General features: G+C 40.4%; 1 protein-coding gene across 3 annotated transcripts; it reads right to left on the bottom strand.

Annotated features, from left to right (window-relative positions):
- Nucleotides 1–10991: 10991 nt before the first annotated feature.
- Nucleotides 10992–23645, bottom strand: LOC118379489 (succinate receptor 1-like). Of its 3 annotated transcripts, none has more exons than XM_052468604.1 (2): nt 23498–23645; nt 10992–12213 (listed from the first exon to the last, which is right to left on the bottom strand). In XM_052468604.1, exon 2 carries the CDS (start codon nt 12196–12198, stop codon nt 11260–11262), a length of 939 nt encoding a protein of 312 aa, XP_052324564.1. In that variant the 5' UTR covers nt 12199–12213; nt 23498–23645; the 3' UTR covers nt 10992–11259. The 3 variants fall into 3 exon arrangements, with proteins under 3 accessions (XP_052324564.1, XP_035622395.1, XP_035622396.1); XM_035766502.2 differs by lacking the exon at nt 23498–23645 and adding an exon at nt 21752–21839; XM_035766503.2 differs by lacking the exon at nt 23498–23645 and adding an exon at nt 14186–14845.
- Between the last annotated feature and the right edge of the window lie 44981 nt (nt 23646–68626).

Genomic DNA, 68626 nt, shown 5'->3' with positions numbered 1-68626 from the left:
TGTGTTTCAATACCTTTCAAAACAGAAAACAGTGGAAAACAGAGCGATGAAGGACGCAATAAGTGTGTGTGTGTTGGAGTGTATGAGTGTGCGTGTGTTTGTGTCGATGTGTTTGTGTGGGTTTGTGTGAGTTTGTGTGTGTGAGTGTGTATGTTTGTGTGAGTGAGTGTCTGTGTGTTTATGTGCGTGTGTGTTTGTGTGTGAGTGTGTTTGTGTGAGAAAATAACATGAGGGTTGCAATCTGAGCCCTCAACTCTGCAATATTTACATCAACAAGTTGGTCACTATTATAGAAAATTCCTCAACCCTCTGTTCATCATATATGCATAGTCACTCCACAATTCAGAGGTTAAATGCCTGCTCTTCGCAAATGCCCTATGTGTAACGCTCCGGGTGTCATGGGTGTGGAGTCAGGAAACATAGAGCGTGATGAGGTGCTCTTTAATGCACAAAACGCAACACAGGGTGCTCACAACCAGAATACACGACCAGGAACAAACACGTTCCTCTACTACAAAACAGAAGGTCACAATAATTAATCCAAAGAACCAGGTGGGCCGACTGAGTAATAAAGCCTCACTAATTATACCCAACTCAAAACAGGGTGTACTCAATAAACACATAAGGAGCTAGTAGGCCGGCGACGACGACCGCCGAGCACCACCCGAACGGGAAGGGCAGCCACCTTCGGTCGGAGTCGTGCCACTATGCCTGCTGTCACCCACAGCACATTGCCTACAGCAGAGGATTTCGCCAAATGGGACAAACACCCTGTTATGTTTGTTCCTTATATAATGACAAACCGGGGCGCAAGTTTAACTACTTTAACCTGTTATGGCTGCATCCCTTGTCCTCAATTTCCACCTGAAGACATACCCAAATCTAACTGCCTGTAGCTCAGCCCCAGAGGCAAGGATATGCATATTCTTGGTATCATTTGAATGGAAACATTCTGAAGTTTGTGGAAATGTTAATTGAATGTAGGATAATATAACACAGTAGATCTGGTGGAAGAAAAGAGAAAGAAAGAGCACACGTTTTCTGTTTATTTATTGTTGTAGCATCATCTTTCACATGTACTAGAATAGCCACACAGTCAGATAGGATGCTGGAGATAATTTTGATGGATAACACAAGAGGGCAACTGTAGGTGTGCAAAGTTTCAGACTGATAACTTCAGGAATTGGTGAGCTACATGACATTTAGCATGAAGTCACCCAGGTGTCCCACATAAGTTGCCAAAATGTACCCAAGTGTCTGAATTGGTGAAATGACCTTTAACTATATACAACAGTGCAAATAACTATATACAACATATCAAAAAGCAATTCTAACACACACACACAAAAAATGTTTAAAAAATATTAGAAAATAAATATTTTAAAAAACAAGTCCTCTACACAATATTTTGCTGCCTGTGCCATGTCCCATAGCAGTCTTTTTCTGATGTAAGGGTATTACCCCCCTGTATTGGACAAAAATGAATGGCATGTCATTGGCATCGGACAAACCATATACACATTGTCCAATACCACCCAATTCGGCGTTGATTCATGCAAAGTGTATTGCAAATGCCATATGGCAATTGCCAGTTGTAACACTTTAAAATTAAAAATTCAACAGGTGGCGAATCCGCTCCACCTTGGTTTTTCATATTGGAAATGTAACCCAAGTCAACATCCAAAAGCAAAATTTTGAAAAAATGAATTTTTTGTCAAAAACGTATCACCCCTTAAAAAAGTGCTTTCTGGACCGTTTTTCAAAATTCTTTCGATTTTCTTTGTCAATTACACATGTGTAAGAACTGTATGAATATACTTTTGTCCAATTTTATTATCATATATATATATTTTTTTTTACATGCGCATAAGGAATATGTTTTGTCCATTTTCAATATGGTTTCATAGGAAGTCAAAAGTCAAAGTCAAAAGTCACTTTTTTGGGGGGCCAAATGCCATAAGAAATTTGACATGCTCAAAAATCCTGCAGAAATGCAAAATTGACTGGCCTGATGAACACAGGATGGCCTGGAAGTGATAGTCTCTCCTTTCCATCGCTCGTTGTGTTGACTTCATCATGTCCATTTGGTGATGTTTTTTCACTGTTGAATCATATTGCAAGTGCACATGCATTTGCAATATGGTTCAATGGGCATTTCCCAAATTAAATTTGACATGCTCAAAAATCCTGCAGAAATGCTAAATTGACTGGCCTGATGAACACAGGATGGCCTGGCAGTGATAGTTGCTTCTTTCCATCGCTCGTTGTGTTGACTTCATCATGTCTATTTGGTGATATTTTTTCACTGTTGAATCATATTGCAAATGCACATGCATTGTTGTGCAACTGGTAACCCCAAAATAAAAATATGGTGATTTCATTATGTCCATTTGTTTATGTTTCCTTACTTTTGCAAAGTCACTGTGCATTTGCAATATGGTTCAATGGGCAGGTACCATCACGAATTTGTCATTCTATAAAAATCCTGCAGGAATGTGAAATTGACTGGCCCGATGAACTCGGGATGGCTGGGCAGTGATTCTGGTTCATCTCAATGGCTCGTTAGGGTTGATTTCAGAATGTCACTTTGGTGATGGTACCTCACTGTTTAAACATATTGCAAATGGACAAGAGTCACCAGCAAGTCATTGTCCATCAGTCAATTAGATATCATTCTGACACCAAACTGATACAAACTGACACTAAACCCACTTTTTCCAACTCGTTTAGTAGCCAACTATCACATACGTCAGAGCTGGCCCAAAATTCACAACGCCTTCGGTTCAAACCATAAAAAAAAACATAAAACACGTAATTACGTTCTAGCTGTGGGTCCATTTCTTATGTTATGTGTAGGCCTAGCTGAGGCGACCCCGAATCCCAAGTTTCGGCTCGATCGGTCATTTGGTGTCCGAGCAAAACCCTAATTGGTGCTGAAAATCACTTTTTTCCATGACTTGCTACGAGGTCCTTGAATGAGCTATCGGACAGAAACGTTGGGGTCTGTTTATATGGGCCGAGACGGTCGCAATGCACCTAGTCTTGCGACTCTGGGACATTTCTAAATGTCGTCATTTTCGTGATGCAAAAATTAATTGAAGTCATTGCAAATGTACGAGGCTGTTTCTCGGTCCTAGAACCTTCTAGAGCCAAGTAACTCACCACACACTATCGACCTGAGGTCTAGAACAGGATTATAAAGTTTCAGAACTCTAGGTCTGACGGTTCTTTAAAAGTTCCAACAAGGTTAACTAATGCACGCAGTGTATGTCTCTACGCACCCGAATGGGTCCCTACTTCCAAGCTGTGTGTGTGTGTGATTAAGTTTTCCTTTGAAATTCTATGGGAAAAATGACTGATTTACAGTTCATGGGGGTTGCCTAATCACATATATGAAGTTTTGGAAAGATCTGACTTTTTTAACCCTTCGAAACAGCCCAAGAGACACAAATTATGGCACTTTCGGTTGGCACAGGAAGCTATAAGTAAACACATATCCTCACTGGGGTATGCTTTTACAGAATCCTGAGTTTTAAGTCCTTACGTTAAGAATTGACTGATTTACACAGGGTTGAACGCACTATGTCTATCAAACTGCAGGCAGGGTATGGATAAACACTTTTAGGGTGATTTTAACCACTTCCGGTTGGTCCAGGAAGCTTAGAATCAACACAGGTAGACCTCGTAGTGGCCTGATGGACTGTCATCGAAGACAGGTTCATACGACATTCATAACCCACATAGGCTTCAGGTTGAATTTAGGGGTGCAGGCAATGTATTCCTATGGGGAGAGAAGTCAATGCAAACTCTTTGAAGTAAACACCTTCTTTTAACTATTAAGGGTTAATGCCACACGGTCAACGTTAGGCTTGCACGGATCGGGAGGACCTTAGGAATGTACCTGATGTCGAATTGTGCTTCTCACCCTAACGGTTCTCTCTCTGTCACCCAAAAGCAAATGACGTTGTGGGGCAGGCTTCATTTTGGGCCTACTTTTCTAATGGTCGCTGCGCTTAGACCGAGTGAGCTACGGTCAAGCGGGGCATCTCGTTGAACTCGGCACGGCCTAGAGAATATGGAAATGCCATTGTAGGCTTTGTGTGTCTTTAAGCACCGCACTTTGTCACTCCATCCTTGATGTGTGTGTGTTTCTGTGTGTGTGTGTGAGAGAGAGCTTTTCTTTGACATCTGTTGGGAGAAATGACTGACTTACAGTTTATGGGGGTTGCCTAATCACACATATGAAGTTTTGAAAAGATCTGACCTTTTTAACCCTTGGAAACTGCCACTGTGACACCATTTAAGGCACTTCCGGTTGGCACAGGAAGCTATAAATAAACTCATATCCTGATTGGGGTATGCCTTTACAGAATCCTGAGTTTTAAGTCTTGACGTTAAGAACTGAGTTATTTACGGAGGGTTTAGTGAGTGTGTGTTATTTCAGAAAATCATAGAAAATCACAGAAATCTCGCAGAGCTCCGCAGCACACTTTAAAAAGATTCGTAAGAACACCCTGCAACTGGATCTGTTTCCGTTGAAAAAAAAAACACCTATCCGTGAACATCACCAATCTGTCATTGTACGATTTCTCTTAAATGACGATAGATAAATGGCTGGTTCTTTTTTTTATTGACACCGGATGGCTCCTTGACTTTGACGTGAAGTGGAAAAAGAATTTCTCTATTTTAATTTTGGACCTTTAATCCCAGATAAATGGCCATAACTCAAAAACCGGTGAGGCCTAGACGCCATCTTGTTCGGGGCCAACTGCCCATTATGTCAAACCTACGCTCACAGAGTTTCGGCTTAGAAATATTTTCCGTGTTCTAGATAAGGCCCCGTCGTGAATCGTGATGTTTTGTCCAATAGCAATATGATTGCTTATGCCCTCTTGTGGGAATTTCCGTGACAGCGGAAAAATGACCAAAACTTGATTATTTTTGTAAAACGGAAACCGAATGTCCGACAAAGTTCATTTGATGACTTCCCGGTAGGTCCCTGCCGCTCGGCCCGACGCCGTCCGCAAATTTTACAAACGATTTCGGACGTCTAGTAAGGGACCGTACATTTGCAATATGGACTTTCTCACTAACCATACAGCAACTGCCAAATTGTTCCCTTAAGGTATGTAAAGCAGAGGCAAACTGAACAAGTGGTGCAGTTCATGGGACACAGAACACAACGACGCCTCCATGCTGTGCCCTTTTGGCCCTGAGGCACAGTCATGCCTGCAGTAATGAACTGTGCCATATGAACACCACTGGGGGCAGAGGTAGAGTGGGCAGCTTGGCACTGTCCAATGATGGTTTGCAGTTACACAAACCACTCCTTGGCCCCTACAATACAGAGAGGCTCATTTATTTTCTGGAGCAACTGCATGATTGACTTGTGCCAGCGGACGGAAGGGGGAAAAGTTACTCCCCTAACTTCATTGTTGTGTGAGATAACGTGGCATTCCACCACTCTGCTGCAGTCACAGACTGGTTTGCTGCACATCCCAGGATGTCAGTACTATTCCTGCCTACATACATCCCCTTCCTAAACCCCAAAGAGGAGTTTTTCTCTGCATGGAGGTGGAAGGTTAATGACCACCATCCACATGACCAGATGTCCTTACTGGATGCCATGAATGTGGGGTGTGGAGACACTTCTCCTGAAGTCTTACAGGGTTATTAGAACCACTTCCGGGTTGGAGCGAGCGGTTGCACTCGCACTTCGCTCTGCAGGTTGTATAACTTTTTCATTACATTTCATTATAGTACAACGGTTTGATTTGTCTAATCTTAGCAATTCTTCTTAGCTAGCTACATAGCCGTCCTTGTATCAGAGATAATTGCATAATTATCGTATTTCGTCGCCCTAACGTAGCCTTCACTGCTATTCGCCCAGGAGCTAGCAAACGCTAGCTAACGCCCACAGATTAGCATCACTGTAGTGCTATTCACTCAACTGAACGACTTGATTAGTTTAGTGTTAGCTAGCTACACAGCTGTCTTTGTTTCAAGATAATTGTGTAGTTTAGAGTGTGTAGTCTTGGAGTGATTATCTTAATTCACTGAGGTTCGCTAGCCAGCTATTTGTCGTCCTTAACGTAGGAGACTCTGCTAGCTAGCCAACAGCTAACAGCTAGCCAACGTCACCACACACACGTTACTGAATCGAATTCAACAACCCGGTCAGGTAGTATCACATTTTCATTTCATTACAGTACAACGGTTTGATTTGTTTGATCGTAGCTAGCTACATAGCTAGTTACATAGCCGTCTTTGTTTCAAAGATAATTGTGTAGTCTAGAGCGATTTCCTAGGTTAGCTAGCCAGCTATTGTCGTTCTTTAACGCAACGTAACGTAAACAACACTGCTAGCTAGCCAGCTAGCCCCGAATAGTAGCACTGTAGAAACTATTACACTCAACGGAACGACTTGATTAGTGTAGTGTCAACAACGCAGCTACTGCCAGCTAGCCTACTTCAGCAGTACTGTATCATTTTAATCATTTTAGTCAATAAGATTCTTGCTACGTAAGCTTAACTTTCTGAACATTCGAGACGTGTAGTCCACTTGTCATTCCAATCTCCTTGCATTAGCGTAGCCTTTTCTGTAGCCTGTCAACTATGTGTCTGTCTATCCCTGTTCTCTCCTCTCTGCACAGATCATACAAACGCTCCACACCGCATGGCCGCGGCCACCCTAATCTGGTGGTCCCAGCGCGTACGACCCACGTGGAGTTCCAGGTCTCCGGTAGCCTCTGGAACTGCCGATCTGCGGCCAACAAGGCAGAGTTCATCTCAGCCTATGCCTCCTCCAGTCCCTCGACTTCTGGCACTGACGGAAACATGGATCACCACAGATAACACTGCTACTCCTACTGCTCTCTCCTCGTCCGCCCACGTGTTCTCGCACACCCCGAGAGCTTCTGGTCAGCGGGGTGGTGGCACCGGGATCCTCATCTCTCCCAAGTGGTCTTTCTCTCTTTCTCCCCTTACCCATCTGTCTATCGCCTCCTTTGAATTCCATGCTGTCACAGTTACCAGCCCTTTCAAGCTTAACATCCTTATCATTTATCGCCCTCCAGGTTCCCTTGGAGAGTTCATCAATGAGCTTGATGCCTTGATAAGCTCCTTTCCTGAGGACGGCTCACCTCTCACAGTTCTGGGCGACTTTAACCTCCCCACGTCTACCTTTGACTCATTCCTCTCTGCCTCCTTCTTTCCACTCCTCTCCTCTTTGACCTCACCCTCTCACCTTCCCCCCTACTCACAAGGCAGGCAATACGCTTGACCTCATCTTTACTAGATGCTGCTCTTCTACTAACCTCATTGCAACTCCTCCAAGTCTCCGACCACTACCTTGTATCCTTTTCCCTCTCGCTCTCATCCAACACTTCCCACACTGTCCCTACTGGATGGTATCGCGCGTCCCAACCTTCGCTCTCTCTCCCCGCTACTCTCTCCTCTTCCATCCTATCATCTCTTCCCTCTGCTCAAACTTTCTCCAACCTATCTCCTGATTCTGCCTCCTCAACCCTCCTCTCCTCCCTTTCTGCATCCTTTGACTCTCTATGTCCCCTATCCTCCAGGCCGGCTCGGTCCTCCCCTCCCGCCTCCGTGGCTCGACGACTCATTGAGAGCTCACAGAACAGGGCCCGGGCAGCCGAGCGGAAATGGAGGAAAACTCGCCTCCTGCGGACCTGGCATCCTTTCACTCCCTCCTCTCTACATTTTCCTCCTCTGTCTCTGCTGCTAAAGCCACTTTCTACCATTCTAAATTCCAAGCATCTGCCTCTAACCCTAGGAAGCTCTTTGCCACCTTCTCCTCCCTCCTGAATCCTCCCTCCCCTCCTCCTCTCTGCAGATGACTTCGTCAACCATTTTGAAAAGAAGGTCGACGACATCCGATCCTCGTTTGCTAAGTCAAACGACACCGCTGGTTCTGCTCACACTGCCCTACCCTATGCTCTGACCTCTTTCTCCCCTCTCTCTCCAGATGAAATCTCGCGTCTTGTGACGGCCGGCCGCCCAACAACCTGCCCGCTTGACCCTATCCCCTCCTCTCTTCTCCAGACCATTTCCGGAGACCTTCTCCCTTACCTCACCTCGCTCATCAACTCATCCCTGACCGCTGGCTACGTCCCCTCCCGTCTTCAAGAGAGCGAGAGTTGCACCCCTTCTGAAAAACCTACACTCGATCCCTCCGATGTCAACAACTACAGACCAGTATCCCTTCTCTCTTTCTCTCCAAAACTCTTGAGCGTGCCGTCCTTGGCCAGCTCTACCGCTATCTCTCTCAGAATGACCTTCTTGATCCAAATCAGTCAGGTTTCAAGACTAGTCATTCAACTGAGACTGCTCTTCTCTGTATCACGGAGGCGCTCCGCACTGCTAAAGCTAACTCTCTCTCCTCTGCTCTCATCCTTCTAGACCTATCGTCTGCCTTCGATACTGTGAACCATCAGATCCTCCTCTCCACCCTCTCCGAGTTGGGCATCTCTCGCGGCCCACGCTTGGATTGCGTCCTACCTGACAGGTCGCTCCTACCAGGTGGCGTGGCGAGAATCTGTCTCCTCACCACGCGCTCTCACCACTGGTGTCCCCAGGGCTCTGTTCTAGGCCCTCTCTTATTCTCGCTATACACCAAGTCACTTGGCTCTGTCATAACCTCACATGGTCTCTCCTATCATTGCTATGCAGACGACACACAATTAATCTTCCTTTCCCCTTCTGATGACCAGGTGGCGAATCGCATCTCTGCATGTCTGGCAGACATATCAGTGTGGATGACGGATCACCACCTCAAGCTGAACCTCAGCAAGACGGAGCTCCTCTTCCTCCCGGGAAGGATTGCCCGCTCCATGATCTCGCCATCACGGTTGACAACTCCATTGTGTCCTCCTCCCAGAGCGCTAAGAACCTTGGCGTGATCCTGACAACACCCTGTCGTTCTCAACTAACATCAAGGCGGTGTCCCGTTCCTGTAGGTTCATGCTCTACAACATCCGTAGAGTACGACCCTGCCTCACACAGGAAGCGGCGCAGGTCCTAATCCAGGCACTTGTCATCTCCCCGTCTTGATTACTGCAACTCGCTGTTGGCTGGGCTCCCTGCGTGTGCCATTAAACCCCTACAACTCATCCAGAACGCCGCAGTCCGTCTGGTGTTCAACCTTCCCAAGTTCTCTCACGTCACCCCGCTCCTCCGCTCTCTCCACTGGCTTCCAGTTGAAGCTCGCATCCGCTACAAGACCATGGTGCTTGCCTACGGAGCTGTGAGGGGAACGGCACCTCAGTACCTCCAGGCTCTGATCAGGCCCTACACCCAAACAAGGGCACTGCGTTCATCCACCTCTGGCCTGCTCGCCTCCCTACCACTGAGGAAGTACAGTTCCCGCTCAGCCCAGTCAAAACTGTTCGCTGCTCTGGCCCCCCAATGGTGGAACAAACTCCTCACGACGCCAGGACAGCGGAGTCAATCACCACCTTCCGGAGACACCTGAAACCCCACCTCTTCAAGGAATACCTAGGATAGGGTAAGTAATCCTTCTCACCCCCTAAAAGATTTAGATGCACTATTGTAAGTGGCTGTTCCACTGGATGTCATAAGGTGTATGCACCAATTTGTAAGTCGCTCTGGATAAGAGCGTCTGCTAAATGACTTAAATGTAAATGTAGACATTCCAGAAGATACTTTGCAAGATGCATCGCCAGAGAACACATAGATGTAATTTGAAGAGAACTTGTGGCCAAATGCAGAGGAGAGGGAGAACTAGAACCCTCGCAGCACAGTATGAGTGATTATACATGTGGTTTATGGTTTTTTGGTAATTATTTTTGCAGCCCTGGAATGTCAGGAATTAGTTTTTGTTTCAACTGTAAATTACTATATGCAAAAATAGAGAAAATATAAAGGCTATTGTAGCAAATTGCTGCATTTCTGATTCATTCTTGTTACATATACTTCAGTACAGTCAAAGTGAAAAGATGTTATTCTAATTCTATAATGAAATACTGATTTATGTGAAATCATTCAATCTTCAAAGAGGAAAGTTCATCATTTATATAATGCTCCCTGTTGGTGTTTTTTAGGTCAGTGTGTTATGAGTGACAATGTATTCTTTCTGAGTGAGAATTGTTGCCAGTGTTCTGTTCAAACAAGCTTATTTTGAGACATGCATGAAGTGTTTTGGTGGTTTGAGTGAGTTTGCGGTGAGATTAACTGTTTGGCCAAAATGCATGTTGGTAATGCAGACTGTGTGAAGAGTTTTGAAAAAGTGGCTTCAGTATTGACCGATGCTTGTTAGCAATTGAAAAAAATACGAACAACTGCTCACACAGACACCAGTCTGATATTCTAAACAGAATATCAACCATTCACACAGGTGGGGTTGAACTGCTCACACAGATTCTGACCCTGGCAACTCACACAGATATTGCCCTGTGTTAACACCTCTTTTCCTTTCAGACCTTTCATATGCTTGTTATAAGAAATTCCAGCCTCACCCTTTTTTTTCCTCTATGTTCGGGATTCCTTTCTCTATGTTCGGGATTCCTTTCTCTATGTTCGGGATTCCTTTCTCTATGTTCGGGATTCCTTTCTCTATGTTCGGGATTCCCTTCTCTATGTTCGGGATTCCCTTCTCTATGTTCGGGATTCCTTTCTCTATGTTCGGGATTCCCTTCTCTATGTTCGGGATTCCTTTCTCTATGTTCGGGATTCCTTTCTCTATGTTCGGGATTCCTTTCTCTATGTTCGGGATTCCTTTCTCTATGTTCGGGATTCCTTTCTCTATGTTCGGGATTCCTTTCTCTATGTTCGGGATTCCTTTCTCTATGTTCGGGATTCCTTTCTCTATGTTCGGGATTCCTTTCTCTATGTTCGGGATTCCTTGTCCACCCGCTGGATCCCATCCTCGTCAGCAGATTGTCATAAAAAAAAACATATTAAGTGAGAGAAACTTTGTGATTATTAAGTGAGAGAGACTGTTATTTTTTCAAACAATCAATATTTATTATCAAGAATTGCAATAATGGAGCTGGTCAAGGACCAATCGTAGTTGACTTGTAGTGAACCCAATAATACAAGAAATGCTCAGGTCTTATATAGTAGACATAAAAATGCTTAGCGTGGCTGGTTCCACCCCTCCCCTGCAGATCGGGACATCACAACATTGGTTACATATGCCTACTTGAATAATATTTCAAACATACCATGATATTTTCCCGTGTGTTGGTTTGTATGTGTGAGTGAGTGTTCAACAGGATCTCACATTGAGGTCTCTGTCCTCTGTTCTAGCTGTCTCACTAGGACTCTGATCTTGGCCAATAGGAGCTCTCTGAACTTGTCTCCCATGAAGAAGTAGAACACAGGGTTAATAACACTATGGACGAATGCCACCGGCCTGGTCAGGATGTATGCACTCTGTATATATATCTTGTGGCAGTCAGACAGCCCTGCCCAGGGATGCCGCGATGCTATCCTCACATTCCTCATCAAATGATAGGGCAGATACAGTACCAGAAACATGGTCGCTACAGCAGAGACCACCCGTACGGGCTTGCGGAACGATGTCCCCGTGCCCTGAATCACTTCTGCCTGGACACGGAGAAGCCGGTTGATGTGGTAGCTGAAGAAGCCAAGCCCCAGCAGAGGCAGCAGGTAGCCAGTCACCGTCAGGCCCAGGCTGTATCCCAGCAAGTTCTCCATAACCCCCAGGCTCCCAAAGTCCTTACATAAACTCCAGTTCCCTTTCTGCATGTCCTGGACCATGTAGAATATTAGGGGGGCCACCTGCATGTTAACTGCCACCCAGGTCATGAGAGACAAGCAGAGGGCCGACTTCTTGGTCAACAGGAAGTGAAGTCGTGATGGGTGTCGTACGAGCAGGAAGCGGTCCATGCTGACCCACACCATGAAAAGGATGGAGGAGTAGAGGTTGGTATGGAGGATATAGCGGTTGATGATGCAGCCGAAGCCGCTGTATTCTGATTTGGCGTTGGCGTACAGGTAGGAGAGGTATGGCAGCGTGCATAGAAAGAGGAGATCAGAGACAGCGAGGTTGAACAGGTAAACATTAGTGCTCTTCCACTCTGGCAGGCAGAACACGTAACCCAGAACCACCAGAAGGTTGCTGGGGAAACCCAGGGCAAACTCCAGGGCATAGGCGGGAGTCAGGTAGTTCTTCAACAGGAAGTCATCTAGCATTGTACAGTTATACACCTGGAGAGGGGAGGAGAGGAGAGGGGGGAGATGAGAGAAGAGGAGTGCTGGCACTAAAATCACACTCAATGAGCTGTATAACACTATAAGCGAACAGGAAAATGCTCATCCAGAGGCGGCACTCCTAGTGGCAGGGGACTTTAATGCAAGGAAACTTAAATCGGTTTAAGCTATCAGCATGTTAAATGTGCAACCAGAGGGTAAAAAATTCAATAACAACTTTACTCCACATAAAAAACTCTCCCTTTCCCACCATTTGGGAATCTGACTATAATTCTATCCTCCTGATTACTGCTTACAAGCAAATATTTAAGCAGGAAGCACCAGTGACTCGGTCTATAAAAAAGTGGTCAGATGAAGCAGATGCTAAACTACAGGACTGTTAAGCTAGCACAGACTGGAATATGTTCCAGGATTCATCTAATGGCATTGAGGAGTATACCACCTCAGTCATCGGCTATATCAATAATTTAATTGACGATGTCGTCCCCACAGTGACCGCACATACACTACAGTTCAAAAGTTTGGGGTCACATAGAAATGTAAAAAAGAAAAGCACCTTTTTCATCCATTAAAATAACATGAAATTGATCGGAAATACAGTGTAGACATTGCTAATATTGTAAATGACTATTGTAGCTGGAAACGGCAGATGTTTTTATGGAATATCTACATAGGCAACCAGAGGGCCATTATCAGCAACAATCACTTCTGTGTTCCAATGGCATGTTATGTTAGCTAATCTCAGTGTAACGGCGTTCGTCTGTTGGAAGAGTAGCGGACCAAAATGCGGCGTGGTGGTTACTCATGTTCTTTAATGAAAAATGAACGATACATGAAATAACTAAATATACAAAAAACAACAAACGGAACGTGAAAACATATACAGCCTATCTTGTGACAACAAACACAGAGACAGGAACAATCACCCACAAAACACACAGTGAAACCAAGGCTACCTAAATATGGTTCCCAATCAGAGACAACGAGAATCACCTGACTCTGATTGAGAACCGCCTCAGGCAACAAGCCTATGCTAGACACCCCTACTCAGCCGCAATCCCAATGCCTACTAAAACCCCAATACGAAACACAACAAAATAAACCCATGTCACACCCTGGCCTGACCAAATAAATAACGAAAACACAAAATACTAAGACCAAGGCGTGGCACTCAGTTTATCATTTTAAAAGCTAATTGATCATTAGAAAACCATTTTGCAATTATGCTAGCACAGCTGAAAACTGTTGTTCTGATTTAAAGAAGCAGTAAAACTGGCTTTCTTTAGACTAGTTGAGTATCTGGAACATCAGCATTTGTGGGTTTGATTACAGGTTAAAAATGGACAGAAACAAAGACCTTTCTTCTGAAACTCGTCAGTCTATTGTTGTTCTGAGAAATGGAGGCTATTCAATGTGAGAAAATGCCAAGAAACTGAAGATCTTGTACAACACTGTGTACTACTCCCTTCACAGAACAGCGCAAACTGGCTCTAACCAAAATAGAAAGAGGAGTGGTAGGTCCCGGTGCACAACTGAGCAAGAGGACAAGTACATTAGAGTATCTGGTTTGAGAAACAGACTTCTCTCAAGTCCTCAACTGGCAGGTTCATTAAATAGTAAACGCAAAACACTAGTCTCAACGTCAACAGTGAAGAGGCGCCTCCGGGATGCTGGCATTCTAGGCAGTGTTCCTCTGTCCAGTGGCTGTGTTATTTTGCCGTCTAAATCTTTTCTTTTTATTTGCAGGTCTGAGATATGGCTTTTTCTTTGCAACTTTGCCTAGATGGCCAGCATCTCGGAGTCACCTCTTCACTGTTGACTTTGAGACTGGTGTTTTGCTGAAGAAGGTTTTTTCTACACAGTATACGTAAACAAGGCTGACGGATCGTAGCACAGTGTTGCAATGTTGTTTTTCGTCACAAAAAAGGGTCTGTTTCTTGTAATACGCATTCTACGCATTTTTTCTTACCTGGAAATTGAGACCCGACTGGCAGCGTCAGTGGTGTATAGGTGAGGACGGAGTCAAGCGCAGGAAACAGAAATGAGTAAAATAACGTACGTTACTCAGTAGAATAAATCCACGTAGTGATAACAAATCCTAACACGCAAGACTAAACATAACAGGAACAATCACGCACCACACATACTGAGAACCAGAGGGTTAAATAGGGAAATAAGAATAACTTAATGAGAACCAGGTGTGTTCACTCAAGACATAACAAATGGAAAACAGAAACATGGATCGGTGGAAGCTATAAAGCCGGTGACAACGAGCGCCAAACGCCACCCGAACAAGGAGAGGCACCAACTTCGGCGGAAGTCGTGACAATATCCCCCCACTGACGCATGCCTCCAGCAGCGCGTCGACACTGGCCTCGGGGACGACCCGGAGGACGATGCGCAGGGCGATCTGGGTGGTATTTCTGTAGTAGGGAAGGGTCCAGTATGTCCTCCACCGGCACCCAGCATCTCTCCTCCGGACAGTCCCACTCCACGAGGTACTGAAGGCCCCTCGCCCGACGCCTAGAGTGCATGATGGCCTGCAACGTATATGCGGGAACCCCCTCGATGTCCAGAAGTGGCAGAGGAACCTCCCGCACCTTAGACTGCTGGAGCGGGCCAGCCACCACCGGCCTGAGGAGAGACACATGGAACGAGGGGTTAATACAATAATCATAACATACCTCGTTCAGTCTCCTCAGGAATTTAAATGGCCCCACAAACCGCGGACCAAGCTTCCGGCAGGGCAGGCAAAGGGGCAGGTTTTGGGTCGAGAGCCAGACCTGGTCTCCCGGTGTATACACCGGGGCCTTACTGCGGTGGAAATCGGCGCTCGCCTTCTGTCGCCTGATGGCCCGTTGCAGGCGTACATGAGCTGCGTCCCAGGTTTCCTCCGAACGCCGAAACCAATCATCCACCGCAGGTGCCTCGATCTGACTCTGATGCCAGAACCAGCTGATAACCTAGTACACACTGAAATGGAGACAGGTTAGTGGAGGAGTGGCGGAGATAGTTTTGGGCCATCTCTGCCCAGGGGATGACAACCGACCACTCCCCCGGCCGGTCCTGGCAATAAGACCGCAGAAACCTAACCACATCCTGGTTAACTCTCTCCACCTGCCCATTACTTTCGGGGTGAAACCCTGAGGTAAGACTGACCCAGATGTTCCATGAACGCCCTCCAGACCCTTGATGTGAACTGGGAACCCCGATCAGACGCTATATCCTCAGGCACCCCGTAGTGCCGGAAGACGTGTGTAAACAGGGCCTCCTCAGTCTGTAGGGCCATAGGGAGACTGGGCAAAGGAACTTCAGAATCGTGGTGTTTCTGTGTGGCGGAGGAAGATCCGTCACAAAATCCACCCATAGGTGCGACCACGGCCGTTGTGGAACGGGTAGGGGTTGTATTTTCCCTCAGGGTAGCTGTCTAGGTGCCTTGCACTGAGCTCACACTGAGCAGGACACCCTCAATTCCTTAGCTAATGTGGGCCACCAGTACTTCCCACTAAGACAGCGCAGTGTCCGATCGATGCCAGGATGACCAGAGGAAGGTGACATATGAGCCCAACAAATCAATCGATCACGAACATCAGATGGAAAGTACTTACATCCAACTGGACACTGGGTATGTGTGGGCTCCGCACGTAACACCCGTTCAATGTCCGCGTCAACCTCCCATACCACCGGTGCCACTAGGCAAGAAGCCGGAAGTATAGGAGTGGAATCCGTGGACCGCTCTTCTGTGTCATACATCCGAGACAGTGCGTCTGCCTTAGCGTTCTGCGAACCTGGTCTGTGTGATAGAGTGAACACAAAACGGGTGAAAAACATGGCCCACCTTGCCTGGCAAGGATTCAATCTCCTCGCCGCCCGGATGTACTCCAGATTGCTGTGGTCAGTCAAAATGAGAAAAGGGTGTTCAGCCCCCTCAAGCCAATGCCTCCACGCTTTCAGAGCCCTGACAATAGCCAACAGCTCCCGATCCTCCACATCATAGTTTCGCTCCGGGCTGAGCTTCTTCGAAAATAATGCACAGGGGCAGAGTTTAAGTGGTGTACCCGAGCGCTGAGACAGCACAGCCCCTATCCCAGCCTTGGACGCGTCCGCCTCAACTATGAACGCTAAGGAATGATCAAGATGAGCCAACACAGGAGCCGAGGTAAACAGAGCCTTCAGTTGACAAAAAGCTCTGTTCGCCCATAACACCGATGATCCGTGACACCGGATAATTCCTTGCGAAGACTGAGGAGCAGCAGTTAGTGAGTTTTGTAACGGAAGTCCCGCCCCTTTTTCTAAATCACATTTTTTTCCAGTATCTCTTCTGGTATAAACACGGAAGAGATGGATGTTCTGCAACTTCGCTTCTACTACTTGCAAGCAAATTTCAGGTCTGCTGAGCACAAACTTGAAAATTGTGAATATTCTGTGCAACTTCACACACACATTTGCTGTGAAAACTGAGGATGTACCTGCTTTAGTTACAGTTTTAACACTGACCATATAGGCTAATGTGGCTATTGGATCATAATATAGGCCTACTGTATCAGAGTGGCCTACCACCAAAAATAATGGAGAAAATGCATCCCATAACATTTTAACATAGAAATAGCTGTTCTATCATTCAGCTTACAGTAGCAGAAAATGTGTGGTGTTCAATGTAAGCCTACATTCCATGAGACTTTTGAAAAAAAAACAAAGGCTTGACATTACCCTGTTTATCGACATCAGGCAAGGAGGTGACTGAACATGTAGTTGTGTTGTTTGATGGAAGACACCACTTAACAGAATAAAATGCATTATTAATCCCATTCCATCATTACAGAGAATCAGACAAATGAAGCCACCCTCTGCCTATTGGCTACTTAATTTATTAAAGCCTGTGTCACGTCCTGACCTTAGTTCCTTTTTTTATGTCTCTTTTTTAGTTTTGTCAGGGCGTGAGTTGGGGTGTTGTCTATTCTAGGTTTTGTATTTCTGTGTTTGGCCTGGTATGGTTCCCAATCAGAGGCAGCTGTCGATCGTTGTCTCTGATTGATAACCATACTTAGGCAGCCTGTTTTCACACTATGGGTGGTGGGTAGTTATTTTCTGTTTAGTGTTTTTGTTGCACCTTACAGAACTGTTTTGTTTTTGTCGTGTTTTCCCCTTTGTTATTTTTGTGTAAAGGTTTAATAAATATAACATGAACACTTACCACGATGAGCATCCTATTCCTCATCAGAAAAGGAAGACAACCGTTACAGAACTACCCACCACAAATGGACCAAGCAGTGTGGTAACCAGGAGCAGAGGGTTCTGGACTCCTGGACATGGGAGGAGTTACTGGAAGGCAAGGGACCCTGGGCACAGGCAGGGAAATATCGCCACCCCAAGGATTAGCTGCAGGCAGTGAAAGCTGAGCGGCGGCGATATGAGGTAAGGCAGCGCAACAGGCAAGACAGGCAGCCCCCAAAAAATGTTTTGGGGTGGCACACGGGGATATTGGCGGAGTCAGGCGATAGACCCGAGCCAATTCCCCATGCCTACCGGAAGAAGTGCAGTACTGGTCAGGCACTGTGTTATGTGGTCAAGCGCATGGTGTCGCCAGTACGTGCTCATAGCCCGGCCAGCCCCTCGCAAGTACCATGCGAGAGTCGGCATCCAGCCAGGGCGTATTGTGCCGGCCCAGCGTGTTTGGTCTCCGGTACGCCATTTGAGTCCAGTGTATCCTGCGCCGGCTCTGTGTGCTGTGTCTCCGGGGTGCTGGGAGGGTGCAGTGCGTCCTATGCCTGCGCTCCGCCCGTGCCGGGAAAATGTGGGTATTGAGCCTAAAGGAGAGGTGCGAGTGATATGCACCAGAGCTCCAGTGCTCCTCCACAGCCCGGTCCATCTGGTGCCTCCTCCACGCACTGCCAGAGCCGCCCGTCAGTCAGGAGCTGCCAGAGGTCTGTTTAATGCTGGTCCAACCAATCGGATTCCACGCTTCAAGATTGCTTTGATCAAGTGGACTGGGATATGTTCCGCGTGGCATCGGACACTAACATTGATGAATACACTGATTCGGTGAGCAAGTTTACTAGCAAGTGCATTGGTGATGTTGTACCCACAGCGACTATTAAAACCTTCCCCAACCAGAAATCGTGGATTGATGGCAGCATTCGCACAAAACTGAAAGTGCGAACCACTGCTTTTAATTAGGGCAAGGAGACAGGAAACATGACCGAATACAAACAGTGTAGTTATTCCCTCAGCAAGGCAATCAAACAAGCTAAGCGTCAGTATAGGGACAAAGTCTAGTCACACTTCAACGGCTCAGACACAAGAGGTATGTGGCAGGGTCTACAGTCAATCACAAACTACAAAAAGAAAACCAGCCCTGTCGCGGACCACGATGTCTTGCTCCCAGACAAACTAAACAACTTCTTTGCTTGCTTTGAAACATTGACATGCAACACCATGGGCTAGAAAAGGTTGTATACATTGGCCATGCTGTCAAGCCAGCATGACTTCTGCCGCATTCAAAACAACTGGAAACTCGGATCTCATAAATCTCAGACTTCAGTGAGTTCAAGACAACTCGGGACTCTGACAAAAAACATTTCAGACTGGGAAAATACCTTTTGAACAGTCATCCACCTCAGAATTCCAAGTTGGGACCTCAGGCCCCTGTCACGCCTGCTCCCGCTCGCCTTCTCTGGCGCTTACACACTCCTGCCACCATCAGTACGCAAACCTGCCTTTCCCCATCACACGCATCAGCGTATTATTGGACTGACCTGGACTGAATCACATGTTTATTACCTCCACTATATTTGTTAGTTCCCCATCTCTGTTCCCCGCTACTGCAATGATTGTCGAATCTTGTTGTTTTGCCCCATGTGCTGACGCTGTGCCGGTCTTGTTTCATGTTTGTTCCTTATTAAATGTTGACTTCTCGTACCTGCTTCTCATCTCCGGCGTCGGTTCTTACAGCCTCTTTCTAGAGCTCTGACCTCAAGAGAACTGAAGTCATGATTCGATCTTGTCTATTTCCGAGTTCCCAGTTGTCTTCAAAGCGCCATAAATCCCGAGAATGCCAGACTTTGATGACAAAGTTTGATGTTCAAATTTTGCACCCCACTTTCCTGTTCAATTGTCATTAGAAACCACATTTGTTCAAGCAAGTCAGCCATATCAGCTATGTTTTTTTTTAAAAGGGCAGTAAATGAGGCTGAATGAACTGTTTTGCTGTCAGACAAGGCTCCGCTGATAGCCAGGTTTAGCGGTGGTACGGATTCATTACATGGTGCTGAAAAGAAACAGCTCTGCTGTTAGGACAGCTTTCTGTAGGCCCTAATGTGGGCACCGTTTGTAACCGTTATAGTGCAATTCATGTATTGTTTAGTGTTGTGTAGTGCCTTTGCTGGCATGCATCAACAACAAAAATGTAGTTTCCACCACCAAGATTTACATGCTAAAATAGCCAGTGAATATTACCTGGAGTAGCCTGTACCCCCGCACATTGACTCGGTACCGGTACCCCCTGTATACAGCCTCGTTATTGTTACTTTATTATGTTTCATGTCATTTGGAGACTTACATTTCCCTCACTAACTTTAAACATCAGCTATCTGAGCAGCTAACCGATGGCTGCAGCTGTACACAGCCCATCTGTAAATAGCCCACCGAATCTGCCTACCTCATCCCCATATTGTTTTTATTTACTTTGCTGCTCTTTTGCACACCAGTATCACTACTTACACACCCGTATCACTACTTACACACCAGTACCACTACTTACACACCAGTATCACTACTTACACACCAGTATCACTACTTACACACCAGTATCACTACTTACACACCAGTATCACTACTTAAACACCAGTATCACTACTTACACACCAGTACCACTACTTACACACCATCATCTGCTCGTCATCATCTGCTCGTCTATCACTCCAGTTTTAATCTGCTAAATTGTAATTACTTTGCTACTATGGTCTATTTATTTCCTTACCTCCTCACGCCATTTGCACAGACTGTATATAGACTTAATTTTTTCTATTGTGTTATTGACTGTACCCTTGTTTTACTCCATGTGTAACTCTGTTGTTGTATGTGTCTCACTGCTTTGCTTTATCTTGGTCAGGTCGCAGTTGTAAATGAAAGCTTGTTCTCATCTAGCCTACCTGGTTAAATAAAGGTGAAAAAAAAACATGTTGTTTATTTGGTAAATATTTTATTAACTCTATTTCTTGAACTGCATTGTTGGTTAAGGGCGTGTAAGTAAGCATTTCACAGTAAAGTCTACACCTGTTGTATTTGTGACAAATTGGATTTGGTTTGCTTTTCTTATTGACACGTTAAGGTGGTGGGTCACTAACGTGACTTTTTACATTGACTCATTTCCTCATTTCCATGTTACTGGTGTTGACTTTGTGTCTCTTCTCTTCACCACTTGACCTGTGAATTACATTGTTTTACACTACACTATTTTTTGTATTAAAAAAAAAAACAATACCAGTCAAAAATTTGGACGCACCAACTCATTCAAGGGTTTTTCTTTATTTTTTTTACATAAGAGAATGCCAAGAGTGTGCAAAGCTGTCATCATTGGCAAAGGGTGGCTCTTAATCTTAATCTTAAATATAAAACATATTTTGATTTGTTTAACACTTTTTTGGTTACATGACTCCATATGTGTTATTTCATGTTTTTGATGTCTTCACTATAAGGAAAAATATGAGGGAAAACCCTTGAATGAGTAGGTGTGTCCAAACGTTTGTCTGGTACTTGTGTATCTAAAAGGTCTGCAAATGTATTTGTCTGGTTATTTATAAAATATTGCTGTTTTGAATCAGTCACTCAGTAAACTTGTACTGCTTTGTGCATGAGCTATGTATACTGACCAAAACATAAACAAAACATACAACAATTTCTACAATTTTTATGAGTTACAGTTCACATAACACTTCATATATTTTAACTGTCCCCAGCACAAGGTGCACCTCTGTAATGATCAGTCTGTTTAAGGACTGAATGTTAGTTATTACTGAACAAAAATATAAACGACCAAGTGTTGGTCCCATGTTTCATGAGCTGAAATAATGCACAACAAGCTTATTTCTCTCAAATCTGTTTACGTCCCTGTTTGTGAGCATTTCTCTTTTGCCAAGATAATCCATCCACCTGACAGGTGTGGCATATCAAGAAGCTGATTCACTTCAACACTATAGCTTTTTCATTCGCTAACCTTGAGTCACTCTTGCGTCTAGTACATCAATAATACAAGTACTGCATTCTATTATGTGTTGGTAGATACATTAGTTGTTGGATACCATAGGCAGTGTACAAACATCGATAAATACAGCCAATCCAACCTTCAACTTTCACAAACTACTCTACCAATCAGTACAGCCGGTCTCATAGAGATGTTATTTTCTTTTTTTATATAAACGTGTGATTTCTCAGTGAAACATGACATAACATATTGGCATACATTTGATAAATAATTTAAGATATCTCAATCATCTCTTCTTTATGACATATTATTTAATTAACAGGTGTGTCTTACCATTGTTCTGTCTTGTGTGGTAGGAGTCTTTTTGTAGGCAGTGAATGAAGCTACTGTTTTGACTGCAAACAGGCTGCAAACTAACCAATACTGGCTGGCTGAGGAAAGTGCTGACTGGTTCAACAGAGGACACCTTTTTTTTTGCATTGTGGCTTTACAAGCAGACATGGTTGAACATGCAAACCAGTTAGGCTCACATAAAACTTATTATAGATGATTAATATAGTAAACATGTTTCATATGTTGTGGTTTTGGCATGCTAATGAATCAGGTTACATAAATATTTGCATTTGTCCTTGTGCCATTCATTCTGTATGAGGAGTTATCAAGATGGCCTCATTGGTAACATATTAAAGCATAAAACTTGATATATGCAAGCACGCATCGAAGGATATGACACACATGGAAGTTGGTGTTATTTTGCAACCTACAGTGTTGCACTTGGAAGGGAAAGATTCCAAATCAATGACCCAACAGCCATCAATGACCCAACAGCCATCAATGACCCAACAGCCATCAATGACCCAACAGCCATCAATGACCCAACAGCCATCAATGACCCAACAGCCATCAATGACCCAACAGCCATCAATGACCCAACAGCCATCAATGACCCAACAGCCATCAATGACCCAGCAGTGCATGGTTTATTTTGGCAACAGAGATGTAGTACGGTGCACTAACCACATGGTCTACTTGGAAACAGAGAGAGAGCATGAAACATTTACGGATGCAGTCAAATATATTGATACAGTAGGTAGTGACTGATGCTGGAGAAGCAGGTACAGGGGGTTACAGACAGGTAGAAGCTGCGTCAGCATACGGGTAGGCAACGACAAATGACAATTAACACTGGGGGGCAGGTATGCGTAATGATGGTGGTAAGAGTGAGTAATGCTGGGGAGCCTGGCACCTTCGAGCGCCAAGGAGGGGGAGCGGGAGCAGGTATGCCAACATATGTATTTAGCTTTTTCTGCAGAGAGAGAGGGAGAGGGCTGAAAATATATGTCCTTAAACAACTTATTGTGGGAGTGGCAGTTGTTTATGTCAGAGTCTAAGCCTCTAGATGGTGATATCTACTGAGTTTACAGATGCATTTTTTTATTATTGTAATAATGTACAACTGAGTGTACAAAACATTAAGAACACCTACTCTTTCCATGACATACTGACCAGGTGATTCCAGGTGGAATCTATCATTTCTGATTGATGTCACTGGTCACTTGGATTGTGTGTGTGTGCCATTCAGAGGATGAAGGTGCAGGACAAAATGTTTAAGTGCCTTTAAGCGGGGTATGGTAGTAGGTGCCAGGCACACCGGTTTGTGTAAAGAACTGCAATACTGCTGTTTTTTTTAATGCTCAACACTTTCCTGTGAGTATCAAGAATGGTCTACCAACCAATGGACGTCCAGCCAACTTGACACAACAGTGGGAAGCATTGGAGTCATCATGGGCCAGCATCCCTGTGGAACGCTTTCGACACCTTGTAGAGTCCATGCACACGACGAATTGAGGCTGTTCTAAAGGAAAAAGGAGAGGGTGCAACTGAATGTTAAGATGTTCTTAATGTTTTGTACACTCAGTGTATTCATATACAAATGCTTGCCACGCAGGAACACACACACACAAGGGACATCCACATTAAACCACCCTCCCAAAACCACTCTGGTTTAGCTTCAGTCAAGGCTGTTGCATTTCTTAAAGGCCAAGCTAAAAAACTAAGCCAAATGAGGAAGTTCAGTACCCCTTGAAGCCGTCTTCATAAATCTCTCACCGGCATTTGTTTACTTTACCAGTACACCTTCTTCAGTCATGTTACCTCATTAGCTAACCACCTGGTTACTTTACCAGTACACCTTGTTCAGTCATGTTACCTCATTAGCTAACCACCTGGTTACTTTACCAGTACACCTTGTTCAGTCATGTTACCTCATTAGCTAACCAATTGGTTACTTTACCAGTACACCTTGTTCAGTCATGTTACCTCATTAGCTAACCACCTGGTTACTTTACCAGTACACCTTGTTCAGTCATGTTACCTCATTAGCTAACAAACTGGTTACTTTACCAGTACACCTTGTTCAGTCATGTTACCTCATTAGCTAACCACCTGGTTACTTTACCAGTACACCTTGTTCAGTCATGTTACCTCATCAGCTAACCACCTGGTTACTTTACCAGTACACCTTGTTCAGTCATGTTACCTCATTAGCGAACCACCTGGTTACTTTTCCAGTACACCTTGTTCAGTCATGTTACCTCATCATCTCGCTGGCTAACCACCTGGTTACTTTACCAGTACACCTTGTTCAGTCATGTTACCTCATTAGCTAACCACCTGGTTACTTTACCAGTACACCTTGTTCAGTCATGTTACCTCATTAGCTAACGACCTGGTTACTTTACCAGTACACCTTGTTCAGTCATGTTACCTCATCAGCTCGCTAGCTATCGATCTGGTTACTGTACCAGTACATCTTGTTCAGTCATGTTACCCCATTAGCTAGCTAGCTAACGACCTGGTTACTTTACCAGTACGACTTGTTCAGTCATGTTACCTCATTAGCGAACCACTTGGTTACTTTACCAGTACAACTTGTTCAGTCATGTTACCTCATTAGCTAACCACCTGGTTACTTTACCAGTACACCTTGTTCAGTCATGTTACCTCATTAGCTAACCACCTGGTTACTTTACCAGTACACCTTGTTCAGTCATGTTACCTCATTAGCTAACCACCTGGTTACTTTACCAGTACACCTTCTTCAGTCATGTTACCTCATTAGCTAACCACCTGGTTACTTTACCAGTACACCTTGTTCAGTCATGTTACCTCATTAGCTAACCACCTGGTTACTTTACCAGTACACCTTGTTCAGTCATGTTACCTCATTAGCTAACCAATTGGTTACTTTACCAGTACACATTGTTCAGTCATGTTACCTCATTAGCTCGCTAGCTAACCACCTGGTTACTTTACCAGTACACCTTGTTCAGTCATGTTACCTCATTAGCTAACCACCTGGTTAATTTACCAGTACACCTTGTTCAGTCATGTTACCTCATTAGCTAACCACCTGGTTACTTTACCAGTACACCTTGTTCAGTCATGTTACCTCATTAGCTAACCACCTGGTTACTTTACCAGTAGACCTTGTTCAGTCATGTTACCTCATTAGCTAACCACCTGGTTACTTTACCAGTAGACCTTGTTCAGTCATGTTACCTCATTAGCTCGCTAGCTAACCATCAAGTTACTTTACCAGTAGACCTTGTTCAGTCTTTCTGCTGTACTTTCTGTCTAGGATCCTTGTTCTGTTATCACTTCCTGTCTAGGAACCTTGGTCTGTTATCACTTCCTGTCTAGGAACCTTGTTCTGTTTTCACTTCCTGTCCAGTGTTGTATTGGGTTGACTCTGGTGGCTTTCCCTTGTCATCCTTAATCAACTTTTTCTTGAAACAAACCAATCGAGCTTCCCAGGAATTGAGCTTGAGCTTTATTTGAGCTTCCCGGGAAAATGTTGACCTTGGTAGAAACAATAACCGATGGGGCGGGGCTTAGCAAAGGTTGAATTGCAGAACATGCATTTATTAGCTTGTCTGGTGCAACAACATCCAATCACATTTAACTCTTGTAGGCCGATACAGAGAGATGAGCACCAACGTGTAGTCGCTATCAGTATGTAGACTCTCCTTGTACCACAGTGCTCTCTGGTGGCAGGACACAGCAGATACCATGATGATATAATGCACTAGGAGCTGTTATAAGTGCTGATAGAAAGTGTTATAATGCACTATAAGGTAGCCTGCTATCAATGCAGTCATACTGCAATATATATGTTTACCTCATAGGAAGCTGGAGAACAATGAGGTCCTGTAAGCAAATCAGACACTAGTAATCAGTGGTGAAACATTACTGGTAAAAAAAGACACATTCTATCATTCACAGTGTTTGTTAAAGCTGGAGGTTAATGGTGTTTTTTCCCCACGAGGTCTAGTTTCTAATGCATTATGATTGACTACAGCATTATTCATGTAGATGATTCTATCCTCAGATCAACTCTCCAATTATGTGTCGTGGTGAGTAGGCAGAAGCTTTAGCGCTCACATCAACAAAACATCTCGCTTTCTATTAGATAGTCACAACACGTTACTTTACCCCTCTCCAACCCTCCCGACCCCCTGCCCTCCCCCTCTACATCTCCCGTGGGCCAGGTTCAACACACGCACACGCGCAAACACACACACGCAAACACACACACACACACACACACACACACACACACACACACACACACACACACACACACACACACACACACACACACACACACACACACACACACACACACACACACACACACACACACACACACACACACACACACACACACACACACACACAGAGTGAGTTGGTGTCATTCCTAAGTGGGTGCAAATCTCACACCCGACTTGCAGCATTGTAAGTGCTCCCTTAATCCAGCAGAGGGCAGCATATGCCTCCTGCTGCAAGTTTATAGAGTGAACTAAGACAGAGAGATAATATAGGAACTTAGACAGAGAGATACTATAGGGAACTAAGACAGAGAGATAATATAGGAAATTAAAACAGATATATACTATAGGAAATTAAAACAGATAGATTCTATAGGGAACTAAGACAGATAGATAATATAGGGAACTAAGACAGATAGATACTATATGGAACTAAGACCGAAAGATAATATAGGGAACTAAGACAGAGAGATAATATAGGGAATGAAGACAGAAAGATAATATAGGGAACTAAGACAAAGAGATACTATAGGGAACTAAGACAGATAGATAATATAGGGAACTAAGACAGATAGATAATTTAGGGAACTAAAACAGATAGATACTATAGGGAACTAAGACAGAGATATAATATTGGGAACTAAGACAGAGAGATAATATAGGAAACTAAAACAGACAGATACTATAGGGAACTAAGACAAAGAGATACTATAGGGAACTAAGACAGATAGATACTATAGGGAACTAAGACAGATAGATAATATAGGGAACTAAGACAGATAGATAATTTAGGGAACTAAAACAGATAGATACTATAGGGAACTAAGACAGAGATATAATATTGGGAACTAAGACAGAGAGATAATATAGGAAACTAAAACAGACAGATGCTATAGGGAACTAAGACAAAGAGATACTATAGGGAACTAAGACAGATAGATACTATAGGGAACTAAGACAGAAAGATAATATAGGGAACAAAGACAGATAGATACTATAGGGAACTAAGACAGATAGATAGTATAGGGAACTAAGACAGATAGATAATATAGGGAACTAAGACAGAGAGATAATATAGGGAACGAAGACAGAAAGATAATATAGGGAACTAAGACAAAGAGATACTATAGGGAACTTAGACAGATAGATAATATAGGGAACTAAGACAAAGAGATACTATAGGGAACTAAGACAGATATATACTATAGGGAACTAAGACAGATAGATACTATAGGGAACTAAGACAGAGCGATAATATAGGGAACTAAGACAGAGAGATAATATAGGAAATTAAAACAGATATATACTATAGGAAATTAAAACAGATAGATACTATAGGGAACTAAGACAGAAAGATAATATAGGGAACAAAGACAGATAGATACTATAGGGAACTAAGACAGATATATAGTATAGGGAACTAACACAGATAGATAATATAGGGAACTAAGACAGAGAGATAATAGAGGGAACTAAGACAGATAGATAATATAGGGAACTAAGACAGATAGATAATATAGGGAACTAAGACAGATAGATAATTTAGGGAACTAAAACAGATAGATACTATAGGGAACTAAGACAGATAGATACTATAGGGAACTAAGACAGATAGATAATATAGGGAACTAAGACAGATAGATAATATAGGGAACTAAGACAGATAGATAATATAGGGAACTAAGACAGATAGATAATATAGGGAACTAAGACAGATAGATAATATAGGGAACTAAGACAGATAGATAATATAGGGAACTAAGACAGATAGATAATATAGGGAACTAAGACAGAGAGATAATATAGGGAACTAAGACAGAGAGATAATATTGGGAACTAAGACAGAGAGATAATATAGGAAACTAAGACAGATAGATAATATAGGGAACTAAGACAGATAGATAATATAGGGAACTAAGACAGAGAGATAATATAGGGAACTAAGACAGAGAGATAATATTGGGAACTAAGACAGAGAGATAATATAGGAAACTAAAACAGATAGATACTATAGGGAACTAAGACAAAGAGATACTATAGGGAACTAAGACAGATAGATACTATAGGGAACTAAGACAGATAGATACTATAGGGAACTAAGACAGAGAGATAATATAGGGAACTAAGACAGAGAGATAATATAGGAAATTAAAACAGATATATACTATAGGAAATTAAAACAGATAGATACTATAGGGAACTAAGACAGAAAGATAATATAGGGAACAAAGACAGATAGATACTATAGGGAACTAAGACAGATAGATAGTATAGGGAACTAAGACAGATAGATAATATAGGGAACTAAGACAGAGAGATAATATAGGGAACGAAGACAGAAAGATAATATAGGGAACTAAGACAAAGAGATACTATAGGGAAATAAGACAGATAGATAATATAGGGAACTAAGACAGATAGATAATTTAGGGAACTAAAACAGATAGATACTATAGGGAACTAAGAAAGAGATATAATATTGGGAACTAAGACAGAGAGATAATATAGGAAACTAAAACAGACAGATACTATAGGGAACTAAGACAAAGAGATACTATAGGGAACTAAGACAGATAGATACTATAGGGAACTAAGACAGATAGATGCTATAGGGAACTAAGACAGAGAGATAATATAGGGAACTAAGACAGATAGATAATATAGGGAACTAAGACAGATAGATAATATAGGGAACTAAGACAGATAGATAATATAGGGAACTAAGACAGATAGATAATATAGGGAACTAAGACAGATAGATAATATAGGGAACTAAGACAGAGAGATAAAATGAGATAATATAGGGAACTAAGACAGAGATAGAATATAGTGAACTAAACCAGAGAGAGAATCCTTCCCCTTTGTGTGAGTCTGTATGTGTGCTGTTCCATGTTCAATAGCATACCTGCCAATAAAGGTGAAATGTGAGACTTTCATCCTTCCTTGACATGACTACTCCCTTTGGCCTTGTCCAGTTGATAAGAGGGAAGATGTGAGACTACTCCTTTTGGCCTTGTCCAGCTGATAAGAGGGGAGATGTGAGACTACTCCTTTTGGCCTTCTCCGACTGATAAGATGGGATATGTGATATAAGATGGGATATGTGATATAACTGAAGCATCACACCTTGTGTTGGGCTCCAAGAGATGAGGCCAGGGCGTATTACTACATACAGCCTGTTTCGAATCCAGGCTGCATCACTAATGGCCGCGATTGGGAGTCCCATAGGGCGCTGCACAATTGGCCCAGTGTCGTCCGGGTTTGACCAGTGTAGGCCGTCATTGTAAATAAGAATTTGCCAAGTTAAATAAAGGATATAATAAAGAAGTTCTTACGGCTGTCTCGACAACATTCCGCTGTGTCAGATTTAAAAAAAGCTTTACGGAAAAAGCAAACCATCATGTGTCTGAGTACAAAGCTCAGACACAAAAACAAGCCATGCAGATACCGGACATGTTGCGGAGTCAGTAAAAGTCAGAAATAGAGTTATAAATATACACTTACCCTTGATGATCTTCATCAGAATGTACTCCCAGGAATCCCAGTTCCACAATAAATGTTGTTTTGTTCGATAAAGTCCATAATTTATGTCCAAATACCTCCTTTTGTTAGCACGTTTGGTAAACAAATCCAAACTCACAAGGCGCGGGCAAGTCCAGGCAAAAGTTCAGGTGGAAAGTTCAAAAAGTTATATTACAGTTCGTAGAAACATGTCAAACGATGTATATAATCAATCTTTAGCATGTTTTTAAAATAAATCTTCAATAATGTTCCAACCAGAGAATTCATTTGTCTTTAGAATTGCAATGGAACGCAGGTCGCTCTCCCGTGTGCACGCGTGATCAGCTTATGGCACTCTGGCAGGCCTCTGGTTGAATCAGCTCTCATTCACCCCCACCTCACAGTAGAAGCCTCAAACAACGTTATAAAGACTGTTGACACCTGGTGGAAGCCTTAGGAAGTGCAATATGACCCCATAGACACTGTATATTCGATAGGCAATGAGTTGAAAAACTACAATCCTCAGATTTCCCACTTTCTGGTTGGATTTTTGTTAAAGAAACTTGATTCCTATATGTTTATCAACCAATTCAATTAAAACACTCTGCCCATTTCTTAGAATTTGTAAGATACTTTATTTGCATAAAATAGACAGAGACCAGTCTCAAAATCAACCAATAGCGTTTATTCTCGAGAGTACTGATCATGCTGGGTCATTTATGAACATTTGAACATCTTGGCCACGTTCTGTTATAATCTCCACCCGGCACAGCCAAAAGAGGACTGGCCACCCCACATATGCTCTCTCTAATTCTCTCTTTCTTTCTCTCTCTCTCGGAGGACCTGAGCCCTAGGACAGTGCCCCAGGACTACCTGACATGATGGCTCCTTGCTGTCCCCATTCCACCTGACTGCTGCTGCTCCAGTTTCAACTGTTCTGCCTTATTATTATTCGACCATGCTGGTCATTTATGAACATTTGAACATCTTGGTCATGTTCTGTTATAATCTCTACCCGGCACAGCCAGAAGAGGACTGGCCACCCCACATAGCCCGGTTCCTCTCTAGGTTTCTTCCTAGGTTTTGGCCTTTCTAGGGAGTTTTTCCTAGCCACCGTGCTTTTACACCTGCATTGTTTGCTGTTTGGGGTTTTAGGCTGGGTTTCTGTACAGCACTTTGAGATATCAGCTGATGTACGAAGGGCTATATAAATAAATTTGATTTGATTTGATTTGATTTGGTTCAATTTACAACAGGTTATAAACTAAAAATGATGTCATAGGTTAAAAACTGTCCTTCCTCCACTCCGATACAATGGCAGTATAGTTCATAAGCCTTCCCACATTGTCCACCACCTGTTAAATAATCTACTACTAGCCCAAGGTCTCTCCTCTCCCTGTGTAGAGACAGGATGTCCTGTAAGGAACTCATCATTCCAGCCAGTCTGTCGATAGCTCCATTAGTTTCTAACAATGAACAGACAGTCCTTGTACTAATTCTTGATTATAATTACAGTCATTATATTCAGTACTATGATTATAATAAGATTCATACATCCATACAGTAACATAGTAGTATTCTGTTTAGTTGTAGTTTTAAGCAAAATAATGTATACCTAATTTAGTCATTATTCATCAAAATCTCGTAACAATTTTTCTCAGGTTTTTGCCTGCCATATGAGTTATGTTATACTCACAGACATCATTCAAACAGTTTTAGAAACTTTTGTGTTTTCTATCCAATACTACTAACCATGTGCATATATTAGCTTCTGGGCCTGGGAAGCTGGAAGTTTACTCTGGGCACTCTTTTCATCCGAACGTGAAAATGCTGCCCCCTATCCCAAACAGGTTAAATAACAATAAATAGTCTAGTGCCTTGTTGTAAACAAGGATGCATGTTTTTGGAATATGTTTTATTCTGTACAGGCTTCCTTCTTTTTACTCTGTCAATTAGGTTATTATTGTGGAGTAACTAAAATGTTTTCTCCCATTTTTATTTTTTTATTTTTTTTAGTTCACCTTTATTTAACCAGGTAGGCAAGTTGAGAACAAGTTCTCATTTACAATTGCGACCTGGTCAAGATAAAGCAAAGCAGTTCGACAGATACAACGACACAGAGTTACACATGGAGTAAAACAAACATACAGTCAATAATACAGTATAAACAAGTCTATATACAATGTGAGCAAATGAGGTGAGAAGGGAGGTAAAGGCAAAAAAGGCCATGGTGGCAAAGTAAATACAATATAGCAAGTAAAACACAGGAATGGTAGTTTTGCAATGGAAGAATGTTCAAAGTAGAAATAAAAATAATGGGGTGCAAAGGAGCAAAATAAATAAATTAATTAAATACAGTTGGGAAAGAGGTAGTTGTTTGGGCTAAATTATAGGTGGGCTATGTACAGGTGCAGTAATCTGTAAGATGCTCTGACAGTTGGTGCTTAAAGCTAGTGAGGGAGATAAGTGTTTCCAGTTTCAGAGATTTTTGTAGTTCGTTCCAGTCATTGGCAGCAGAGAACTGGAAGGAGAGGCGGCCAAAGAAAGAATTGGTTTTGGGGGTGACGAGAGATATACCTGCTGGAGCGTGTGCTACAGGTGGGAGATGTTATGGTGACCAGCGAGCTAAAATAAGGCGGTACTTTACCTAGCAGGGTCTTGTAGATGACATGGAGCCAGTGGGTTTGGCGACGAGTATGAAGCGAGGGCCAGCCAACGAGAGCGTACAGGTCGCAATGGTGGGTAGTATATGGGGCTTTGGTGACAAAACGGATTGCACTGTGATAGACTGCATCCAATTTGTTGAGTAGGGTATTGGAGGCTATTTTGAAAATGACATTGCCAAAGTCGAGGATTGGTAGGATGGTCAGTCTTACAAGGGTATGTTTGGCAGCATGAGTGAAGGATGCTTTGTTGCGAAATAGGAAGCCAATTCTAGATTTAACTTTGGATTGGAGATGTTTGATATGGGTCTGGAAGGAGAGTTTACAGTCTAACCAGACACCTAAGTATTTGTAGTTGTCCACGTATTCTAAGTCAGAGCCGTCCAGGGTAGTGATGTTGGACAGGCGGGTAGGTGCAGGTAGCGATCGGTTGAAGAGCATGCATTTAGTTTTACTTGTATTTAAGAGCAATTGGAGGCCACGGAAGGAGAGTTGTATGGCATTGAAGCTTGCCTGGAGGGTTGTTAACACAGTGTCCAAAGAAGGGCCAGAAGTATACAGAATGGTGTCGTCTGCGTAGAGGTGGATCAGAGACTCAAGAGCGACCTCATTGATGTATACAGAGAAGAGAGTCGGTCCAAGAATTGAACCCTGTGGCACCCCCATAGAGACTGCCAGAGGTCCGGAAGGGGATGGGGAAGGGGGTCAACAAATTGGAATTGTTTTAAGATGGTCATACCATTGACCATTTAGCTATTTGATTTTTAATTTAAGCATCCCTTCAGGTATAAAAAATATAAATGATTTGATAAAATATAGAATTTGTCCTTTACTACCGTAGCCCAGAGAAATGCATTGAATAAGACATTAATAAATGGCAAAAAAGACAGTTAAAAAATAAATCATAAGGAATGAGGTTTTTTAAGTAGTATTTTATCCAATATCTATAAGATATAAGAGAGGTCATCTACCTCCATACTTCCATTCATTTGTATGGGTTACCTTCAGACGGGTCACGTGACACATATCGGAGCCGTAGAGCAAATCGGAGAACACCATCGTGTTCGTGAGAGTCTCCCCTTTCCATAGAGGGGTCATAGGACAGTTCAGATGCTACAGACGTGTTCGTGAAAAGACCGATTTGTTGGGGATGTCTCATGGTCTGACAAACACCTCTGCAGCACCGGTCACCTTCCAACGCAGACGCGGAAGGCTGACATAGACGAATGTGTTGGATTGAGACGCAGCCCATGCAAACCAAACGGATATCTCTAGCTTAGTTACACTGACGGATTTCGATGGGGAATTTTTAAATTAAGTTTCTTAGATTGACGCACAGGTGTGTCAATAGACACTTCAGGAATGTACCTTTCATATCTCACAATACTATAATCAATACTTGTCAACTGTTATCACATCAATGCCCAAAATATAAAAATGATCATCACCATTTATACAACTTACATGACCACCACACATATTATTATTATTAATCTTTTTTGATTCACTATAATACACCAGTGTACATATGTGTCTTGTCATCAATAAATGTAGGCATATTTATCAGGTTTAACCAGACAGTGTCAAAGTAACAGAGTTTATTCCATCGAAACATCACAAATACACACAGCAGGCAGGCTCAGGGTCACCACATCACTATAAATACACACAGGTTACAGGATTTATTTCACTCAGGGTCAGGTCATGCATAGTTGAGAACAAGTCCACACAGGTGGGGGCAAAGATAAAGGACAGCAGTGTGAACAGGCTCAGGGTCAGGTCAAACATAGGTCAGAATTAACAAGTCACACAGGTAGAAAAAACAGGACAGCTATATACAATGGCTTGCATAGGTCAGAATACACAGGTGGGGGCAAAGGTTTGCAGGACAGCAGGTGATCAATGGTCAGGTCATGCACAGGTCAGAATTGGGGCAAAGGTACAGGACAGCAGGCACAGGGTCAGGGGATGAGGTAGGTCAGAATCCATGGGGTGGGGGCAAAGGTACAGGACAGCAGGCAGGCTCAGGGTCAGCTGCTCAGGCATAGTTTGAATCCACACAGGTAAAGTAATGCATTTGTTCCAGTCACAGGGGGGCAAAGGTACAGGACAGCAGGCAGGCTCAGGGTCAGGTCAGGCATAGGTCAGAATCCACACAGGTGGGGGCAAAGGTACAGGACAGCAGGCAGGCTCAGGGTCAGGGCAGGCAGGAATAGTCAAAAACCGTGAAACTAGAAAATAGGCACTAAAGCACAGACAGGAGCAGGGGGAATACGCTGGTAGGTTTGACGGAACAAAACTAACTGGCACCAGACATACAGAGAATACAGGCAGACATACACAAGGGATAATGGGGAAGATTGGCGACAACTGGAGGGGGGTGGAAATAATCACAAAGACAAGTGAAACAGATCATGGTGTGACCCATATTATCCTGTGATTGGTCTGAGGGCTGCAGTGGCCTGGTTGTGAGCATCCAATTTGTAAGTCGCTCTGGATAAGAGCGTCTGCTAAATGACTTAAATGTAAATGTAAATTGAGCAAGCGTTCCCATCAGTCCCTGTAGGTTACACTGTGTTCTATTTCTGAGGGATGACACACTTACACCCATACGACCACCACACCACTATACTATACACACTTACAGCCATACGACCACCACACCACTATACTACACACACTTACACCCATACGACCACCACATCACTATAATACACACACTTACACCCATACGACCACCACATCACTATAATACACACACTTACAGCCATACGACCACCACACCACTATACTATACACACTTACACCCATACGACCACCACATCACTATAATACACACACTTACACCCATACGACCACCACATCACTATAATACACACACTTACACCCATTTTTTATTTGATTTATTTCACCTTTATTTAACCAGGTAGGCTAGTTGAGAACAAGTTCTCATTTGCAACTGCGACCTCGCCAAGATAAAGCATAGCAGTGTGAACAGACAACACAGAGTTACACATGGAGTAAACAATTAACAAGTCAATAACACAGTAGAAAAAAAAGGGGGGAGTCTATATACAATGTGTGCAAAAGGCATGAGGAGGTAGGCGAATAATTACAATTTTGCAGATTAACACTGGAGTGATAAATGATCAGATGTTCATGTACAGGTAGAGATATTGGTGTGCAAAAGAGTAGAAAAGTAAATAAATAAAACAGTATGGGGATGAGGTAGGTGAAAATGGGTGGGCTATTTACCAATAGACTATGTACAGCAGCAGCGATCGGTTAGCTGCTCAGATAGCTGATGTTTGAAGTTGGTGAGGGAGATAAAAGTCTCCAACTTCAGCGATTTTTGCAATTTGTTCCAGTCACAGGCAGCAGAGAACTGGAACGAAAGGCGGCCAAATGAGGTGTTGGCTTTAGGGATGATTAATGAGATACACCTGCTGGAGCGCGTGCTACGGATGGGTGTTGCCATCGTGACCAGTGAACTGAGATAAGGCGGAGCTTTACCTAGCATGGACTTGTAGATGACCTGGAGCCAGTGGGTCTGGCGACGAATATGTAGCGAGGGCCAGCCGACTAGAGCATACAAGTCGCATTGGTGGGTGGTATAAGGTGCTTTAGTGACAAAACGGATGGCACTGTGATAGACTGCGTCCAGTTTGCTGAGTAGAGTGTTGGAAGCCATTTTGTAGATGACATCGCCGAAGTCGAGGATCGGTAGGATAGTCAGTTTTACTAGGGTAAGCTTGGCGGCGTGAGTGAAGGAGGCTTTGTTGCGGAATAGAAAGCCGACTCTTGATTTGATTTTCGATTGGAGATGATTGATATGAGTCTGGAAGGAGAGTTTGCAGTCTAGCCAGACACCTAGGTACTTATAGATGTCCACATATTCAAGGTCGGAACCATCCAGGGTGGTGATGCTAGTCGGTCATGCGGGTGCAGGCAGCGATCGGTTGAAAAGCATGCATTTGGTACGACCACCACATCACTTTAATACACACACTTACAGCCATACGACCACCACACCACTATACTATACACACTTACACCCATACGACCACCACATCACTATAATACATACACTTACAGCCATACGACCACCACACATTTACATTTACATTTAAGTCATTTAGCAGACGCTCTTATCCAGAGCGACTTACAAACCTTAAGACATCCAGTGGAACAGCCACTTTACAATAGTGCATCTAAATCTTTTTAGGGGGGTGAGAAGGATTACTTACCCTATCCTAGGTATTCCTTGAAGAGGTGGGGTTTCAGGTGTCTCCGGAAGGTGGTGATTGACTCCGCTGTCCTGGCGTCGTGAGGGAGTTTGTTCCACCATTGGGGGGCCAGAGCAGCGAACAGTTTTGACTGGGCTGAGCGGGAACTGTACTTCCTCAGTGGTAGGGAGGCGAGCAGGCCAGAGGTGGATGAACGCAGTGCCCTTGTTTGGGTGTAGGGCCTGATCAGAGCCTGGAGGTACTGAGGTGCCGTTCCCTCACAGCTCCATAGGCAAGCACCATGGTCTTGTAGCGGATGCGAGCTTCAACTGGAAGCCAGTGGAGAGAGCGGAGGAGCGGGGTGACGTGAGAGAACTTGGGAAGGTTGCACACCAGACGGGCTGCGGCGTTCTGGATGAGTTGTAGGGGTTTAATGGCACAGGCAGGGAGCCCAGCCAACAGCGAGTTGCAGTAATCCAGACGGGAGATGACAAGTGCCTGGATTAGGACCTGCGCCGCTTCCTGTGTGAGGCAGGGTCGTACTCTGCGGATGTTGTAGAGCATGAACCTACAGGAGTGGGCCACCGCCTTGATGTTAGTTGAGAACGACAGGGTGTTGTCCAGGATCACGCCAAGGTTCTTAGCGCTCTGGGAGGAGGACACAATGGAGTTGTCAACCGTGATGGCGAGATCATGGAACGGGCAGTCCTTCCCCGGGAGGAAGAGGAGCTCCGTCTTGCTGAGGTTCAGCTTGAGGTGGTGATCCGTCATCCACACTGATATGTCTGCCAGACATGCAGAGATGCGATTCGCCACCTGGTCATCAGAAGGGGGAAAGTGTGTATATACACCACTATACTATACACACTTACACCCATACGACCACCACATCACTATACTACATACACTTACACCCATACGACCACCACAACACTATACTATACACACTTACACCCATACGACCACCACACCACTATACTATACACACTTACACCCATACGACCACCACACCACTATATTATAGACACTTACACCCATACGACCACCACACCACTATACTACATACACTTACACCCATACGACCACCACAACACTATACTATACACACTTACACCCATACGACCACCACACCACTATATTATAGACACTTACACCCATACGACCACCACACCACTATACTACATACACTTACACCCATACGACCACCACAACACTATACTATACACACTTACACCCATACGACCACCACAACACTATACTATACACACTTACAGCCATACGACCACCACATTACTATACTATACACACTTACAGCCATACGACCACCACATCACTATAATACACACTTACACCCATACGACCACCACACCACTATACTACATACACTTACACCCATACGACCACCACAACACTATACTATACACACTTACACCCATACGACCACCACACCACTATACTATACACACTTACACCCATACGACCACCACACCACTATAATACACACTTACACCCATACGACCACCACACCACTATACTACATACACTTACACCCATACGACCACTACAACACTATACTATACACACTTACACCCATACGACCACCACACCACTATACTATACACACTTACACCCATACGACCACCACACCACTATATTATAGACACTTACACCCATACGACCACCACACCACTATACTACATACACTTACACCCATACGACCACCACAACACTATACTATACACACTTACACCCATACGACCACCACACCACTATACTATACACACTTACAGCCATACGACCACCACACCACTATACTATACACACTTACAGCCATACGACCACCACATCACTATACTACATACACTTACACCCATACGACCACCACAACACTATACTATACACACTTACAACCATACGACCACCACACCACTATACTATACACACTTACACCCATACGACCACCACACCACTATATTATAGACACTTACACCCATACGACCACCACACCACTATACTACATACACTTACACCCATACGACCACCACAACACTATACTATACACACTTACACCCATACGACCACCACACCACTATATTATAGACACTTACACCCATACGACCACCACACCACTATACTACACACACTTACACCCATACGACCACCACAACACTATACTATACACACTTACACCCATACGACCACCACAACACTATACTATACACACTTACAGCCATACGACCACCACATTACTATACTATACACACTTACAGCCATACGACCACCACATCACTATAATACACACTTACACCCATACGACCACCACACCACTATACTACATACACTTACACCCATACGACCACCACAACACTATACTATACACACTTACACCCATACGACCACCACACCACTATACTATACACACTTACACCCATACGACCACCACACCACTATAATACACACTTACACCCATACGACCACCACACCACTATACTACATACACTTACACCCATACGACCACCACAACACTATACTATACACACTTACACCCATACGACCACCACACCACTATACTATACACACTTACACCCATACGACCACCACACCACTATATTATAGACACTTACACCCATACGACCACCACACCACTATACTACATACACTTACACCCATACGACCACCACAACACTATACTATACACACTTACACCCATACGACCACCACACCACTATACTATACACACTTACAGCCATACGACCACCACACCACTATACTATACACACTTACAGCCATACGACCACCACATTACTATAATACACACTTACACCCATACGACCACCACACCACTATACTATACACACTTACAGCCATACGACCACCACACCACTATACTATACAAACTTACAGCCATACGACCACCACATCACTATAATACACACTTACACCCATACGACCACCACACCACTATACTACATACACTTACACCCATACGACCACCACAACACTATACTATACACACTTACACCCATACGACCACCACACCACTATACTATACACACTTACACCCATACGACCACCACACCACTATATTATAGACACTTACACCCATACGACCACCACACCACTATATTACACACACTTACACCCATACGACCACCACACCACTATACTATACACACTTACACCCATACGACCACCACACCACTATATTATAGACACTTACACCCATACGACCACCACATCACTATAATACACACACTTACATCCATACGACCACCACACCACTATACACACTTACAGCCATACGACCACCACACCACTATACTACATACACTTACAGCCTTACGACCACCACATCACTATATTATACACACTTACACCCATACGACCACCACATCACTATAATACATACACTTACAGCCATACGACCACCACACCACTATATTATACACACTTACACCCATACGACCACCACACCACTATACTATACACACTTACACCCATACGACCACCACACCACTATACTACACACACTTACAGCCATACGACCACCACACCACTATATTATACACACTTACACCCATACGACCACCACACCACTATACTATACACACTTACACCCATACGACCACCACACCACTATACTACACACACTTACACCCATACGACCACCACACCACTATACTACACACACTTACACCCATACGACCACCACACCACTATACTACACACACTTACACCCATACGACCACCACACCACTATACTACACACACTTACACCCATACGACCACCACACCACTATATTATACACACTTACAGCCATACGACCACCACACCACTATAATACACACACTTACACCCATACGACCACCACACCACTATATTATACACACTTACATCCATACGACCACCACACCACTATACACACTTACAGCCATACGACCACCACACCACTATATTACACACACTTACACACATACGACCACCACACCACTATACTATACACACTTACACCCATACGACCACCACACCACTATACTATACACACTTACACCCATACGACCACCACATCACTATAATACACACACTTACACCCATACGACCACCACATCACTATAATACATACACTTACAGCCATACGACCACCACACCACTATATTATACACACTTACACCCATACGACCACCACACCACTATACTACACACACTTACACCCATACGACCACCACACCACTATACTATACACACTTACAGCCATACGACCACCACACCACTATAATACACACTTACACCCATACGACCACCACATCAGCATACAAAAAAGTACCCAATTGTCATAATTGAGTAAAGATACCCTAATGGGAAATGACTGAAGTAAAGTGAATGTCAACCAGTAAAATACTGCTTGTTTAAAATTCTAAAAGTATTTATTTTTAAATATACTTAAATATCAAAAGCAAATGTAATTGCTAAAATATAGTTAAGTTTAAAAAGTAAAAGTATGAATCATTTCAAATTCCTTATTAAGAAAACCAGACGGCATGGTTTTCCAGTTTTTTAAATGTATATATAGCCAGGAGCACGCTCCAACACACTTATATACAAATCAATTGTGAGTCCGCCAGATCAGAGGCTGTAGGGAGGACCAGGGATGTTCTCTGTTTAGTGAGTCCACCAGATCAGAGGCTGTAGGGAGGACCAGGGATGTTCTCTGTTTAGTGAGTCCACCAAAAATATAAATATAAAAGTAATGTACAGATGCACACAAAAATCTACTTAAGTAGTACATTCAAGTATTTTATATTTATCCTTTAAATTTACTAGGCAAGTCGGTTAAGAACAAATTCTTATTTACAATGACGGTCTAAGAACAGTGGGTTTAATTAACCAGTTATGCATTAAGGGGCGCTATTAAAATATTTTTGGATGAAAAACGTTCCCGTTTTAAACAAGATATTTTGTCACGAAAAGATGCTCGACTATGCATATAATTGACAGCTTTGGAAAGAAAACACTCTGACGTTTACAAAACTGCAAAGATATTATCTGTGAGTGCCAGAGAACTGATGCTACAGGCGAAACCAAGATGAAATTTCAAACAGGAAATGCCCAAAATTTTGGAGGCGCTGTGTTCCAATGTCTCCTTATATGGCTGTGAATGCGCAAGGAATGAGCCTACACTTTCTGTCGTTTCCCAAAGGTGTCTGCAGCATTGTGACGTATTTGTAGGCATATCATTGGAAGATTGACCATAAGAGACTACATTTACCAGTTGTCCGCTTGGTGTCCCCCGTCGAAATTATTGCGTAATCTCCAGCTGCATGCATTTTTACATGTGGTTCAGAGGAGAAACCAAACTTCCACGAATGAATTATATATCATCGAATAGATATGTGAAAAACACCTTGAGGATTGATTCTAAACAACGTTTGCCATGTTTCTGTCGATATTATGGAGTTAATTTTGAAAAAAGTTTGGCGTTGTAATGACTGAATTTTCGTTTTTTTTTCTTAGCCAAACGTGATGAACAAAACGGAGCGATTTCTCCTACACAAATAATATTTTTGGAAAAACTGAACATTTGCTATCTAACTGAGAGTCTCCTCATTGAAAACATCCGAAGTTCTTCAAAGGTAAATTATTTTATTTGAATGCTTTTCTTGTTTTTGTGAAAATGTTGCCTGCTGAACACTAGGCTTAATGCTATGCTAGCTATCAATACTCTTACACAAATTCTTGTTTAGCTATGGTTGAAAATAATATTTTGAAAATCTGAGATGACAGTGTTGTTAACAAAAGGCTAAATTTGTGAGCCAATATATTTATTTCATTTAATTTGTGATTCTCATGAATACTTAACGTTGCGTTATGGTAATGAGCTTGAGGCTATAATTACGATCCCGGATACGGGATTGCTCGTCGCAAGAGGTTTTAACTGCCTTGTTCAGGGGCAGAACGACAGAGTTTTACCTTGGTAGCTCTGCGATTTGATTTAGCAAACTTTCAGGTTATTAGTACAATGCTCTAACCACTAGGCTACCTGCCACCCCAAAAAACATGTGTGTTTTACACTAATATACTAATATACTACACATACTTATAGCCATACCACCACAACACTATACACCAGGCATTATCAACTAGATTTATCAACTAGATTCAGCCGCAGGATAATTTTTTCTTGAGCGCAAGGTTACGGGGTCGGAACATAATTACAAATCATTTGTAAACTGCAAGTAGACTGAAACAAACCTTGCTTACATTTGTATACAATCTCATATATCTGGTCAGACTGTAAAGTCTCCTTCCAGACTCACATTAAGCATCTCCAATCCAAAATTAAATCTAGAATTGGCTTCCTATTTTGCAACAAAGCCTCCATCACTTCATAAATCCTTTTGTGACTAGGGGGCAGTATTTTCATTTTTGGAAAAATAACGTTCCCGTAGTAAACGGGATATTTTGTCAGGACAAGATGCTAGAATATGCATATAATTGACAGCTTAGGATAGAAAACACTCTAAAGTTTCCAAAACTGTAAAAATATTGTCTGTGAGTATAACAGAAATGATATTGCAGGCGAAAGCCTGAGAAAAATTCAATCCGGAAGTGACTCATCCCCAATGCATCCCTATTGAGCAGTGAATGGGCTATCAACCAGATTACTTTTTCTTCGTATTCCCTAAGGTGTCTACAGCATTGTGAAGTAGTTTTACGCATTTATGTTGAAGAATACCCGTAAGCGGCTACATTGCGCAACTGGTCACCTGATGGCTCCCAGAGTGATTCTCACGTAAAATACAGAGGTAGCCATTATTCCTACTGAAAAACCAATTGTCCCGTGGATATATTATCGAATAGATATTAGAAAAACACATTGAGGATTGATTATAAACAACGTTTGCCATGTTTCAGTCGATATTATGTAGCTAATTTGCAATATTTTTCGGTGTTTTCGTGACTGCAATTTCCAGGCGATTTCTCAGCCAAACGTGAAGAACAAACGGAGCTATTTCGACAACAAAAATAATATGTTTGGAAAAAAGGAACATTGGCAATCTAACTGGGAGTCTCGTGAGTGAAAACATCCGAAGCTCATCAAAGGTAAACAATATAATTTGATTGCTTTTCTGATTTCCGTGACCAAGTTACCTGCTGCTAGCTGGACAAAATGCTATGCTAGGCTATCGATAAATTTACACAAATGCTTGTCGAGCTTTGGCTTTAAAGCATATTTTGAAAATCTGAGACAGTGTGATTAACAAAAGGCTAAAATGTGTCTCAATATATTTCACTTGTGATTTTCATGAATAGGAACATTTTCTAGGAATATTTATGTCTGTTGAGTTATGCTAATTAGTGTCAGTCGATGATTATGCTCCCGGACCTGGGATGGGGAGTTACTAGAGGTTTTTACACATCTATACTGCTGCTATTACACATCTATACTGCTACTATTACACCTCTATACTGCTACTATTACACATCTATACTGCTGCTATTACACATCTATACTGCTGCTATTACACATCTATACTGCTGCTATTACACATCTATACTGCTGCTATTACACATCTATACTGCTGCTATTACACATCTATACTGCTGCTATTACACATCTATACTGCTGCTATTACACATCTATACTGCTGCTATTACACATCTATACTGCTGCTATTACACATCTATACTGCTATTACACATCTATACTGCTACTATTACACATCTACACACATCTATACTGCTGCTATTACACATCTATACTGCTGCTATTACACATCTATACTGCTGCTATTACACATCTATACTGCTGCTATTACACATCTATACTGCTGCTATTACACATCTATACTGCTGCTATTACACATCTATACTGCTGCTATTACACATCTATACTGCTACTATTACACATCTATACTGCTGCTATTACACATCTATACTGCTGCTATTACACATCTATACTGCTGCTATTACACATCTATACTGCTGCTATTACACATCTATACTGCTGCTATTACACATCTATACTGCTGCTATTACACATCTATACTGCTGCTATTACACATCTATACTGCTGCTATTACACATCTATACTGCTGCTATTACACATCTATACTGCTGCTATTACACATCTATACTGCTACTATTACACATCTATACTGCTGCTATTACACATCTATACTTACACATCTATACTGCTACTATTACACATCTGTACTGCTGCTATTACACATCTATACTGCTGCTATTACACATCTATACTGCTGCTATTACACCTCTATACTGCTGCTATTACACATCTATACTGCTGCTACTGCACATCTATACTGCTGCTATTACACATCTATACTGCTGCTACTGCACATACTGCTGCTATTACACCTCTATACTGCTGCTATTACACCTCTACACTGCTGCTACTGCACATCTATACTGCTGCTATTACACATCTATAGTGCTGCTACTGCACCTCTATACTGCTGCTATTACACATCTATACTGCTGCTATTACACATCTATACTGCTGCTATTACACATCTATACTGCTGCTATTACACATCTATACTGCTGCTATTACACATCTATACTGCTGCTATTACACATCTATACTGCTACTATTACACATCTATACTGCTACTATTACACATCTATACTGCTGCTATTACACATCTATACTGCTGCTATTACACATCTATACTGCTGCTATTACACATCTATACTGCTGCTATTACACATCTATACTGCTGCTATTACACATCTATACTGCTGCTATTACACATCTATACTGCTGCTATTACACATCTATACTGCTGCTATTACACATCTATACTGCTGCTATTACACATCTATACTGCTCTATACTATTACACATCTATACTGCTGCTATTACACATCTATACTGCTGCTATTACACATCTATACTGCTATTACTATTACACATCTATACTGCTACTATTACACATCTATACTGCTGCTATTACACATCTATACTGCTGCTATTACACATCTATACTGCTGCTATTACACATCTATACTGCTATACTCTATACTGCTACTATTACACATCTATACTGCTGCTATTACACATCTATACTGCTACTATTACACATCTATACTGCTGCTATTACACATCTATACTGCTGCTATTACACCTCTATACTGCTGCTATTACACATCTATACTGCTGCTATTACACATCTATACTATACTCTATACTGCTGCTATTACACATCTATACTGCTGCTATTACACATCTATACTGCTGCTATTACACATCTATACTGCTGCTATTACACATCTATACTGCTACTATTACACATCTATACTGCTGCTATTACACATCTATACTGCTGCTATTACACATCTATACTGCTGCTATTACACATCTATACTGCTGCTATTACACATCTATACTGCTGCTATTACACATCTATACTGCTGCTATTACACATCTATACTGCTGCTATTACACATCTATACTGCTGCTATTACACATCTATACTGCTGCTATTACACATCTATACTGCTGCTATTACACATCTATACTGCTGCTATTACACATCTATACTGCTACTATTACACATCTATACTGCTGCTATTACACATCTATACTGCTGCTATTACACATCTATACTGCTGCTATTACACATCTATACTGCTGCTATTACACATCTATACTGCTGCTATTACACATCTATACTGCTGCTATTACACATCTATACTGCTGCTATTACACATCTATACTGCTACTATTACACATCTATACTGCTATTACACATCTATACTGCTGCTTACACATCTATACTGCTGCTATTACACATCTATACTGCTGCTATTACACATCTATACTGCTGCTATTACACATCTATACTGCTGCTATTACACATCTATACTGCTATACTGCTGCTATTACACATCTATACTGCTCTATACTGCTGCTATTACACATCTATACTGCTGCTATTACACATCTATACTGCTACTATTACACATCTATACTGCTGCTATTACACATCTATACTGCTGCTATTACACATCTATACTGCTGCTATTACACATCTATACTGCTGCTATTACACATCTATACTGCTGCTATTACACATCTATACTCTATACTGCTGCTATTACACATCTATACTGCTGCTATTACACATCTATACTGCTACTATTACACATCTATACTGCTACTATTACACATCTATACTGCTGCTATTACACATCTATACTGCTGCTATTACACATCTATACTGCTGCTATTACACATCTATACTGCTGCTATTACACATCTATACTGCTGCTATTACACATCTATACTGCTACTATTACACATGCTATATTACACATCTATACTGCTGCTATTACTACTTACTATTACATCTATACTGCTGCTATTACACATCTATACTGCTTTACACCTCTATACTGCTGCTATTACACCTCTATACTGCTACTATTACACATCTATCCTGCTGCTATTACAACTCTATACTGCTGCTATTACACATCTATACTGCTGCTATTACACATCTATACTGCTGCTATTACACATCTATACTGCTGCTATTACACATCTATACTGCTGCTATTACACATCTATACTGCTACTATTACACATCTATACTGCTGCTATTACACATCTATACTGCTACTATTACACATCTATACTGCTGCTATTACACATCTATACTGCTGCTATTACACATCTATACTGCTGCTATTACACATCTATACTGCTGCTATTACACATCTATACTGCTGCTATTACACATCTATACTGCTGCTATTACACATCTATACTGCTGCTATTACACATCTATACTGCTGCTATTACACATCTATACTGCTGCTATTACACATCTATACTGCTGCTATTACACATCTATACTGCTACTATTACACATCTATACTGCTGCTACATCTATACTGCTGCTATTACACATCTATACTGCTGCTATTACACATCTATACTGCTGCTATTACACATCTATACTGCTGCTATTACACATCTATACTGCTATTACACATCTATACTGCTACTATTACACATCTATACTGCTGCTATTACACATCTATACTGCTACTATTACACATCTATACTGCTGCTATTACACATCTATACTGCTGCTATTACACATCTATACTCTATACTCTATACTGCTGCTATTACACATCTATACTGCTGCTATTACACATCTATACTGCTGCTATTACACATCTATACTGCTGCTATTACACATCTATACTGCTGCTATTACACATCTATACTGCTGCTATTACACATCTATACTGCTACTATTACACATCTATACTGCTGCTATTACACATCTATACTGCTACTATTACACATCTATACTGCTGCTATTACACATCTATACTGCTGCTATTACACATCTATACTGCTGCTATTACACCTCTATACTGCTGCTATTACACATCTATACTGCTGCTATTACACATCTATACTGCTGCTATTACACATCTATACTGCTGCTATTACACATCTATACTGCTGCTATTACACATCTATACTGCTGCTATTACACATCTATACTGCTGCTATTACACATCTATACTGCTGCTATTACACATCTATACTGCTGCTATTACACATCTATACTGCTGCTATTACACATCTATACTGCTGCTATTACACATCTATACTGCTGCTATTACACATCTATACTGCTGCTATTACACATCTATACTGCTGCTATTACACATCTATACTGCTACTATTACACCTCTATACTGCTACTATTACACATCTATACTGCTACTATTACACATCTATACTGCTGCTATTACACATCTATACTGCTGCTATTACACATCTATACTGCTGCTATTACACATCTATACTGCTACTATTACACATCTATACTGCTGCTATTACACATCTATACTGCTGCTATTACACATCTATACTGCTACTATTACACATCTATACTATTACACATCTATACTGCTGCTATTACACATCTATACTGCTGCTATTACACATCTATACTGCTGCTATTACACATCTATACTGCTGCTATTACACATCTATACTGCTGCTATTACACATCTATACTCTATACTGCTATTACACATCTATACTGCTGCTATTACACATCTATACTGCTGCTATTACACATCTATACTGCTGCTATTACACATACTGCTACTATACACATCTATACTGCTGCTATTACACATCTATACTGCTGCTATTACACATCTATACTGCTGCTATTACACATCTATACTGCTGCTATTACACATCTATACTGCTACTATACACATCTATACTGCTACTATTACACATCTATACTGCTGCTATTACACATCTATACTGCTGCTATTACACATCTATACTGCTGCTATTACACCTCTATACTGCTGCTATTACACATCTATACTGCTGCTATTACACATCTATACTGCTGCTATTACACATCTATACTGCTGCTATTACACATCTATACTGCTGCTATTACACATCTATACTGCTGCTATTACACATCTATACTGCTGCTATTACACATCTATACTGCTGCTATTACACCTCTATACTGCTGCTATTACACATCTATACTGCTACTATTACACATCTATACTGCTACTATTACACATCTATACTGCTACTATTACACATCTATACTGCTGCTATTACACATCTATACTGCTGCTATTACACATCTATACTGCTGCTATTACACATCTATACTGCTGCTATTACACATCTATACTGCTGCTATTACACATCTATACTGCTGCTATTACACATCTATACTGCTGCTATTACACATCTATACTGCTGCTATTACACATCTATACTGCTGCTATTACACATCTATACTGCTGCTATTACACATCTATACTGCTGCTATTATTACACATCTATACTGCTGCTATTACACATCTATACTATTACACATCTATACTGCTGCTATTACACATCTATACTGCTGCTATTACACATCTATACTGCTGCTATTACACATCTATACTGCTACTATTACACATCTATACTGCTGCTATTACACATCTATACTGCTGCTCTATTACACATCTATACTGCTGCTATTACACATCTATACTGCTGCTATTACACATCTATACTGCTGCTATTACACATCTATACTGCTGCTATTACACATCTATACTGCTGCTATTACACATCTATACTGCTGCTATTACACATCTATACTGCTGCTATTACACATCTATACTGCTGCTATTACACATCTATACTGCTGCTATTACACATCTATACTGCTATATTACACATCTATACTGCTGCTATTACTATTACTATTACACATCTATACTGCTATTACACATCTATACTGCTGCTATTACACATCTATACTGCTATTACACATCTATACTGCTACTATTACACATCTATACTGCTGCTATTACACATCTATACTGCTGCTATTACACATCTATACTGCTGCTATTACACATCTATACTGCTGCTATTACACATCTATACTGCTGCTATTACACATCTATACTGCTGCTATTACACATCTATACTGCTACTATTACACATCTATACTGCTACTATTACACATCTATACTGCTGCTGCTATTACACATCTATACTGCTACTGCTATTACACATCTATACTGCTACTATTACACATCTATACTGCTGCTATTACACATCTATACTGCTGCTATTACACATCTATACTGCTGCTATTACACATCTATACTGCTGCTATTACACATCTATACTGCTGCTATTACACATCTATACTGCTGCTATTACACATCTATACTGCTGCTATTACACATCTATACTGCTGCTATTACACCTCTATACTGCTATTACACATCTATACTGCTGCTATTACACATCTATACTGCTGCTATTACACATCTATACTGCTGCTATTACACATCTATACTGCTACTATTACTCTATACTGCTACTATTACACATCTATACTGCTGCTATTACACATCTATACTGCTGCTATTACACATCTATACTGCTGCTATTACACATCTATACTGCTGCTATTACACATCTATACTGCTGCTATTACACATCTATACTGCTGCTATTACACATCTATACTGCTGCTATTACACATCTATACTGCTGCTATTACACATCTATACTGCTGCTATTACACATCTATACTGCTGCTATTACACATCTATACTGCTGCTATTACACTATTACACATCTATACTGCTGCACATCTATTACACATCTATACTGCTACTATTACACATCTATACTGCTGCTATTACACATCTATACTGCTGCTATTACACATCTATACTGCTGCTATTACACATCTATACTGCTGCTATTACACATCTATACTGCTACTATTACACATCTATACTGCTGCTATTACACATCTATACTGCTGCTATTACACATCTATACTGCTGCTATTACACATCTATACTGCTGCTATTACACATACTATACTGCTGCTATTACACATCTATACTGCTGCTATTACACATCTATACTGCTGCTATTACACATCTATACTGCTGCTATTACACATCTATACTGCTGCTATTACACATCTATACTGCTACTATTACACATCTATACATTACACATCTATACTGCTGCTATTACACATCTATACTGCTGCTATTACACATCTATACTGCTGCTATTACACATCTATACTGCTGCTATTACACATCTATACTGCTGCTATTACACATCTATACTGCTGCTATTACACATCTATACTGCTGCTATTACACATCTATATTACACATCTATACTGCTGCTATTACACATCTATACTGCTACTATTACACATCTATACTGCTGCTATTACACATCTATACTGCTGCTATTACACATCTATACTGCTGCTATTACACATCTATACTGCTGCTATTACACATCTATACTGCTGCTATTACACATCTATACTGCTGCTATTACACATCTATACTGCTGCTATTACACATCTATACTGCTGCTATTACACATCTATACTGCTGCTATTACACATCTATACTGCTGCTATTACACATCTATATTACTCTATACTGCTGCTATTACACATCTATACTGCTGCTATTACACATCTATACTGCTATATACACATCTATACTGCTGCTATTACACATCTATACTGCTGCTATTACACATCTATACTGCTGCTATTACACATCTATACTGCTGCTATTACACATCTATACTGCTGCTATTACACATCTATACTGCTACTATTACACATCTATACTGCTGCTATTACACATCTATACTGCTGCTATTACACATCTATACACTGCTATTACTCTATACTGCTACTATTACACATCTATACTGCTGCTATTACACATCTATACTGCTGCTATTACACATCTATACTGCTGCTATTACACATACTCTATACACCTGCTGCTATTACACATCTATACTGCTGCTATTACACATCTATACTGCTGCTATTACACATCTATACTGCTGCTATTACACATCTATACTGCTGCTATTACACATCTATACTGCTGCTATACTGCTGCTATTACACATCTATACTGCTACTATTACACATCTATACTGCTATTTACACATCTATACTGCTGCTATTACACATCTATACTGCTACTATTACTTACACATCTATACTGCTGCTATTACACATCTATACTGCTGCTATTACACATCTATACTGCTGCTATTACACATCTATACTGCTGCTATTACACATCTATACTGCTACTATTACACATCTATACTGCTGCTATTACACATCTATACTGCTGCTATTTACACATCTATACTGCTGCTATTACACATCTATACTGCTGCTATTACACATCTATACTGCTGCTATTACACATCTATACTGCTGCTATTACACATCTATACTGCTGCTATTACACATCTATACTGCTGCTATTACACATCTATACTGCTGCTATTACACATCTATACTGCTGCTATTACACATCTATACTGCTGCTATTACACATCTATACTGCTGCTATTACACATCTATACTGCTGCTATTACACATCTATACTGCTGCTATTACTATTACACATCTATACTGCTACTATTACACATCTATACTGCTGCTATTACACATCTATACTGCTGCTATTACACATCTATACTGCTGCTATTACACATCTATACTGCTGCTATTACACATCTATACTGCTGCTATTACACATCTATACTGCTGCTATTACACATCTATACTGCTGCTATTACACATCTATACTGCTACTATTACACATCTATACTGCTGCTATTACACATCTATACTGCTGCTATTACACATCTATACTGCTGCTATTACACATCTATACTGCTGCTATTACACATCTATACTGCTGCTATTACACATCTATACTGCTGCTATTACACATCTATACTGCTGCTATTACACATCTATACTGCTGCTATTACACATCTATACTGCTGCTATTACACATCTATACTGCTACTATTACACATCTATACTGCTGCTATACTATACTGCTACTATTACACATCTATACTGCTGCTATTACACTATATCTATACACATCTATACTGCTGCTATTACACATCTATACTGCTGCTATTACACATCTATACTGCTGCTATTACACATCTATACTGCTGCTATTACACATCTATACTGCTGCTATTACACATCTATACTGCTGCTATTACACATCTATACACATGCTGCTATTACACATCTATACTGCTGCTGCTATTACACATCTATACTGCTACTATTACACATCTATACTGCTGCTATTACACATCTATACTGCTGCTATTACACATCTATACTGCTGCTATTACACATCTATACTGCTGCTATTACACATCTATACTGCTGCTATTACACATCTATACTGCTATTACACATCTATACTGCTACTATTACACATCTATACTGCTGCTATTACACATACTATTACACATCTATACTGCTGCTATTACACATCTATACTGCTGCTATTACACATCTATACTGCTGCTATTACTGCTGCACACATCTATACTGCTGCTATTACACATCTATACTGCTGCTATTACACATCTATACTGCTGCTATTACACATCTATACTGCTGCTATTACACATCTATACTGCTGCTATTACACATCTATACTGCTGCTATTACACATCTATACTGCTGCTATTACACATCTATACTGCTGCTATTACACATCTATACTGCTACTATTACACATCTATACTGCTACTATTACACATCTATACTGCTGCTATTACATCTATACTGCTGCTATTACACATCTATACTGCTGCTATTACACATCTATACTGCTACTATTACACATCTATACTGCTGCTATTACACATCTATACTGCTGCTATTACACTGCTCTATTACTCTATACTGCTATTACACATCTATACTGCTATTATTACACATCTATACTGCTGCTATTACACATCTATACTGCTGCTATTACACATCTATACTGCTACTATTACACATCTATACTGCTGCTATTACACATCTATACTGCTGCTATTACACATCTATACTATACTGCTGCTATTACACATCTATACTGCTGCTATTACACATCTATACTGCTGCTATTACACATCTATACACATCTATACTGCTGCTATTACACATCTATACTGCTGCTATTACACATCTATACTGCTGCTATTACACATCTATACTGCTGCTATTACACATCTATACTGCTATATTACACATCTATACTGCTGCTATTACACATCTATACTGCTGCTATTACACATCTATACTGCTACTATTACACATCTATACTGCTGCTATTACACATCTATACTGCTGCTATTACACATCTATACTGCTGCTATTACACATCTATACTGCTGCTATTATCTATACACACATCTATACTGCTGCTATTACACATCTATACTGCTGCTATTACACATCTATACTGCTGCTATTACACATCTATACTGCTATTACACATCTATACTGCTATTACACATCTATACTGCTGCTATTACACATCTATACTGCTACTGCTATTACACATCTATACTGCTGCTATTACACATCTATACTGCTGCTATTACACATCTATACTGCTGCACCTCTATACTGCTGCTATTACACATCTATACTGCTGCTATTACACATCTATACTGCTATACTATTACACATCTATACTGCTGCTATTACACATCTATACTGCTGCTATTACACATCTATACTGCTGCTATTACACATCTATACTGCTGCTATTACACATCTATACTGCTCACATCTATACTGCTGCTATTACACATCTATACTGCTGCTATTACACATCTATACTGCTGCTATTACACATCTATACTGCTGCTATTACACATCTATACTGCTGCTATTACACATCTATACTGCTGCTATTACACATCTATACTGCTGCTATTACACATCTATACTGCTATTACTATTACACATCTATACTGCTGCTATTACACATCTATACTGCTGCTATTACACATCTATACTGCTATTACACATCTATACTGCTGCTATTACACATCTATACTGCTACTATTACACATCTATACTGCTACTATTACACATCTATACTGCTGCTATTACACATCTATACTGCTGCTATTACACATCTATACTGCTGCTATTACACATCTATTATTACACATCTATACTGCTGCTATTACACATCTATACTGCTGCTATTACACATCTATACTGCTGCTATTACACATCTATACTGCTGCTATTACACATCTATACTGCTGCTATTACACATCTATACTGCTGCTATTACACATCTATACTGCTGCTATTACACATCTATACTGCTGCTATTACACATCTATACTGCTGCTATTACACATCTATACTGCTACTATTACACATCTATACTGCTACTGCTATTACACATCTATACTATACTGCTGCTATTACACATCTATACTGCTGCTATTACACATCTATACTGCTGCTATTACACATCTATACTGCTGCTATTACACATCTATACTGCTGCTATTACACATCTATACTTACACATCTATCTATACTGCTGCTATTACACATCTATACTGCTATTACACATCTATACTGCTGCTATTACACATCTATACTGCTGCTATTACACATCTATACTGCTGCTATTACACATCTATACTGCTGCTATTACACATCTATACTGCTGCTATTACACATCTATACTGCTGCTATTACACATCTATACTGCTGCTATTACACATCTATACTGCTGCTATTACACATCTATACTGCTGCTATTACACATCTATACTGCTGCTATTACACATCTATACTGCTGCTATTACACATCTATACTGCTGCTATTACACATCTATACTCTATACTGCTGCTATTACACATCTATACTGCTGCTATTACACATCTATACTGCTGCTATTACACATCTATACTGCTGCTATTACACATCTATACTGCTGCTATTACACATCTATACTGCTGCTATTACACATCTATACTGCTACTATTACACATCTATACTGCTGCTATTACACATCTATACTGCTATACTATTACACATCTATACTGCTGCTATTACACATCTATACTGCTACTATTACACATCTTACACATCTATACTGCTATTACACATCTATACTGCTATATTACACATCTATACTGCTGCTATTACACATCTATACTGCTACTATTACACATCTATACTGCTGCTATTACACATCTATACTGCTGCTCTATTACACATCTATACTGCTGCTATTACACATCTATACTGCTGCTATTACACATCTATACTATTACACATCTATACTGCTGCTATTACACATCTATATACACATCTATACTGCTACTATTACACATCTATACTGCTACTATTACACATCTATACTGCTGCTATTACACATCTATACTGCTGCTATTACACATCTATACTGCTGCTATTACACATCTATACTGCTGCTATTACACATCTATACTGCTGCTATTACACATCTATACTGCTGCTATTACACATCTATACTGCTATATTACACATCTATACTGCTGCTATTACACATCTATACTGCTGCTATTATTACACATCTATACTGCTGCTATTACACATCTATACTGCTATTACACATCTATACTGCTACTATTACACATCTATACTGCTGCTATTACACATACTATACTCTATACTGCTGCTATTACACATCTATACTGCTGCTATTACACATCTATACTGCTGCTATTACACATCTCTACACTATACTGCTGCTATTACACATCTATACTGCTGCTATTACACATCTATACTGCTTACACATCTATACTGCTGCTATTACACATCTATACTGCTGCTATTACACATCTATACTGCTGCTATTACACCTCTATACTGCTGCTATTACACATCTATACTGCTACTATTACACATCTATCTATATCTATACTGCTACTATTACACATCTATACTGCTACTATTACTCTATACTGCTGCTATTACACATCTATACTGCTGCTATTACACATCTATACTGCTGCTATTACACATCTATACTGCTGCTATTACACATCTATACTGCTGCTATTACACATCTATACTGCTGCTATTACACATCTATACTGCTGCTATTACACATCTATACTGCTGCTATTACACATCTATACTGCTGCTATTACACATCTATACTGCTGCTATTACACATCTATACTGCTGCTATTACACATCTATACTGCTGCTATTACACATCTATACTGCTGCTATTACACATCTATACTGCTGCTATTACACATCTATACTGCTATACTCTATACTGCTGCTATTACACATCTATACTGCTGCTATTACACATCTATACTGCTGCTATTACACATCTATACTGCTGCTATTACACATCTATACTGCTGCTATTACACATCTATACTGCTGCTATTACACATCTATACTGCTATTACACTGCTATTATCTATACTGCTGCTATTACACATCTATACTGCTGCTATTACACATCTATACTGCTGCTATTACACATCTATACTGCTGCTATTACACATCTATACTGCTACTATTACACATCTATACTGCTGCTATTACACATCTATACTGCTGCTATTACACATCTATACTGCTACTGCTATTACACATCTCTATACTGCTACTATTACACATCTATACTGCTGCTATTACACATCTATACTGCTACTATTACACATCTATACTGCTGCTATTACACATCTATACTGCTGCTATTACACATCTATACTGCTGCTATTACACATCTATACTGCTGCTATTACACATCTATATTACACATCTATACTGCTGCTATTACACATCTATACTGCTGCTATTACACATCTATACTGCTGCTATTACACATCTATACTGCTACTATTACACATCTATACTGCTGCTATTACACATCTATACTGCTACATCTATACTGCTGCTATTACACATCTATACTGCTACTATTACACATCTATACTGCTGCTATTACACATCTATACTGCTACTATTACACATCTATACTGCTGCTATACTCTATACTGCTGCTATTACACATCTATACTGCTGCTATTACACATCTATACTGCTGCTATTACACATCTATTACTATTACACATCTATACTGCTACTATTACACATCTATACTGCTGCTATTACACATCTATACTGCTGCTATTACACATCTATACTGCTGCTATTACACATCTATACTGCTGCTATTACACATCTATACTGCTGCTATTACACATCTATACTGCTGCTATTACACATCTATACTGCTGCTATTACACATCTATACTGCTGCTATTACACATCTATACTGCTGCTATTACACATCTATACTGCTACTATTACACATCTATACTGCTACTATTACACATCTATACTGCTGCTATTACACATCTATACTGCTGCTATTACACATCTATACTGCTACTATTACACATCTATACTGCTGCTATTACACATCTATACTGCTGCTATTACACATCTATACTGCTGCTATTACACATCTATACTGCTGCTATTACACATCTATACTGCTGCTATTACACCTCTATACTGCTGCTATTACACATCTATACTGCTGCTATTACACATCTATACTGCTACTATTACACATCTATACTGCTACTATTACACATCTATACTGCTGCTATTACACATCTATACTGCTGCTATTACACATCTATACTGCTGCTATTACACATCTATACTGCTGCTATTACACATTACTGCTGCTATTACACATCATCTCTATACTGCTGCTATTACACATCTATACTGCTGCTATTACACATCTATACTGCTATTACTATTACACATCTATACTGCTCTATACTGCTATTACACATCTATACTGCTGCTATTACACATCTATACTGCTACTATTACACATCTATACTGCTATATTACACATCTATACTGCTGCTATTACACATCTATACTGCTGCTATTACACATCTATACTGCTGCTATTACACATCTATACTGCTGCTATTACACATCTATACTGCTGCTATTACACATCTATACTGCTGCTATTACACATCTATACTGCTGCTATTACACATCTATACTGCTGCTATTACACATCTATACTGCTGCTATTACACATCTATACTGCTGCTATTACACTATACTGCTCTATACATTACACATCTATACTGCTGCTATTACACATCTATACTGCTGCTATTACACATCTATACTGCTATATTACACATCTATACTGCTGCTATTACACATCTATACTGCTGCTATTACACATCTATACTGCTGCTATTACACATCTATACTGCTGCTATTACACATCTATACTGCTGCTATTACACATCTATACTGCTGCTATTACACATCTATACTGCTACTATTACACATACACATCTATACTGCTGCTATTACACATCTATACTGCTGCTATTACACATCTATACTGCTGCTATTACACATCTATACTGCTGCTATTACACATCTATACTGCTACTATTACACATCTATACTGCTGCTATTACACATCTATACTGCTATATTACACATCTATACTGCTGCTATTACACATCTATACTGCTGCTATTACACATCTATACTGCTGCTATTACACATCTATACTGCTGCTATTACACATCTATACTGCTGCTATTACACATCTATACTGCTGCTATTACACATCTATACTGCTACTATTACACATCTATACTGCTGCTATTACACATCTATACTGCTGCTATTACACATCTATACTGCTGCTATTACACATCTATACTGCTACTATTACACATCTATACTGCTGCTATTACACATCTATACTGCTACTATTACACATCTATACTGCTGCTATTACACATCTATACTGCTGCTATTACACATCTATACTGCTGCTATTACACATCTATACTGCTGCTATTACACATCTATACTGCTGCTATTACACATCTATACTGCTGCTATTACACATCTATACTGCTGCTATTACTATACATCTATACTGCTGCTATTACACATCTATACTGCTGCTATTACACATCTATACTGCTGCTATTACACATCTATACTGCTACTATTACACATCTATACTGCTGCTATTACACATCTATACTGCTGCTATTACACATCTATACTGCTGCTATTACACATCTATACTGCTGCTACACATCTATACTGCTACTATTACACATCTATACTGCTGCTATTACACATCTATACTGCTGCTATTACACATCTATACTGCTACTATTACACATCTATACTGCTGCTATTACACATCTATACTGCTGCTATTACACATCTATACTGCTGCTATTACACATCTATACTGCTACTATTACACATCTATACTGCTGCTATTACACATCTATACTGCTGCTATTACACATCTATACTGCTGCTATTACACATCTATACTGCTGCTATTACACATCTATACTGCTGCTATTACACATCTATACTGCTACTATTACACATCTATACTGCTGCTATTACACATCTATACTGCTGCTATTACACATCTATACTGCTGCTATTACACATCTATACTGCTGCTATTACACATCTATACTGCTACTATTACACATCTATACTGCTACTATTACACATCTATACTGCTGCTATTACACATCTATACTGCTACTATTACACATCTATACTGCTGCTATTACACATCTATACTGCTGCTATTACACATCTATACTGCTGCTATTACACATCTATACTGCTGCTATTACACATCTATACTGCTGCTATTACACATCTATACTGCTGCTATTACACATCTATACTGCTGCTATTACACATCTATACTGCTGCTATTACACATCTATACTGCTGCTATTACACATCTATACTGCTGCTATTACACCTCTATACTGCTGCTATTACACATCTATACTGCTGCTATTACACATCTATACTGCTGCTATTACACCTCTATACTGCTACTATTACACATCTATCCTGCTGCTATTACAACTCTATACTGATGCTATTACACATCTATACTGCTGCTATTACACATCTATACTGCACATCTATACTGCTGCTACACATCTATACTGCTGCTATTACACATCTATACTGCTGCTATTACACATCTATACTCTGCTATTACACATCTATACTGCTATTACACATCTATACTGCTGCTATTACACATCTATACTGCTGCTATTACACATCTATACTGCTGCTATTACACATCTATACTGCTGCTATTACACATCTATACTGCTGCTATTACACATCTATACTGCTGCTATTACACATCTATACTATTACACATCTATACTGCTGCTATTACACATCTATACTGCTGCTATTACACATCTATACTGCTGCTATTACACATCTATACTGCTGCTATTACACATCTATACTGCTGCTATTACACATCTATACTGCTGCTATTACACATCTATACTGCTGCTATTACACATCTATACTGCTACACATCTATACTGCTGCTATTATTACACATACTGCTCTATACTGCTGCTATTACACATCTATACTGCTGCTATTACACATCTATACTGCTGCTATTACACATCTATACTGCTACATCTATACTGCTGCTATTACACATCTATACTGCTGCTATTACACATCTATACTGCTGCTATTACACATCTATACTGCTGCTATTACACATCTATACTGCTGCTATTACACATCTATACTGCTGCTATTACACATCTATACTGCTGCTATTACACATCTATACTGCTGCTATTACACATCTATACTGCTACTATTACACATCTATACTGCTATTACACATCTATACTGCTGCTATTACACATCTATACTGCTGCTATTACACATCTATACTGCTGCTATTACACATCTATACTGCTGCTATTACACATCTATACTGCTGCTATTACACATCTATACTGCTGCTATTACACATCTATACTGCTGCTATTACACATCTATACTGCTACTATTACACATCTATACTGCTGCTATATTACACATCTATACTGCTGCTATTACACATCTATACTGCTGCTATTACACATCTATACTGCTGCTATTACACATCTATACTGCTGCTATTACACATCTATACTATACTGCTGCTATTACACATCTATACTGCTGCTATTACACATCTATACTGCTGCTATTACACATCTATACTGCTATTACACATCTATACTGCTACTATTACACATCTATACTGCTGCTATTACACATCTATACTGCTGCTATTACACATCTATACTGCTGCTATTACACATCTATACTGCTACTATTACACATCTATACTGCTGCTATTACACATCTATACTGCTACTATTACACATCTATACTGCTGCTATTACACATCTATACTGCTGCTATTACACATCTATACTGCTGCTATTACACATCTATACTGCTGCTATTACACATCTATACTGCTGCTATTACACATCTATACTGCTGCTATTACACATCTATACTGCTGCTATTACACATCTATACTGCTACTATTACACATCTATACTGCTGCTATTACACATCTATACTGCTACTATTACACATCTATACTGCTGCTATTACACATCTATACTGCTGCTATTACACATCTATACTGCTGCTATTACACATCTATACTGCTGCTATTACACATCTATACTGCTGCTATTACACATCTATACTGCTGCTATTACACATCTATACTGCTGCTATTACACATCTATACTGCTGCTATTACACATCTATACTGCTACTATTACACATCTATACTGCTGCTATTACACATCTATACTGCTGCTATTACACATCTATACTGCTGCTATTACACATCTATACTGCTGCTATTACACATCTATACTGCTGCTATTACACATCTATACTGCTGCTATTACACATCTATACTGCTGCTATTACACATCTATACTGCTACTATTACACATCTATACTGCTGCTATTACACCTCTATACTGCTGCTGCTGCTATTACACATCTATACTGCTGCTATTACACATCTATACTGCTATTACACATCTATACTGCTGCTATTACACATCTATACTGCTGCTATTACACATCTATACTGCTGCTATTACACATCTATACTGCTACTATTACACATCTATACTGCTGCTATTACACATCTATACTGCTGCTATTACACATCTATACTGCTGCTATTACACATCTATACTGCTGCTATTACACATATACTACTGCTGCTATTACACATCTATACTGCTACTATTACACATCTATACTGCTGCTATTACACATCTATACTGCTGCTATTACACATCTATACTGCTGCTATTACACATCTATACTGCTATTACACATCTATTACACTATTACACATCTATACTGCTGCTATTACACATATACTGCTGCTACACATCTATACTGCTACTATTACACATCTATACTGCTGCTATTACACATCTATACTGCTGCTATTACACATCTATACTGCTACTATTACACATCTATACTGCTACTATTACTGCTGCTATTACACATCTATACTGCTGCTATTACACATCTATACTGCTGCTATTACACATCTATACTGCTGCTATTACACATCTATACTGCTACTATTACACATCTATACTGCTGCTATTACACATCTATACTGCTGCTATTACACATCTATACTGCTATTACTGCTGCTATTACACATCTATACTGCTGCTATTACACATCTATACTGCTGCTATTACACATCTATACTGCTGCTATTACACATCTATACTGCTGCTATTACACATCTATACTGCTGCTATTACTATACTGCTTACACATCTATACTGCTGCTATTACACATCTATACTGCTGCTATTACACATCTATACTGCTGCTATTACACATCTATACTGCTGCTATTACACATCTATACTGCTGCTATTACACATCTATACTGCTGCTATTACACATCTATACTGCTACTATTACACATCTATACTGCTGCTATTACACATCTATACTGCTGCTATTACACATATACTACACATCTATACTGCTACTATTACACATCTATACTATACACATGCTGCTATTACACATCTATACTGCTGCTATTACACATCTATACTGCTTACACACATCTATACTGCTATTATTACACACATCTATACTGCTGCTATTACACATCTATACTGCTACTATTACACATCTATACTGCTGCTATTACACATCTATACTGCTACTATCTACTGCTGCTATTACACATCTATACTGCTGCTATTACACATCTATACTGCTGCTATTACACATCTATACTGCTGCTATTACACATCTATACTGCTGCTATTACACATCTATACTGCTATTACACATCTATACTGCTGCTATTACACATCTATACTGCTGCTATTACACATCTATACTGCTGCTATTACACATCTATACTGCTGCTATTACACATCTATACTGCTGCTATTACACATCTATACTGCTACTATTACACATCTATACTGCTGCTATTACACATCTATACTGCTGCTATTACACATCTATACTGCTACTATTACACATCTATACTGCTGCTATTACACATCTATACTGCTGCTATTACACATCTATACTGCTATTACACATCTATACTGCTACTATTACACATCTATACTGCTGCTATTACACATCTATACTGCTGCTATTACACATCTATACTGCTGCTATTACACATCTATACTGCTACTATTACACATCTATACTATTACACATCTATACTGCTACTATTACACATCTATACTGCTGCTATTACACATCTATACTGCTGCTATTACACATCTATACTGCTGCTATTACACATCTATACTGCTGCTATTACACATCTATACTGCTGCTATTACACATCTATACTGCTGCTATTACACATCTATACTGCTGCTATTACACATCTATACTGCTGCTATTACACATCTATACTGCTGCTATTACAATACTGCTGCTATTACATCTATACTGCTGCTATTACACATCTATACTGCTGCTATTACACATCTATACTGCTGCTATTACACATCTATACTGCTGCTATTACACATCTATACTGCTGCTATTACACATCTATACTGCTGCTATTACACATCTATACTGCTACTATTACACATCTATACTGCTACTATTACACATCTATACTGCTGCTATTACACATCTATACTGCTACTATTACACATCTATACACATCTATACTGCTACTATTACACATCTATACTGCTGCTATTACACATCTATACTGCTACTATTACACATCTATACTGCTGCTATTACACATCTATACTGCTGCTATTACACATCTATACTGCTGCTATTACACATCTATACTGCTGCTATTACACATCTATACTGCTGCTATTACACATCTATACTGCTGCTATTACACATCTATACTGCTGCTATTACACATCTATACTGCTGCTATTACACATCTATACTGCTGCTATTACACATCTATACTGCTGCTATTACACCTCTATACTGCTACTATTACACATCTATACTGCTGCTATTACACATCTATACTGCTGCTATTACACATCTATACTGCTACTATTACACATCTATACTGCTGCTATTACACATCTATACTGCTGCTATTACACATCTATACTGCTGCTATTACACATCTATACTGCTGCTATTACACATCTATACTGCTGCACATCTATACTGCTGCTATTACACATCTATACTGCTGCTCTATTACACATCTATACTGCTGCTATTACACATCTATACTGCTGCTATTACACATCTATACTGCTGCTATTACACATCTATACTGCTGCTATTACACATCTATACTGCTGCTATTACACATCTATACTGCTGCTATTACACATCTATACTGCTGCTATTACACATCTATACTGCTGCTATTACACATCTATACTGCTGCTATTACACATCTATACTGCTCTATACTGCTATTACACATCTATACTGCTACTATTACACATCTATACTGCTGCTATTACACATCTATACTGCTGCTATTACACATCTATACTGCTGCTATTACACATCTATACTGCTGCTATTACACATCTATACTGCTGCTATTACACATCTATACTACTGCTACACATCTATACTGCTGCTATTACACATCTATACTGCTGCTATTACACATCTCTATACTGCTGCTATTACACATCTATACTGCTGCTATTACACATCTATACTGCTGCTATTACACATCTATACTGCTACTATTACACATCTATACTGCTGCTATTACACATCTATACTGCTGCTATTACACATCTATACTGCTGCTATTACACATCTATACTGCTGCTATTACACCATCTATACTGCTGCTATTACACATCTATCTATACTGCTGCTATTACACATCTATACTGCTGCTATTACACATCTATACTGCTGCTATTACACATCTATACTGCTGCTATTACACATCTATACTGCTGCTATTACACATCTATACTGCTGCTATTACACATCTATACTGCTGCTATTACACATCTATACTGCTGCTATTACACATCTATACTGCTGCTATTACACATCTATACTGCTGCTATTACACATCTATACTGCTGCTATTACACATCTATACTGCTGCTATTACACATCTATACTGCTACTATTACACATCTATACTGCTGCTATTACACATCTATACTGCTGCTATTACACATCTATACTGCTGCTATTACACATCTATACTGCTGCTATTACACATCTATACTGCTGCTATTACACATCTATACTGCTGCTATTACACCTCTATACTGCTGCTATTACACCTCTATACTGCTGCTATTACACATCTATACTGCTGCTATTACACATCTATACTGCTGCTATTACACATCTATACTGCTGCTATTACACATCTATACTGCTGCTATTACACATCTATACTGCTGCTATTACACTATACTGCTTACTGCTGCTACACATCTATACTGCTGCTATTACACATCTATACTGCTGCTATTACACTCTATACTGCTATTACACATCTATACTGCTGCTATTACACATACTATACTCTATACTGCTGCTATTACACATCTATACTGCTGCTATTACACATCTATACTGCTGCTATTACACATCTATACTGCTGCTATTACACATCTATACTGCACTATTACACATCTATACTGCTGCTATTACACATCTATACTGCTGCTATTACACATCTATACTGCTACTATTACACATCTATACTGCTACTATTACACATCTATACTGCTATTACACATCTATACTGCTGCTATTACACCTCTATACTGCTGCTATTACACATCTATACTGCTACTATTACACATCTATACTGCTACTATTACACATCTATACTGCTACTATTACACATCTATACTGCTGCTATTACACATCTATACTGCTGCTATTACACATCTATACTGCTACTATTACACATCTATACTGCTGCTATTACACATCTATACTGCTGCTATTACACATCTATACTGCTGCTATTACACATCTATACTGCTACTATTACACATCTATACTGCTGCTATTACACATCTATACTGCTGCTATTACACATCTATACTGCTACTATTACACATCTATACTGCTGCTATTACACATCTATACTGCTGCTATTACACATCTATACTGCTGCTATTACACATCTATACTGCTGCTATTACACATCTATACTGCTGCTATTACACATCTATACTGCTGCTATTACACATCTATACTGCTGCTATTACACATCTATACTGCTGCTATTACACATCTATACTGCTGCTATTACACATCTATACTGCTACTATTACACATCTATACTGCTACTATTACACCTCTATACTGCTGCTATTACACATCTATACTGCTGCTATTACACATCTATACTGCTGCTATTACACATCTATACTGCTGCTATTACACATCTATACTGCTGCTATTACACATCTATACTGCTACTATTACACATCTATACTGCTGCTATTACACATCTATACTGCTGCTATTACACATCTATACTGCTGCTATTACACATCTATACTGCTACTATTACACATCTATACTGCTACTATTACACATCTATACTGCTACTATTACACATCTATACTGCTGCTATTACACATCTATACTGCTACTATTACACATCTATACTGCTGCTATTACACATCTATACTGCTACTATTACACATCTATACTGCTGCTATTACACATCTATACTGCTACTATTACACATCTATACTGCTGCTGTTACACATCTATACTGCTGCTATTACACATCTATACTGCTGCTATTACACATCTATACTGCTGCTATTACACATCTATACTGCTGCTATTACACATCTATACTGCTGCTATTACACATCTATACTGCTGCTATTACACATCTATACTGCTGCTATTACACATCTATACTGCTGCTATTACACATCTATACTGCTACTATTACACATCTATACTGCTGCTATTACACCTCTATACTGCTGCTATTACACATCTATACTGCTGCTATTACACCTCTATACTGCTGCTATTACACCTCTATACTGCTGCTATTACACATCTATACTGCTGCTATTACACATCTATACTGCTGCTATTACACCTCTATACTGCTGCTATTACACCTCTATACTGCTGCTATTACACATCTATACTGCTGCTATTACACATCTATACTGCTGCTATTACACCTCTATACTGCTGCTATTACACATCTATACTGCTGCTATTACACATCTATACTGCTGCTATTACACATCTATACTGCTGCTATTACACATCTATACTGCTGCTATTACACATCTATACTGCTACTATTACAC

The sequence above is a fragment of the Oncorhynchus keta genome, chromosome 18 (assembly GCF_023373465.1).
Source record: "Oncorhynchus keta strain PuntledgeMale-10-30-2019 chromosome 18, Oket_V2, whole genome shotgun sequence".
Lineage (NCBI taxonomy): Eukaryota > Metazoa > Chordata > Actinopteri > Salmoniformes > Salmonidae > Oncorhynchus > Oncorhynchus keta.
This window is presented reverse-complemented; position numbering and strand designations above follow the sequence as displayed.